Below are 72,089 nucleotides of genomic sequence, written 5' to 3'. Positions count from 1 at the left end.
TTACTAAGTTAGTCGAAACGTTCAGCCATAATCTTAAGTAGCATAAATAAAAAATGTAGATGGTTGTACAAAGTAGATATCGGAGTAGGAATACAAGGTAAATGAAGGAGCGGGAATACAAAGTAGATATAGAAGCCGCAATGAAACAGTAGATGTAGGAGCAGAAATGCATAAAAGATAGTGGAGCGGGAATATATAGTAGATGAACGAGCGGGAATACAAAGTAGATGTAGGAACGGGAATATAAAGAAGATAGTGGAGCAGGAATACAAAGTATACATATGGTTGATCGGGAATAGAAAGTATATGGATGAGCGGAAATACAAAGAAGATGTTGGAGCAAGAGTACAAGATAAACGAAGGAGCGATAATACAAAGTAGATATAGAAGCCGCAATAAAACAGTAGATGTAGGAGCAGAAATGCATAAAAGAAAGTGGAGCGGGAATACATAGTCGATGAAGGAGCTGGAATACAAAGTAGATGCATAGGAGCAGAAATATAAAAAAGATGGCGGAGCGGTAAAAGAAAAGTATATGGTTGATCAGGAATAGAAAGTATTTGGATGAGCGGGAATAGAAAGTATATGGATGAACAGAAATATAAAGAAGATGGTGGAGCGGGAATACAAAGTATATGGTGTATCGGGAATAGAAAGTTGGTGAATGAGCGGGCATATTAAAGATTAAATAAATGTAGACATTGGAATATCAAATAAAATGTAGGAGCGGGAATAAAAACGTAGATGTAGGTTCAGTGCTTTCTCCGGCGTTTTCTTTTCTTTTAGATTGCTGTTTAAATAACATAAAGCATGATTCTCAGATTGTACATTTATATTTTACTAAATACTAAATCGTTCTGGGGACATATAAATATTAATGTACTTACATACAGAAAACGCTTGTAGAAAAATGGCTGTTACAAGAATCTCTCTCCACATCTTTCTACTTAAAAAAACAAACAATTATTAAAAGATATAAAAAAGATGTGGTATGAATGCCAATGAGACAACTCTCCATTCAAGTAATAATTTATAAAAGTAAGCCATTATAGGTCAAGGTACGGCCAGATGTGTCAATAGATATATATAGGAAGATGTGGCATGACGGTGCCAATGAGACAACTCTCAATCCAAGTAATAATCGGCCTTCAACACGCAGCCTTGGCTCACACCGAACAGCAAGCTATAAAGGGCCCAAAAATTACAAGTGTAAAACCATTCAAACGGGAAAACCAACGGTCTAATCTAAATCAAGTATGAGTAGGTCATTTTCCAAGCCCGATGTTTTAAGTCATAATTCAATGCAAGATAATCTCCCTTTCCTACTGGAACGACCCCGATTTTTTTTCCAATAAAGTTGAATTTATTCGCTGCATGAAAATTGAAATCGATTTACCGTTATTGATACGAAATTCCTAAACTTAAATTCTTTAATCGATTTCCTTGATTGTAGGATACTACTAACAAAGAACCAATTCTTTCTTAAAGACTCGCTGTCGAATGTTTTACTATTGAAGTATTATATTGATCTAGGCATTCCAATTATATTTTTCTTACAGTTAATATACATTCGATATATGAACTGTTGTTTGAAGCATAGAACGTTTTTCCTTGTACTATGCATTTACTTAAGAATTTACTTATGAAAATGTTGCTAATTTGAAATTCACCAGCGAAAGATTTTGAGAAAAAAAAAGACTCAGTCTGGCTAATCTCCAATGTAATTTTTTTTTCAATCTGTCAAACTCTTGTGAATCTATTCGAATATCAAACGAATTTAAATAAATATTAAAACGCATGAATTAAAAAAAATAATATACAATGTTATAATAACCTTGCTATGCACAACAGTTTTCGTTTCTTTTATAAAAATATGTTTTTTTTTTCTGTCTAGAGTACTAAGTAAACAATTAACCAGCAATCTTAAAAGATACCGACACTATCGGAGGCTTTTTGCTTTGTCGAAATACTTTTACTATTCACACGTTTATCTGTTTCGTTTAAAATTTAGAAATAAATAAACTCATCATAGATACTAGGAATAAACATTTATATTTACGCCAGACGTGCGTTTCGTCTACTTAAGACTCGTCAGTGACGCTCGAATAAAAAAGTTGAAGAGCATTGAGCATGTTGAGGACCAAAAATTCCTAAAAGTTTTGCCAAATACAGCTACATGTATTACCAAGATAAAATTGAACATAATGAATATATTTGTATCTAACTGACATTACTTATCTTGAGCTCCGACTTTATAAAGGGGAAGTACATTCTATTTTAGTCTTTTATTGTAAATATAAATATACTAAAAAAAATTTAGATACAGTCTGCCCGAATTTTAGTTTTCATCCACCTACTGTATAAGCATTGGTAAAATAGTCATAATTAGAATTTGACATGCTGTTGTCAGAAATTCTAGATATTACAGATAAGAATTTATTGGAAATTGATTCTGACTAAATTCTTAATCGGAATTTCGTGAATGATATCCAAACAAAAAGTTAGATACTAATTTCGAACTCACCACTATAGAAAAAAAACACCAAAATATCCCAAAACTATATACACACAGATTTTTTACAAGCAATAGCGATTTGCTCTAAGGAGCATGCATGCATGTTAAATATACCTTATGAATATGTATGAAGATACTTTTTATGAATTATATTATGAATAAAATACACTTACTCAGAGCTGTCACAGGACAATATATCTGGACATCAAACTTAAAACTGATATTTATAATTTTCATATATGTATCCTTTTTTAAATTACATAAGCGGGTTGTTATAAACTTCAAAATCCTTGTCTGTCGGATATATTAAGCCACTGACAACAGGATATGTGGGATAAGTTTCAAATGACAGACCGTAAAAGGATCTCTTTTTAACGCTTAGACTACGTGTATTTAGTTATCAACATTTTGAGTTTGAGATATGGAGTTGTATTTTTAACAAATTTAGTTTAAAGTATAGATCTCTGATTTCGTTATGATCTTATGTGAATTTTAATCGCTTGTCAAGAAAATGAATGAAATATTCCCCACTGCATCTTAAGTCAGCAAATTTACCCACTATCAATTTATCGACTCTGTGGGCAAAATTCTCACCATCCATCATCTTTCATTTCTGTATTTACTAGTCGTGTTGTTAAAAATGACATGAAAATAAATAAATTTGAAGTAGTATTTCATTAAAAACGAGAACAAGCGGTCAGTATAGAGATAGTCTAAGTTGGAACATTTTCGCGGGGTTTAAATTTTAAAGTTTCATTTAATTTACAGCAGTAAACTGCAACGATTGATGGCATCTCTTGTTCAAAATCTTCCTTGTAAGCATCAACTTTTTTTTTATAGGAAAATCACGCATGAAGGCCATGTCGATTGGGTAATTATATTATGTATACGATTCCTGCACGAGTTTTTACTGTAAAAAAAAAAGTTCAATAAAAAAAAATCAAACAATTTAACAAAATAGTCATGCTATATTGCGACAATGGTAAAGATCAGAGAAAATTAATTCTCCATGTGTAGTCGTAAAGGAAAACAAGGGGCAAGATATATTTTATGGTGAAGCTCAAAGCAATAGAAACAGCTCCTGCTTCCGTTCTTTATCTCAGAGTTAAAGCTGTGATTCAACATAATAGAGGATTCCAAAAGCATATATATCTGCAAGTTCAAGGCCGTCCTAGTTTTAGAGTAATTTATTGCTAGATGACGACAATGGTTTATTACTACAATTCGTAATTACAGTATTAAATGCATTCTAAATAATATTTCCAAAAGAAACACTCATGTCAAATTAGTTTTAAAAAATATAATAAAAAATGTCATCTCAAACTTAATGTCGTGAGGCGGATGAACAATATCCTGGTTACGGATTAAACATATATTTATGATCATACATTATTACCAACTTATAAAGTAATACCCGGACAAACACCACGACCGTATTGTCCGCAGTGCTTCACATCGTCATCTGATTTTATCATTTTTTTTTTTATTTTATAGTTTATAGTTTGCTAAAATTGATACAGTATTCACTTTTATAAGATGTCATTGGATTGTTTCAGACCAAATGTATCATATCTTAAGCACAATATTAGGCGAACATTTTGCACGTCTAGTTCTTTTAAATATATCTTAAAAAGTGACAGAAGAGATCAAGGAACAAGGCAAAATAAAAATTTAGAATTTGACCTTGACCTAGTTTTCTATTCTTTAGACCAAGGACCTCAAATCAACAGACCTTATTAGTTTAAACATATTTTATTTGCAAAAGTAGAAAAAGGGATTGGACACAAGTTATAACAACATTAGAGACGTCCTCTTCCAATATAAATATAAACACCAAGTACATTCGATAATGACGAAAAAACATAGTAAGAATGCATGTAATACATGCTACAGACGAAAATAAGAAATAAAAAGAAATAAAAGATACAATATAATAAGGAATAATAATGAAACAACTGGATTGGAGTGAAAGTTTGTAAAGTAGAAATTTAGAATGTTAATTGATTGTTTTAAATCATTGTGTTATTCTGATATAAGATTGTACGGACTCAAAAATGTCTTTGTTTTGCCGAAAAGAAAGGTCACTGTCGCCAGCTAATAGAAGCTCAATGGATATAGCATATCTTTCTAATTTTGAAAACAGTATTTCTCTTGCTTCGTTGTGAAAAGCGCACTTTAACAGACCCTATGTCTCTATCCCTTAAGGTTTAACAGTTACAAAAGATATATAACTTATTTCAAATGCATGAGAGGAAATAACTCTCATATATAGTTTTCGTATCACTTCTATCAAAATTGGACAGCAAATTCTGAGGATATAGCGAACAATTTGGTAAAGCCCCAGTCCCACTAGACCACGATTGCACCACGCTCACCGCGATCTAACTTAAATTCAGATCGTGGTGAAGTCGTGGTATGAGTGGCATGAAAATGTAAATTTTCGTTGCTTTCACGATGCTACTACGTCCTCATTACGCTTCTACAACGATCCCGCTACGATTACAACACGTTCTCACCGCGCTTATTCTGCGACCTTACTACGCTTATCAAGATCTTTCTACGCTCATCACGTTCTCACAACGACCATACCACGAGTTATCCGATTGCAACACGACCTTACCACGCTTCTGCTGCGATTATAGCACGTTCTTACCACGATTACACTACGTTCAAACGACGATCTTACTACGCTCTCAGCAATAACGTCAACATCGGGTTCCAGATCAATACAGTATCATTCCTTCAGTTCTATTTCTAATTAATACGTAGATTTCTCGGGAAAAAAAACAAAAAACAATCAAGCCACCAAAATCTACTAGAACACGTGGGCGTGGTGTTAGGGTTGATGTAGAGGCAGATGGAGCTCTGATAGTAACGAATCTTGATCAAGTAGAGATGTCGGACCGACCAATCCGACCTAAATTATAACCTATTGCTGGTCCATAAAGCTGAAATGACGATATTTTAGTGAACGATAGCAGATATGAAACAGATGTGTCAATAGATATATATAGGAAGATGTGGCATGACGGTGCCAATGAGACAACTCTCAATCCAAGTAATAATCGGCCTTCAACACGGAGCCTTGGCTTACACCGAACAGCAAGATAAAAAAGGCCCCAAAAATTACTAGTGTAAAACCATTCAAACGGGAAAACCAACGGTCTAATCTATATGAAAACAAGAAGCATGGTTGAGCCGTTAGAGAAAATGGACAAGAAGTCCCAATTACATACAGACAAACAAAACCTGCAGAGAATTAATATATTTTATGGGAAAATGACAATGAGAATAATGGTCGCAGTATGAACGTAGTCAGGTCGTGAGAAGAGCGTGATGAGGACGGCAAGGGCGTGCTAGAATCGTTCTATGGTCGTGAACAGCGTGGTATAGTCGTAGTGGAAGCGTAGTTTGGTCGCGGAGAGAACGTGATGATCGTAGTGAGGTCGTAATAACGTCGCAATGAGATCGTAGCGCAGTTTCTCCGAATAGAATCACGCTTTCGCTACGCTCTCACTACGATGGTACAGCGACCTTTGCGATCTTACTACGATCTTAATGCGCTCTCACTACGCTTCTACTACGATCTGATTTGGCCACGACCGCACCACGATTGTTTTGAACATGTTCAAAGTTGGCCACGCTCATCACGATCTTGAAGACCTCACCACGACCGTGATACGACCTCACTGCGATCTACACGATCGTACTACGATCATCAAAATTTGCATTTTTTTCACAGATCGTAGTGCGATCGTGGCCTAGTGGAACTGGGGTATAAAATAAATTTGTTGCATTCTTTTACAGTTTCGAAGGAATTTTCATCACAAAGAAAACAGTGTTTGGGGAGGTAACTCTTACAATTCTCAACAGTGTCAGTCTCAAAAGGGAAAGAATTGTTCGATATCACATGCAAAAAATCTAGGTGACATCTTGTGAAACCACACAACAGGGCACGTAACAAATTTGGCGGAAGAAAAAAAAATATCATAACAAATACAATAGGTCTGTCCACAAAATAGTGGAAAGACCTAATTATAATATGTAAATTGGTCTGTTAGACTAAAATTAAACCTCACATGATTTAAATCCATACATTCTTTTAATTTATAACAGCTCTCTGAACCTGGTTTTATAGCGCTAAACCTCTAACGTGTATGGCAGTCGCATCAAATTCTATTATATTTACAACAATGCGTAAATAAATGACATTATAGGTACAATGTAAAATTGTCAAAATAGGGGTACAACAGTCATCACTGTGTCACAATCTCAATTAGAACAAAAACAAACAACTATTTTACAAAGAAACACAAAAGCATCTAGCAAATTCAACATTCACATTCATTTGCTACTTCTATATGTATTTTAAATCAACCCATAGTATTAAAGGATTTAAATATTTGAGGTCCTATGACTGCATTTACATCAACTCTAGTGTAAAGTCGGGTGTAAATTGACGTCAGAATGTAAACGTCACACATGAAGAAACATAAAATATTTTTTTCGTTCAAAGTATTTTCAAAATTATAATTTCACATGGGGAATGGTGGTATACAGGGTTGAATAATCAAAAGGTTTGTCAGAACTAATTTGAGAAAAAAAGACCGAGATTTTAAATTATCCAGAAGTTGTTTAGAATTTTTAAGAATCCACATCTGGTTAATACCAAATCGCGAGTAAAATAATTTTGTTGTTCAAAGTATTTTCAAAATTATAATAGAACAATAACATAATGGCATTACAATAGAACAATAACATAATGGCGGGATCTTTAAAAGTACATATTCACGTCATATGTACCAAAGAAACACAAAAAGTCACACGTACAAAACAAACCGGCAAAATGAAAGATAATACAAACAACACATTGACGGGATGTATAAGTACCGAGCCACGTCAAATGGATATCACAGAAAACAGACCAAACAGTAAAAAGTAATATTGTTAATAGAACAAAGACAAATAAAAGAACAATATAACACGTTATTTAGATAATAAACAACGCCAGAATCTATACATCAAGACCATAATGTATTATTTGTGAAGTTGATATAGAATATTTATCAACAAGCTTGAAGGTCTTAGTACCTTCCATTGAACTTTATTTTAGAAAAAGAACGAGACGTTCTTTGACATATCCAAGGTTCATAAACTTTCTGCTCAGACACTGGTGGCGCCTACAAAGTTTGAGTAGGAGCTGCAAGCTCTTGAATGTCGAATAAGTTGGGAAATGTATATTCCATATGCAAGGAAGTATTGATAAATTGATAATTTCAAAATTTAAATCGTCTTGTTTGTCATAGACTCTGGTACTGAGATTACTGTGTATGTCAAATTCGAGGTATAAGTCTAAAAATGAGGCGGAGGAAGCCGTGTCGGTTGTTTCTTTAATTTCTAGTTCTGGGGGATATATTAATGAAACCCAATCAGAAAAGTTCGGATTGTTAATGGAAAGAACATCATCAATATATCTGAAAGTGAATTTAAATAATAGATTTTCCCATCACTTGGCGTCCGTCGTCCGTCGTTGTCGTCGTTAACATTTTACATTTTGAAACCAAACATGGCATGAATGTTCCTTATGAGGTGCTGACCAAGTGTTGTTACTTTGTAGCCAATCTATCATCCAAGATGGCCACCAGCGGGGGACTTAGTTTAACCTAGGACCCTATTGGAAATGCATACAAATGGTTTCTTCTAGAGAACCACTGAATAGAATGAAACCAAACATGGCATGAATATACCTTATGAGGTGCTGACCAAGTGTTGTTACTTTGTAGCCAATCCATCATCCAAGATGGTTGCCAGCAGGGGACTTAGTTTAACGTAGGACCATATGGGAAATACATACAAATGCCTCCTTTAGTGAACCACTGAATGGAATGAAACAAAACATAGCATGAATGTTCCTAATGAGATGCTGACCGTGTTGTTATTTTGTCGCCGATCCATCATCCAAGATGGTAGCCAGTGGGGGGGACCTAGTTTAACATATATAGGACCCTATGGGAAATACATTCAAATTGAACCGTTGAATGGAATGAAATCAAACATAGCATAAATGTTTCTTATAAGATGCTGACCAAGTGTTGTTACTTTGTCGCCAATCCATCATCCAAGATGGTCGCTAGTGGGGGGGACTTAGTTTAATATAGGACCCTATGGGAAATACATTCAAATTGATCCATTGAATGGAATGAAATCAAACATAACATAAATGTTTCTTATAAGATGCTGACCAAGTGCTGTTACTTTGAAGCCGATCCATCATCCAAGATGGCCACCAGCAGGGGGTTTAGTTTAACATGGGACCCTGTGGGAAATGCATACAAAAGTCTTTTTTTAGAGAACCACTAAATGGAATGGAATCCAACATAGCATGAATGTTCCTTATGAGGTGCTGACCAAGTTATGTAACTTTGTAGCCAAATTTTATCTTTTTTTGTATGATTTCAAAAACCCAAGTAGAGTCAGGTGAGTGTACAGGCTCCAGAGAGCCTCTAGTTAAATTCACATGTAGTTAATTAAGATTATTCGGTATTCTTACCTGATATACAAACAGAAGAAGACTTAGAAGCAATATTTGAAGCAAGTTCTGTATCTAATAACACTGACAGTGAAAACTCATTTTTACCGAGACAGAAAATAATACAGACACTGAAATCGAAACTGAAAACAATTTTAGAGACGAACATTATTACTGACACAAACATTGAAACTGATGATTGATTGACTGGTCATGATTCAGTATACACCAATGAACGAACAAATGAGTTAGAAACAGAAACAATGGTAATGAAGTGATGCGAACTTGGTTAGTGAGGAAGTATCAGAATGACAGCTACTGGTATACTTCCTCGAAAAAGGGTGCTTTCTGGTGGTGATATTCCTGCTGTCAATACCAGTGAGGGTTTATCTGAAATTTGAAATACTGTCATCAAGCGTGAACGAAAGGTGATTCTTTCTGGCCGGCAGGTACAAGCCCATGCCTAGACGAAAAACTCAAAAACTAAATAAACTGTTCTTTCTTAAGGGCTAAGGCGATAGCGTTATCATTTGATATGGGCCCTGCATATGCGAAAACATAACAGGTAGGTGATGAATGTGAATGAAAATATGGCGGCTACAAAATTGGAACTGAAGACTTAGTTGGACAAATAAAGGGATACTTGAGTATAAACCCAATTCAATTTCTTGCAAATGCAACTTTGAATGTGTCTGAAGTCCCAATGAGTGATATGAGTGTGATGGTCCGTAAGATATCCTTAAGTGGGGTTGGGGGGGGGCAATATTTGTGCATTGTTAGTGTAAAAAATACAGTTGTATGTCTGGTAGGTGTAAATGTAGAAGAATGAAAGTTTTATGCAACTTGAAGGTGTCACATGTCTCTGTCTTGTAGCAACAAGTAATAAAAAACATTGTTTCTAAAATGTATGAAAATAAAGTATTTTATGCATGCTGTAAATAATGCACCTTCTTTTGTATTTGATTATTGTTCTTTATTATTTAATAAATTTCAATCGTGAATGTATATTCTGTTTTATTATTATTTTTAAATTTTGTACAGGTTAAACCCGTTTTAAAGCAATATTTTGTACATGTTATAATATGTTCGAGGTACTTTGTACATGTTATAACTTGTATCATGGTATTGTACAAATTATAACATGTACATTTTTTGTACATGGTATAACCTGTACAAAATTGCAACTTGTACACGACATATACACATATATAAAATATAAAACATAAAACAAATTAAAAGTATACAAATTTTAAGAATATAATAAACATTTTCTTTTCAGTAAAATACCATAGCAGATTTTGGCAGTATAAAAGTAAACATTTTCATCACTAAATAAAAATTCATCGTCATCTGACATACTATTAAAATCACGACAAACAAGTGAAACTGCGAGCTACTGCTCACTGATGATACCCCCGCCGCAAGTGGATAATATTAATAGTGTAAAAATATGCAAGTGTTCGGTAAACAGGAAGTTGTCGAGTGATGAATCTGAAAATGCATCACACGGTATAGCTGACTTATATAAATCCTGAAACCAAATTTCAGAAATCATTGTATTGTAGTTCCTGAGAAAAATGTGACGAAAATTTTCAACTTGGCTATCATGTGTAAAATCATACAAGTGTTCGGTAAACAGGAAGTTGTCGAGTGATCAATCTGAAAACGCATCACACGGTATAGCTGACTTAGATATACCCTGAAACCAAATTTTAGAAATCCTTGTATTGTAGTTCTTGAGAAAAATGCGACGAAAAATATTCATGGGACGGACGGACTGACTGACGGACTGACGGACTGACGGAAGGACAGACATAGGTTAAACAGTATACCCCCCTTTTTTAAGGCGGGGGTATAAAAAGAATTAGCATGACTAAATACATGTAACACAGCACGAAAATCTGCATATAGTGGGCATTTCAAAATTACATGTTTCTCATCTTCAATGGTATCAATACAACTAAAACATATTCTTTCATATATGACGTTTAATATGTTAAATTTTCCATTGTCTATATGATATTGTATTGCTTATATATGCCTTCAACCCCTAGGGGTATAAATGTGCATTTCATAAGTAAACATATAAACATTAAAAAACGATCAGCAAACTTCAATGATGATTTTCACCCAAATTTTTGTATGACTTGCATGTTGCCAAATTTTTGTATGACTTGCATGTTGCCAAATTTTTGAGATATTATTATAAGATTAAACTCAGTAAACTAATGCTACTCGATCTTGAACTCATCAACATTTTAGACAGGTAAATCCAGAAAAGCGCTTCGGACGCACGGAAAGTATTTAACGTATTGTTTTCAATATTTTAAAATCACTAGGTCGATACTTCTGCTGGCGGACTAGCAGTCCCCGAGGGTATCATCAGCTGAGTAGTTAGTACTTCGGTACTCGCATGATTTAACAAACCTTTCTAAAATTGTCCGTTTTTAAATTTTGAAATTATAAAGAAACTAAGGTTTCAACTCCCTCAGACAAAGAATTGACTTAAGATGAATTTGGCTATCAATTTTAGGTATTTTTGTCATATAACTCTTCAACGATTTCGGTACTTATACATCCTCGGATTTCAAATGTTTGGCTTTGAGCATTCCTGATGAAGGTAAACCCAGAAAAGCACTTCGGACGCATTGAAATTCTTAAACGTGATGTTTTTTTTTTATTGTATATTAAAGTCTACTTAATCTTATCAATTCATTTCAAGGCATTAAATTGCACGATTCAGTATTTTATTCACTAAGCACTTGAGATGGTTTTGTATCTTTCAAATTTTTTTATTGGTTGACTGCAACCGGAGAAAACGCCTTTCGTTAAGTACCATTAGGTTCCGTTTTCTATTAGTATTGCAGGGTATAGTTAATTGTTTGGTAAGTTGGAATGTTAATGATTTCTATTTTTTTTCTTTTAAATGAACTTTAAGGACATTGATCCTAAATCAATTGATGTGCGCATACATGTACATGCAAATGACAAATATGTATATAAAAAACAAAAACAAAACAAAAAAGCAAAAAGATCACCTGTTTTTTAAATATTATTTAAGCATCGCGAATGTTTCATTCAGAAAAATATATGAATAATTATATATAAGATATTAAAAGAAGTAAAAAGAATTTTGTTTCCCAAACAAGGAAGCCATCAATAAAACTTGTTTGCATATCATTACACACATTGTTTGAAACGTATCATTTCTTATGGTCTATTGGGTAAAACTTATAAAACAACCACCTTTGAACATAATACGAATGATAAATGATATGGGTGTAGTTAGAAATAGGATTACTTCACGTTTGTTCGTGTTCAGTTAACTAAGCCTTTGGCATGCATGTTTTATAAGGAAGGTAAAAATTAACATTTTCTCCAAATAATATTCTAATATAATGTTAGGATTAGTTTACATGTATTCGTCTATCACTGGTTATATATGATATATAATTGCACGCTAAAGAGTCTTAAGGGCATACGATACAGTTACAGGGAAGATAATGACGTTGCTAACGTAAAATGTTATTTTCGCGACGTCAAACTATGACATATCGGGAAAAGATGCATTTTTCGACTGATTTTTATCATTCAAACTGATTTAATTTGAAAACGAGTGCATGGACCCCTATTTTTTAAAACAGCAATTTGTTTCATTTTGCAAGGAGATTATGTGACCCAAATTTTATAAAACTGTTAATAGCGCAATTTTTTTAATTTTAATAAACATGCAGCAAAAAATGACGTTCTTTCCTCTATTCATGAACATTTGATATATAAAGAGATATTTCGGAATAAAAATTGAATAATTTTTAATGATACTTTTTAAATACAAAAATTACCGATTATTTAACAAAAAACAATTTGTGTTTATCTTTTAAAACAAAAAAGTAATGTCTTTCTTTCGAAAAAGAAAATTCGGACACAAATCTGAATTTTGAGCAAATATACAAAATTTCGACCTTATTTTACTCAAAAAGTAGCACATGAAGGTAAATTTTTTATTACATATTTGATTTAATCAGGTAAAAAATAGCCTATATGCAAATTTTCATCAACTTGTAAATACAGGTTCAAAACTGTATCGTATGCCCTTAATGTGAATATTCACAGACATAAACATGTAATACGTTATACATATTCTGATAATAATTTTCTACTTTATTAAAAATATTTTCATTTTTAAACATTCGGAAATGAAAGAAAACACATTTTCTATTTTTCTTTTTTCAATTAAATACAAAATTTACTTACATTTTTCTTTTTGTGTGATCCAATATAACTTGCTTGGTCTTTAAAAGAATTTTGACGAATTCGAATAAAAAAAAAGAGATTATAAAATAAAGCTACATACAAAAAACAAGAATGCAAAAATAAAGAGAAAAACTGTTTGATTGTAACATGAATCGAAATAGTGACCATGGTAATTAATGTATATACATGTATATATATTTTCAAATGAAATAAAATATCAATTTTTTCGAATAATACTGTCGTTATTTTCTGCTGCTCTTTACTAAAGCTACATATTAACGCGAGTGCACGGCAGGGTCGATCACTGGTAGGGACTGAATTATTCGAGTAGGAACAATGATACAAGTTTCGTGACGATGTGGCCACCTTTCAGTTTATTTAATTTATCAAAGATACAACAAACACATTTATGTCTGAATGATATCTCGACTCACATGTAGAAATAGAAAGTGAGCGATTAAGAGCCAAACTATATACTAATGACTTGGCGATTTATGATTAGCATTTTTTCAGTAGCACCTGTATATGCGTCTGATGTGATGGTAAAATTTCAAAATTATACGGATTAATTTTCCCTATATAGTATATTAACTTTATTTTTACCAGAAACTGCGGAACAAAGGTTTTATGTTAAAACATGTAGATGAATTATGTAAAATGCATATTTAACAAATTCCTTCCCTCCTTAAGTCGTTTAAACATAAGGCAGCAACCATTTGATTTTCTGGGGGGGGCTATGGTTTTTTTTTCTGTGCAAACTTTTTTTTTCGCCTGCGGCGAAAAACAATCTTTTTTTTTCGCGACAAGTCGAAAACAATTTTTTTCTTTCAATTTTAGCATTACATATAGTGGCAGCTGAGGGTGAAACAAACAAATTTTTTTTCTCAGAATCAAAAACAAATTATTTTTTTCTCCAAAAACTGGAAACAAACTTTTTTTTCCAAAAAAAACCATAGCCCCCCCCAGAAAATCAAATGGTTGCTGCCTAAGTACCTTTTAACTTTTTAAAAGGCGACTTACCATGCACGGGTAATGCATTTTCCTGAGAAACACGACGGGTGCAAGGAGTTCAACATGAACGCATTAAAGGATTATTATATACTATTCTTTATTAAGTACTGGTATCTGTATCTGTCATATGGTAAGCTCTTCGTAAGAACAACATTATTTTACTTAGAGATCAGCATATTTATGTATGCGGATGACATTGTCTTGATTTCTGAAACAGAGGAAAGTCTACAGTGTCAATTGTCGAAGCTTATGGAATGGTCCGCTAAATGGAATCTATATGTGAATTGCGATAAAACGAAAATACTTGCACGCTCGAAAGCCTTCAAATGAACGGTAAAATTACAAGTTTGTCCTTGGCAATAAAACTGTTGACTACACATCGGGATACAGGTACTTAGGATTTACGATATCAGAAACGATAGACTATGCAGACAGTGCGAACGAATTGGTTACTGCAAGTAACAGAGCTCTTGGCGCCCTAACATCAAAATATTACCAGATTGATGGACTAGATTATGAAACGTTTACTAACCGTTTCAGTAGTATGGTGACCCCAGTCATGGACTATTCATCGGGAGTGTGGGGCTACAAGATATATGATAAACTAGAGACCCTTCAGAACAGGGCTATTAGAACTTTTCTTGGTGTCGGAAAAAGTGAACCGAATCCAGCAATTTGTGGTGACATCGGTTGGACACCTCCCTATATTCGTAGGCGGTGTAATATCATTAGACTTTGGCATCGAATCATGAGTATGAATTCCTATAGATTGCCACACCAAATTTTTGTATGGGACTCCGTTTTTTTCCAAAACACATAAAAACACTTGGTTTAACGATCTAAAACAGTTGATCGCAAATTGTGAACTAAATAACCTGTTTAATACTAGTACAACTGATGGACTAAGCGCAAAGTTCTTAGTTAATTTTTCCAAAAATGTGATGATGGATAATTTCTTCGAAAATTTGAAAAGAGATGTCAACAATATGCCAAAGTTAAAGAACATTTAAACTTTTACACTCAAACTTCGAAGCCCAATCGTATGTCAGGTCAGTGTTGTCAAGACAACAACGTTCTACAATTGCTAAAATGAGAAGTGGAACATATCCATTGGAGATTGAAAAAGGACGATACCGTGGAACCCCGGCTAACAGAAGTTTTTGTAAAGCATGCAAATCTTCCTCGGCGGTTGACGATGAAAAACACTTTCTTATTCAGTGCCCTCAGTTTTTATCAAAACGGAACACTTTTTTTGCTGACTTTCATATTCGCACGTCTATCAATTTATCAATATTAAATGACGATGAAATATTCATTCTACTACTTACAACTAACAGTAAATTTGTATCGAATTATATAATTGATATAACACAATTTAGAGAACAATTAATTTGAATTTGAATTTATAGAACTGAGAAATTACGTTATATATATATATATATAATTTTTTTTTTTAATCTTTTTTGCATTTGTAATTATTGTGTTAGAGTTTAATAGCAGGGCATCATAAGTCTTTGAAGGCTGGCTGATATGTAAATAATGTACTTAAATATGTTGAATTATTATGTAATATCAGGTTGCACTATAAAATAAAACATATATATACAATATCAACAATGTATTATTTATTATCTGGTATCCTTTACTTAAAAAAAAAAAAACAAGAATAAAGGGATACAATCTGCAAACGTACAAGTTCACAGAAAGTTAATAAAGGCATAAAATTGTAAAAAAAGTACAACAGTAACTGTAAAATACAGCCCGTAACAGAGAAGTGATCGAATTGATGTTTCTTTACCGTCAAAATTAGCTACGTTATCGACAAACTTAATTGAGTAGTGACCGAACTATTTATTGGTACTTTAACGTTAACAAGATTGACAATGCTGACAAACTTTCATGTGTCGATAATCAAGTTTAATACCGATAATATTGAAAATAATTCTAATAATATGAAACAAAATATGTCCATGCACCATTCCGATTGGGCGAAAAGTAGTCATTTCTTCAAAGTCAGAACAAAAAAACAAAAAAAAAAAGATTTATGGAAGGACGTCTTGATAGTATTATTTCCTTTACAATTTTACCCAAAACTAAACAATTAAAAAGGTGTTGATGGGAATTAAGTCCTTTATTTTTTCGGACTACAATGTGTACCGTATGTGTGATGGATTTAAATTCAATCAATAACTTTGAAATATTTTCTCATATGTATACACAAAAGGGAGGACTGGTATTTGTACTTCTGTTAGAATATGTCTTCGTCCGTTTCACATGCCAAACTTTTTTCTAGTACAGTTTAAACGGGAAAATTTTGTTGAGAATTTTTTTTAATATGACAAAATAACGAGCAAAACTATTTCTTGCAATGGCACACACAGAGAATATTTTTTCAAGTAAAAATCAGTAAAAAAAAATTCTCCAAAATATACCATAGCCAGGACCTGACAGTTTTTAGCAGTGTACAAATGAAAATCGTCCGGAAAACTGCGCTTGCTGTCATTTTGAGGGATCATGCAACATTTCACCTATTATCCATAAACAACATAGGTTCTCAATTACTAAAAAAAAGTTCTAAAAGATAATTTCAAATCAGAGTAAACATAACTACTTAACTTCCTTATATCCAGTCGAATTTGTCTATAATAGGTTACACAAAGCTGGTTCTTAAAACGTTTGTGTCAGGGAAAACATTTTTCTTTGACTTTTAAAACATGTAGGGGAAACGGATTTCCTAACCATTCACATATGATATTCCGTATTTCTGATTTTTTGTTCGATAACGTAAATTATACGACTTTTTTTATGACTACATGAACTTGTGCCGTTTATTTTTGCTGGTCTTTATGAAGACAATTTACAATTGTGAAGTGAACGGAGGCACTTATACATAACCTTATAATTCTGTTTGGAAACAAAAATAAATTCCCAATATATAAATATACATGTATGAATATACATGTATTATATGTCGTGTACATGATTGGATTTTGTAGATATAACTACCGCACAGAAAAAGTATCATGGATTTCGAGCTTTCAAAACTTCGACTTAAACAATGAAAACTTACACGTTGGACATGAAATATTTTGTCGATGAAGAAAATTAAATTATGTGACTTCTGAAATAAGTTTGTCGATAACGTAACTTATTCTGACGGTAAAGAAACGCGAATTCGATCACTACTCTGTTACGGGCTGTATAATTTATCATATATCAATAAGTAACTACAACAGTTTAATATTGAGTAAAACAAGATTATATTACAGAATGATTGTTAAGCTAATAAAAAAAATAATTAAGATTCATAATCAGTTTTATAAAATAAAAATAATGACATTACGGTATTAAAGTTAATTTACACAATTTATCAAAAAATATATATCCTTGAGCAATCACAGAGTTATTTTAATACAATGTCTTTTTGCTCCTGGAAAGAAATTATAAAAGCCACTATATAAAACCTCATGCATATTATACTATTCATAAATGTGTTCTTTATGATTTCATAGACTTTAAGTTTAAATATATCTTTTTATAATGAATTTGATGCACGGTGCTTGTCTATATCATTCTATTGTATTGTAGAAAACTAGATCTGTTGTATTGTAGAAAACTACTACTCTACATTTAGGACTCAAATACTTAGAATCCTAAAAAATGGAAAAGCCTGTTGTGAACATTCATTGAAAATAATGTTCGCCTGATGTTTCCTCCTTTTGAATAAATTAAGGGTAAATAAGTGTTAATGGTCTGTTAATTTGTTTTCCTGATAGAAAAAAAAAATCGCCGCAATATAGCCTTGTTGTGCTAATGCGGCGTAAAGCAACCAACAATCAATCCTGATAGAAAACTTTATTTTTCTGAGTCAATATGCGTACTACATGTATATGAATAAATTATTCCAAGAAACTAGTCTAGAGTCTCTTCTATTTGATATGTTTGTTGGTTTTTCAGCCAAATGATCTATTTTTATCCATATCGGCCATGTTTGTTAGAACACGGAACCATCGCACACATTTTTAAACTAGATTTTCTAATGATAATTTTCGCTTTGTTTGTTACGGTTGGTCGAGTAGTTTCTATGTAAAAATCAGTTGCAATTGGCTGAATTCAAAAGATCGGTCCGAGGCACAAACCGACTCACATAAAAACAATAGTTACAAAACACCAAAATAAGAGTTATCGTTCTTACTGAAAGCTATAGTTCAAATATAAAAATAAGAAAATATGGTATGTTTGCTAATGAGACAACTCTCCACAAGAGACATAAAAAGACACAGAAATTAACAACTATAGTTCAACGTGCGGACTTCGTCAGCAAGTAAGACAAAACCCAAACCGCATTGTCAGTTATAAAAGGCCCTGATGTGACAAATGCATGTAAAACGATTTAAACGAGTAAAATAACGACCTGCTTTAGGACAGGAACATACAGAATGTTAAACATGATAGCGGACGCCCAATCCCCCCTTTTCTAGTACAGTTGTCTAACAGTATACAACAAATCATAAAAAGCACAAACATAAGTTATAAAAACACAGAACGGACGTGGCAGGGTACTTATACATCCCTATACAACGACAAAAAAATAAACAAAATGCAGATTTGGGAGTACTCGTAGTTACAACTTATATTGATAAATCAAGTTATCCAAGATCTAGACTAAAGCATCAAACAGTGCACATACAAAGGATAAAGTGCAAAAAAGTCTAAGAAACGCATGAACTGGTGAAATGTCAAAAATATAAGTAAACAATACAGTTTATATAAACAGTTTATTTATATTATTTCACATGACCCTTTAGGTCAGGCTGTCAACAAATGTTAAATTCAAATTGTTATTATCAATGTCATAATATCTGTAGCTTTTGGAACTTATATTATGGAGGAACTTCTATTTCATGACAGCTTAGATAATACATTTGTATAACATATTACAATAGATTCAAATGCTTTATGATCATAATTATGTACAATGCATATTCTTTTTTTCTTAATTCTAGATTTTTCAACATACATGAGGTATCATTGTATATTTTTTGTAAAAAAAACTACTAGTTTTAAGGTAATTGCATCTGCATGGTAACATTGGATACCTCATACCTCGTACCATTTGTGGCACAAAGGATCCTGATAAAAAACTTCATAAGTTATTCCCAACTTCAAGATTTTATTCACCATTAGTCCAGCGGCAAGTCCAATAGTTTGATATGAGCGTCACTAGTGAGTCTTGTGTAGACGAAACGCGCGTCTGGCGTACTAAATTATAACTATTGGCATAATTGATCACTTCATGATAAAAGCATGTAACTTTGCATCATTTTGGGATATGGAGCCATCTAAAAATATCCATAATAGCCGCCAAAATTCAAAATGGCCGTCATTTGTCAAGAGGCTATGTCTTATATGTTGGTTTGATTGATCCCTTCATAGTAAAAGCAACAAACTTTGCACAGTGATAGTCATGATTCTTAAAAATATTTTTGGTTATGGAGCCATCTTTAAAAAAATTCCATATGGCCGCCAAACACAAAATGGCCACCAATAGTCAATAGACTTATTCAATATATTGGTATAATTAATCACTCTATAGGAAAAGCATACACCTTTAAAAAGTGGTAGTTATGAGGTTTATAAACATACTTGGAAATGGCCGATCATCAAGGATTAAAAATGGCTTCAGATTCAAAAGTGCTCATTAGCATCATTACTTACAATGTTCAAAGTTCATGTTTTACACCTAAGTGGACTTATAAAGTATACTTAACAATAGTGCAGGTTTGAATAGTTCTTATTTCATAAACATGAAATTTACAGAAAAGGAAAATACTCATCAATAATAATTTATGTCAGCAAACATGTGCTGACTACTTAATAGGGACAAAATAATCACCAGCAGTGGCTTCGATCTAGTGATTGTAAAATAAAACACACCAAAGATAGCAGGCATAATTTGATTACGGTGATGTAAAAATTAAAACAGTTGGGTAGCCAAATCAAATAAAAAATTGAAATAGCCTTATGAACCGAATTTCCCAAAAAATTATGTCAAATACGATTAAGGTAATATACACCTCCTGGTAAAATAAAATTGTTTTTATTTATTATCCATTCTTCTTATGAACAGAAAATACAATTGTGTCAGCATAAAAGTGCTGACTACTAGTCTGGTTATATAACTTTCCGAGACTTATCTATCGTCACATGGAAGATAATTAACCCCCAATGTGTGCTTATATGGGAATCATGATCCACTGAAAGACTAGAAAAAAGTAATCGTGTAGAGAATTTCGTAAAACTTGGACTATCTGTCTTTTGCGACAGAGTGTCATATTCGATGGCAACTGAGACTTATTGTGGTAGTTATATCCTGAGAGGTATTGTCTGTCCTTCCCATCTACTTCAAGATATACTAACTTCGTCTGATGCAGATCTAGACAACACTGATCATAATCCAAGCAGTATATAATTAGAAGATTCATTTCATGATACCAGTATGACTTTTGGGCAGCACTAAGGACATCCATATCATGGTCCACCTATCATGCTTTATGGTTGTCAGATGGGAATAAACTACCTGCAATGTCTGCATTTTTATCTCTGTTACACTGGCAAGCTTAATCTATTGCAATGAGACGACATTTATTGGACATTTACCGAAGAGCTAAATTGAGGTCAAACTCCCCTTTCGGCTTTTGACCAATCATTTTTCAAAGTAGCAGCACTAATACAATGGAACGTGGCCTCGGATGTAGACGTTGGCTCGGAGATACCATTTGTGGATGGACTAGTGTGTTTGTATATGACCACGCTACATCAACCGGTACAGTAGATTCATTCTTGAGGGCTTCTCAGTTTACAAAGTCATGTAGAGCACACCATGTTACAGCATGCACACTTTACCGTTTATTGTCAAACACTTACTGCCAGTACATATTTTCTTTGAGTGATGGTAAGAAAATCTAAGAATTTGATAGGTGATGTTTGGAAAGATCTAAAGAATCTCTACATTTTACATTATTGTATGCTATCCTGCGATTTTAATCGGCAGTATTGGTACTTTTAAGGTTCCTACACGTGAGACTACCTTCTTTGTAAATCTAGAACCTATCGCGAAAATTATCTCGTGGTTCTTTGTTTTGAATCCCACCAACTATTCACCATGGTGTCAACTCATTAATGCGATGTGCTTTATCTATCGACATTGAATCTAGAAATGCATAAATTGTTCCTTGACTGTAAACCAGACAGAGAAGAAGTTTAAACTTTTCTGGTATGGCTATTGAGGAAGCCCACCAAAAAATTAAAGCGTGTGTTACATCATATGGTCGTTTTGTTGAATTAAAGCAAAATCCAGTCCTGAGCACTTGGTACATGTAGATGAAAGTCTGCTAGAGTTTAAATGAATACGGTGGGAAATAATCATGAAATATTACTGATTTTTGGTGGATACTAACAAAACTTAGAAATCTGTTTTCAGAGACTTTACTGATATTTCAGTTCATTGATTATAACTTGCTCTATGAACATTGAAATAGAAAGACTTACCCGGCGTTTTACGTTTCCGCAAATTGGCATTACTTTTCCGGAAAAAGAAGATGACGTTTCCGGAAAAAAAAGTTTACGTTTCCGCAAATAAATATCTTACTTTTCCGGAAAAAAAGTAACTATTCCGGAAAAAAATAAATTATTACTTTTCCGCAAATAATTGAGGAATACCTGTTGATCGAAAGCAAAGCCATAATATAAAATAAATATTAAGTAAGTCAAAGGTCATCATAACATGCAAGTAACTTTCATCATTTAAATCTATGAAAACGTATGTTCAAAAGTCAGCACTAATCAGAAATATCTTGATATGAGTTCATAAGTCAGTTCTGGCAGAATATTTGTAGCCAACACGCCGCACAAAGTCCACAGTAGTACATTCACCGTTTACAAGTTTTGTATTTTGTTCAAGAACTTAAGGAAGTCCATCTTCTCCTTTTCACATTTCCAAACGGGTGCTTTTACAGTTAGAGTTCTCATCTTTATGTAAGATGTTGTTTGCAGTTTCAATAACACATCTATAAAAACAAACAAAAAATGTTAGGATGGCTAGAGTAAAACTGCTCGTTCAAGTGGGCATGAAAAGACTCGGCACTATTCGTGTTTTCGTAACAGCAGTATGCATTACACATTCAAAGTCATTATGAACTACCTCGGGCTGGAGAGTTATTCTTTGGGTAGTGCACACATCAATAAGCCGATCCAACAGTTTCGTGTAACATTCCTCGGATTTAAGTGGAAGTAACGCAAATACACATGTACAAGACGAATGTAGTTACCATTTTTACATCCATGTATCGAATAAACTGAGTTGGTAGAAGAATTTCGGACAGGATTTAAATGTGCCATCTATGAAAATATCAGTCATTTCATTACATAGACATACCAAGTTGGTGAAACATGAAAGTATAACGATTCCCGAATCAAAATCATTGACTAATTAAAAGTTAGAATAAGTTTCAATTTTGTTAGTGTTCAAATCTATTTGTCTTAATGTCTCGTGAATTTCTAATCTAGATTGAGGTAATTTTGGAAACTGCTTTCGCCTGTCTCTGTATAAGGACATAGCAACATTTTTCAAGTCAATATATATTCAATTATTTATAATTTACCAGGTAAATTTCCGGAAAAGTAATAAATACAAATTGCGGAAACGTATACTTTAAATTTGCGGAAACGTAGCTTTGGGACTTTGAAAAATTAGCGGAAATGCAATACGCCCGACTTACCACTGTGCCATGCCTTCACTGGTTGTGACACAGTGTCAGTTATTGTTTAGAAGGATAAGAAATCAGCTTTGGAAACATGGTCCATATATTAAAAATCATTAGAAGCATTTCTGAAGATTTTGAAAATTCAAATAAAGTGGAAATATTAAATGTAATAAAAGTTAAAGAAGGGTATATTGTACTTCTGTGTGGTCGGTCTAGTTCATTTAATCAAGTGAGTGAATATACAAAAAATCATTCACACGTAAGACAAGAATAATTGACATTATTTCTTATGCAGCAAAAATACTTCAATCTGATTGGTTGACTACCCCGGTGTAAATAACACCCCACCCTTGTTCACCCGGGGATAAATAAAATTTTGCCAAAATTTAAAAAAAAATGAAATTTTGCCAAAAAAAGATTAAAAAATAAAATTTTCACAAAATAAAGAAAAAAAAATTAGAAAAAAAATAATAAGAAGAAAATGCTAAAAAAAAAAAAAAAATGAAATTTTTAAAAAATATTTTTTTTTTTTTTTTTTTTTGTAAACTCAAAAGAACACAAACATTTTCTGAATTTTCTAAAAAGTGTTTGACAATGTGCAGCAACATGGACATTGAAATAATATTACGCTGGAAATTTTTCATTACCATTTTTACAATTTTACGTCCTGGTTTCAAAATGAGTAAAGGTATTGTTCATAAGAAATAAATTCGTTATCTTGGTGTAATCAGGGGTGTACGGAATTTTACACCGTTGTTGAAAATTCATACACCCATTCGGCTGCGCCTCAGGGTGTATGAATTTTCAACAACGGTGTAAAATTCGGTACACCCCTGATTACACCAAGATAACTAATAATATTCGTCCGACACGAGACGCACTATTATGACATAGGAAACGTGCAGCTTACCAAGTTAGTTATGTTTGGGGTTATTATTGAGTCGCAAATTCTGGTGTCACCACCAGATTCCTCTGGTTGGCATAACTTTATGATACATCAGTGCCATTCTGGTCAGTGCTTGCAAAAGCTGCGATGTAATGATATTAAAATGCAAAGCATTATGTAACCGCTCACCAGATTTTGAGAGGGAAACCATTCTAAATTTGATTTCCTACATTTGAATCCTATTTGATCATCAATGATTTGAATGTGTTCTATAAAGTTGGTATGCAAAATAATTCTTTTTTTATTTTCGCTTCCATCCATATATAGTACTTGTCTTGTATCTTTGAAAGGTTTAAAACATATTTTTTTTATCGATACATTTTCGGAAATCGTGTAAATATTAACTAAATCTGAATTCTTAGAGCTTTTCAGAGACGCCATTTTGTATGGTAGCGGTAATTTTTATAGTTTATGTCAACCTTACATACATATAATATATGCCTTGGTATTGGTACCCAAATAAATCTTTTACTATCCATTGCATGTGTTATTTGTGTATCAATCTATACCACATTATTACACACATTTTTGAGGGCATTTTCCACAGCACCACTTTGAATTTTGTCGCCATTTTGAAAACATGATCTATGATCCCTGGTAAAATTGATACACTGTAGGCATGTGTCTACACATCAAGATCAGTTTCATAAATCTGTTAACTTTCTATTTATTATTGATAGTGAATATATTAATACCTTTAAACTCTGACATTTTTTACGGCGCCATTTTGAATTTAGACGCCATTTTGATTAATTGCGTATTTAATGAAGTTGAAAAAACATTTATTGACATGTCTTACATTATATGTTTGTGGTATCTACTGAACTCTTGCATATAGGTAGACTTCCTCAAATGTTTGATGTTGTAATCCCTGTACCTTACGTCAGCCATCTTCAATTTGGCAGCCATTTTTTTTATTTTTTTTTCGTGGCTCCATATCTAAATTTTTGTTTATACCCCCTAACCTTTCATTGTGCCAAGTTTCATGCTTTTACCATAAAATGATCATTAATTATTATTCTTATATCCGCTGGACCTCATATAGTTTTACACAATTTTAAATCATTCATACCAATATTATCACCTCGTGTACAAGTTTGTGTCTGAAGAAAATATGAATGCTTTGTTTATGAATTTACAGAAGATGTTTCTTGAAAACGAGAAAGAGTGGGAAAATTAAAGTACTCCGAAATACTGATTCAACGCGATGAATGAAAAATGGAAGGAATAACTAGCCTGTTTGTCTGCTGAAAACCTTTTGGCGTTAAATTTAAGGGTTAGTGATCGATCAACATAACCGCGGAAAGTACACTTGTATTTTTCATTGCCTGCAAGCCTGTGACTGTTTTTTACACGTCTACAAGCCTTTGACGATCGCAGACATGGAAAAACTACAATTGTCCTGTCCAGGGGCTGTTACTTACTTCCTTGCATTGTAAGTGACTCCATGAGTGACTGTTCATAATGTGTTTTTAAAAAAAAGTGAAACTCGAATTAATCAATTCAACTAATAGAGAAATAAATTTTCGAATTAATTAAATCATTATATTTAATTTAAAAATTCTGGAGTAGTTGGCATCTGAAATCTATCAATACAATATAATGTAAAGGTTTGTATTATATAATTGTGGAATCCTCAGTGTTACACACATTTAGCATTGTCTGAAGATCTCTGAAGTATATACAGGTCTGTGTAAACTTTCTGAAGAATGCTGTACTAACATGACTACGATAATTGAATATTTTAAAACTATATAAATGTAATAAAGGCCTCGGATTAAGTTTTTATATTTTATATAATATCATATGGTTATATAAATATCAATCAAAACTCCAGTTTCACTTTTGACGAATCAATACTAACAGGAAGATGTTTATGGGTGTGTGCTTACATATTTATATATCCATAAGCTACGTAATGTTTTGATAAGATGTACAATAGAGTACATAAATATTGTATATAAGAATATACATAATAAATCTTTGCAGTGGTACTTTGTCAATAGTGGTTTAAATATTTGCCAAACAAACAGGTCAACCTACACATGAATGTAAATTTGTCGATCTATTTTAATATCACATGTAAACATTGGTGTATTTAACATCTATTTATTGTTTTACAACAATACACAGTAAATACTTTAACATGCCATTCATTTATTTCTGTGTAACAATTGACCCATGAAGTTATCGTCTTTGATATTTACGGCGTGTGTCTTTGATTCAACAAATATTGTTCATGCCTGTGGGAAATTGTTTGTGACGTCATCAATATGTTATCGATCATGATGTCTGATAGGTGCAAACTCACAGTGCAATTAAACATCGAAATAAAGCAAATACACCAATTCCAGACTTTTAATCACCTCCCGCCATGTTTGTTTAACGCGTCAAGCGAAAATGAAGTACTTAGAAACATCTGTCAGTTGTATAAAATGTAACCACACCCAGCCTTTTACATGAACAGATGACCTATATTTACACGTTAACTACACAATCATATGGTTATAAGTTAGGCCATGATATAGGATGTTATGCATTGAGAAAATTAAAACGGAAGATGAATAGTTGTGTGTGTGTTTATTATTGGGAATTACAATGTATTAAAGTATGGAATATTTAATAATTTCAAACGTGAAATTTTTGTGAAATCATTTTCCTGACGAAATGAATGGTATAAAGAAATCGTCAGGATGTAAGATTTCAAGATCAATGCCGTTTTTAAAATATAATGTGTTCAAATGTGTTAAGAACTAATTGGTTCAGTGCTAAGTTCTTATTCTCATTAATCACTATAGTAAACTGTGCGGTTTTGTGTAGTGGAATTTCCCTTTCTGAACTCTACCCCTTCAATTCAACCTATGGAGACCAACTAACACCAACAATTGACGACGGTGGTTCCGATAAAGTTAAATTAAAAAGAACATTCAAATTCTTCGGAAAAAATTACACCAATCTTTACGTAAGTATAAGTATGTGTTTTTGAAGTGGTTGGCACCCACGGTTTTAGTATATTGCATTCTGAGATACACGTGTCAACGCACTGCACGTGGTGCATGATGCAAAATGCAGCATTATACACGAGCAATCTCTTTAGATTGAAGTATATAATGTTGCTCATCCAAGATTAATCCACCTTGCCTTTGAAGTTTATCATTATGGTCACAACCTTTGTTTCATGGACAAGGAAGCACTTACTGAATATATAAACTAACACGAAACATGAGTCACACGAAATTAACATTTTACGCTTATTCAAACACAATATTTGCGTTAATAAAAACTCTTGTTATTAAATTTCGTAAACAGTTGTAGCACTTTTTGAAAGAATGAATAGTACAATTTTTTCTCAAACTTCTGACGACAGTGCATCTTTATACCATGAATTTTGTATGTCCTTTGGACCTTCCTCTGCTTGATCAGACCGGAGCTGCTGAACAATGATTACTAAAAAGATTTTAAAACTGTAATGAAAACGGAGAAAGTTTACGACATGAGTTAAACAAAAGGCTTATTAAATATGGACTAATCACGATTTTGAGGACTTTTATTTATACACGTCAAATACCGTACATGCATTCCAGAAAAGGGACATCGTACTCGTGAGTTTGGAACGGTTTTGTTCTGTTTGAATAAATCATTAAAACATGCAACCTGAATGAAAATATCCATGAAACTAATGGAACTATAAATACGCCAGTATTCTTTTAATTGTTTAGAAGTAGTATAATAAACCAAAATAAAGTCACTTCGACCCAAATGTCTATTAATGTACCATTGCATGGTCTTTCGTATCGGACCATATAATGTTGTGAGATGACCGCCCGAGCTTTAAACTACAGATACCATATACATGTTCTTTAAGTACCATACATTATCTGTTAAACTTTTACTGTATTTATAAAAAAATGTATTAGAAAGGAATTGTGAAGAGAATTGTGAACTATTTTTCTGGCATTGAAATGTCTGCAGTGTATAGTTATTATCATCATTATACATTCCACCTGTCAATAACAATCAAATCTGACGTAGGTGTATTAATAATTGCCTACACCTACTAATTTATTTCCTGTCTCAACAATTAATTCATCATGAGTTATTACATGTATTAATAATATACTAAAATCAAATTTAGTGATTATCATAACATCGATTTTGTTATGCTCTAAACCATGCATGTAACTTAATTACTTAAAAATAATGTCTATCATTGTCTATAAAATGTCTATACATAGGAAATAATAAAGTTCAAAACGTGGAAGAGCAAATCCAAATTGAAACAAGAATTACGAATTGAAAAAATATTAAAAAAAAACTGATTGCAGATCAGTTCATCTTAGATTTTTTATACGAATTTTACATAATTTTAATTATATGATCTGCATCTTGCATCGAGATAAAATCATGAATAGCGACGGAAAAACTGACCTATGATCCTATCTAACTGGTGAAAGAATTTCCTATCAAGCTTACATATATGCTTCCTTCAAAGACTTACTCGTGTAGAGTACCAGGAGTAACACAGACGACTGCATTTTTCGTATCATCAACTTTAAATGTTAGTATGGGAACTTGTAATTTCATTATTTGTACACCAAAAAGAAAACAAAGTTCCGCCTTATGTCGAAAATCAAATGTTTATGATGCTATTGACCAGTCACATAAGAAATAAAAAGGGAAGATATTTTAATATAAAGAGTCTCGTAAGTAGTGCTCTGAAACGAAACTTTGAAATCCGAAAGTATGGAATATTTGTTATACAATCTACCTAGGAAAATGTCTGTACTAAGTAAGGAATATGACAGTTGTTATCCATTCGTATGATGTGTGTGAGCTTTGGATTTTGCCATTTGATAATGGATTTTCCGTTTTGAATTTTCCTCGGAGTTCAGTATTTTTGTGATTTTACTTTTTTTGATATTTTTAAATGACATTTTGTCAAATATTGATCAGTTGTGTAAGATAATGAAGTTAGGTTTTTTACCCCCTAGAATTTGTTTGAATGTTTGAATAACTGATAACAATTTCATGTATTTTCAAATTGAAATATTTTCGAATTTAAATTTTTTAAATTCGAAATATTGATTTAGTTACTTTGTTCTGGTAAACATGAAATCACATTGTCATGATTGTATTGTTTAGTAAAAAGTGTGTTCATTTTTTTATAAACTTGTTGAAGATAAAAGGCATACCAGTTTGTACGCCAGACTCGTGTTTCGTCTATACAAAAGACTCGACAGTGAAGAACGAAAAGTAAGAAGTTAAAGAGCATTTAACACCTACATGTATATTTCCGAAAGGTTTTGCCGCCAAATACAGCTAAGGCAGTGTATTGCTAGACTAGAAAATCATTTTGATTTCATTATGTATATTCTAAGCTTTGTAAATAGTTAATTTATAAGTATGACCATAGGCTATGATATACAGTATATGCATGTCAACACATAAGTACTGACTACTAGAAGGCTTTCTTCAAGACATATAGCAAAGCAGTCTTCGGCACACTTGTCTTTGTTTTCGTATGTATGGTCATAGAAAAGCTTGTCATACTTGACATAGGACACAATCAAAGTTTTGTTCCCCCGCAACAACATACAAGACCTTGCATGATGTCAGATTTGAATCAAACACGAGTTTGATAAATCATATTCAATTATGACTGCTAAATGACTGTTTTATGATACTTTATTTAAAGAAGCGGGTAAAAGTCATACAAATCTCAACTTTATTTGAAATCTTTGCCAAAACACTATACTAAATTCCCGTTCCGTTGAAATGTACGGACACTACTGAAACAATACGTTTAAACATATCAATGTGCAAAACAACGACGAAAGGATCCGATACGATTTTTTTTTGTGAACGTTTGCACCATTATTTACACTATATATATAATACCATTACATTTTATGGATACCCTACAGCCATTATAGCCTGTATACATCCATCGTGTTAAACAATACAGTAAGTTCAAATTGATGAGAGACCCCCTTGTAATTTTTTGAAAATTTATCATTTTTTTTAAGCCATTAACTGTAATATGATGGTGTGAGTTATAGATATCCTATCAGACTAACTCTAAGGTGTGTGAGTTATAGATATCCTATCAGACTAACTCTAAGGGGTGTGAGTTATAGATATCCTATCAGACTAACTCTAAGGGGTGAGTTATAGATATCCTATCAGACTAACTCTAAGGTGTGTGAGTTATAGATATCCTATCATACTAACTCTAAGGGATGAGTTATAGATATCCTATCAGACTAACTCTAAGGTGTGTGAGTTATAGATATCCTATCAGACTAACTCTAAGGGGTGTGAGTTATAGATATCCTATCAGACTAACTCTAAGGGGTGTGAGTTATAGATATCCTATCAGACTAACTCTAAGGGGTGTGAGTTATAGATATCCTATCAGACTAACTCTAAGGGGTGAGTTATAGATATCCTATCAGACTAACTCTAACGGGTGAGTTATAGATATCCTATCAGACTAACTCTAACGGGTGAGTTATAGATATCCTATCAGACTAACTCTAACGGGTGCATCTATAGTGTGTGCTTAAAGATAAAGAAAAAAAAAACACATAAAAATTCCACGATACATAATACTACATGTACTAACAATAGTCCAGTGCACGCATGAATCCGGATTTTTTTGTTTTGGATTGGTTTAGGCATGGTCCAATACGTCAAATGTTCAAAGTGTGTGGACATATTGGATTGATTGGTGCTTGCTTAAACGTCCAGTGGCAAATACATGTTGGGAGCATTAAAAAAGGAAAGAATTTAAACACATCTAATGTTAGCTTTTAAATGCTTCGTTTTAAGTACATTTAGATAAGACTGACAATTAAATAATTATAGTGCATCTCATATCAATTATGATCAAACCGTTAAGTACGCTGCATGATACAAATTTCAACACGTGCATTTAAAATTACGCAAATGCAGGAAAAGTCGATTAAAATTACTCTTGCGCGTAATTTTTTACATTGAACTAAAAGATTAGATCTTCATGTTCTGATACGTGTTTACAAAGCATCAAAATATGCAATGAAATATTATAAGGTGTATTAATGAATAATGTTGCATGTAAAAAAACAACATTCAAAGCTTTTCGTCTGTAAATGAACTCGTTTACCTTCAAACAAATTTAGTCATAACATATGTATTTTTACGCAAAAGGGGTCATTAACTCTTAGGATTCACGCTGTATTGTACAAATAGATGAAAACATCGTTATGTTTATTTTTTTTATATTGCAATAATAACAGAACATCTACACAGACAAAACTACGAAATTTCCATCGACGTCATTCAATATTAAATATCTCTGTGCCAACATTGAAGATGTTTAGAAAGAATCTAAGTAATTGTATTTTCTTATTACCGTTTATTGACGTCAGGCTGCAGGTTCTGCTCCTGAACATAGTTAATAGGAAAATAATGTTACTGCGGATACGCCCAGAATTAATAGTTACTTATCCGTGGAGAAAGATACTAATGTTTAAATGGTTTAATATGGTCGACCTCCGTAACATTCATATCAATATGAATATTATGCGAAAAAAAAAAAAAAAAAAAATGATTTTTTAAATAGTAATAAACACTCAATAGTTTTATTAAACATTCAAAGCATGATCATGATGATGTAAAACTATTATAAAAAATTTCCAAAGACAAGTTTTTAAGAAAATGCATCTTCATGACTACATTTACGTACATAGAAACCATTCATAATTATCAATCAATAAAAAGGGATATACACCAATATAAACACAAAGTGCAAACAATCTCCAAATAACATCACATGCAATCTAACTAACAAAGTGATTTTCAATGATTGAAAAAGGATTAAGAATAAATTTATAAGGGAGTGAGAACCGAATTAATTATGCACAATGGGGCCACAATAATGCTAAGCTGACTCTGTGATAACAGTTACCAAGAAACAAGTCCAGTACCTAGGCTACGAGTTCTAAGTCACTGATAAAAGTACATTTGTACCGACTTGAAAACTAGGTAAGAGTGCATTTCAATTGAAAAAAAAAGTCTGAGGTACACTATGGAAGCGTATTTAATTGGCTTAATGTCCAGTGGAAAATAGTTCAAGCAAGCATAACTGATTCAAATTCTGTCGCCAATTACAAACTGGAAATGCATAATTAATGACGCAATTCGTCCTCTTGACAACCACAAGATTGCCCTGATGGACTGAATACTCTGTACTTGGAGAAAACAATTTGTGCTCGAACCTTAAAACAAATCAAGTATTTTGATTGGTTAATTTCTGTATCTTGAGAACGTGATCGTTCATTACAATAAAATCGTGTTGAAAGAATGACTGGTACTGTTGATTCAGGGTTTTCATTCAAGGCTGCATCTAGTTAAAGACGTTCCAATAGTTTAAAATTTGTCATTTCGGGGTCTTTAATAGCCACCCGGCTATGTGGTATATGATTTGTGCATTGTTGAAGGCCCTACTATGACCTACAGTTGTTAACTTCTGCCTCTGGGGGAGAGTTGTCTCATCAGTAATCATAACGCATTTGTATATATTTGTGCATTTTAACATTGATTAGTATCAGTCTGTCTACTTTTTCAATACGAGCAACCACCTTTCTTAAGACATTTTTGTAACTGTTCACCTGAAATTGACCATCAGATACTATACACATATTTTGTAATTTACCCTGAAGCTGGACATGACAACCGCACTTCTTGACATAGGTGTAACTTCTTAATGCGACAGGAAGTCGGAAAAGGGTGTCATATCTTCGAATCAGTCAGACGGAAAAACTTATCATGCATGTTGTACAAATAAATTTGTGTTCAAGTTATGGGTGGAGTGTTAAAATTAATAAAAATTACAATTTAACAAAGTTTTATAATCTTTTTTGTTTAAAAGAGGGAGCAACTGTTAAATTTTACAAGATCGTTATCAGGGTTATTACAAACAAAATGGATAATTGTATGCTTTCAGATTTCTTGAAATTTTGTTTTACAAGGGTGTGAAAATGTTTGTTTTCATTAAAAAAGAATAAAATGTGATTTTTAAGAAATAATCTAATCTTGTTCCTGCAAGCATGGCAAGCATTTATTTATTTTCTTTTTATTAAAGTTAAAACTAAACTATGCCTTCCTTCCTTACACACAATCAAATTAAAGATGAATGGTAGGTGCATAATTTACTCCCGGAATTTCTGCAGCAATAAAGAAATGCAAATGATCAGATTCAAAGTGGACTAGAAGTCTTATAAAAATTACCCAACATGATAATGACAATGTAGGATAAATACATAGCCACAACGAGTTAATAAAGTAGGGCAACGTGTATACCATACTTTAAACTGTCCATAGACTATCATGATAGTTGAAATAAATGCATTCCAGATTTACAACTAATGTCAATATTTAGAACTCTTTGAATATTAACAAAGAAACCTAAACTTGGTACAAGATAATCTTGATAACTTCTATATGGTTATAATTAGAAGGCATATAGGTTAATATTATGTTTTCACTTCCAACACATCACAAAGAACTGTTTAAATATGATATAACATAATTTGAATGAATAAAAAGGATGAACATTGTAAATTTAAGCTTATTTTTTAAGCATGATTTAAACAGCACCATATCCTTACCCGTCTTTGACCTCCTTTCGTCAGAGGTTGAGGATTAACAAATTGACGTCGGAATTGCTCAAAGAAAGAACCAAAGCTGTACATATATATACCAAGACCAAAGAACGAGATTTTAAACAAAACGAGACTTTAAGGGACATCACAGAAAGCATATCAATTAAACAAAAAATAAAAAACTTTTAAAAGCTGTGACGAAATTAGCAAGCAACATTCTATGCTTCGTGGCAAGGTTATTGTTTTCAAAGCATCATATAGATTTGTTTCTTTCGTGACATATGCGGGGTTACCTTTGACTGCTGTTCTTATTTATAGACGGCAGTGGCCCATGTAATAAGCAAATCAGTTCGATTATAATTTTCAATACGAAGTGGCCTGTCTATTCAGAATTAAATTCACGAAAATATATACATGTCTAAACACTTTTGTAAAACAGATACTATATATATTATATTCATTCGATTACATACGTTGATATATGTCTGATTACACCCTGCCATTAAACATCAAAGATCAATACATAAAGTATTCGTTTTGAAATTCTCCAATGTTGTTTTCTCATTATTAATTTATCAGATATTAAGTTGTTTCAACTGATAATGTTGGGCGTTGTCGTGTTTGGTACACCTGCTAAGCCGTGCATTAAATACAAATCGATTTCGGGATGAATCCGACAAGCATTTCGTATTGATTAAAATGATCATGGTTTAGGTATATCCAATGATGATAATGATCATGCCATTGTAATATTTCAGAGATTTATTAAAAAATTTCACTCGAGTCATGTAATTTCCGCAGCTTAAAGGATTGTTTAGAATGTTTGTATAATATGATAATTAATCAAAACAGACAATAAATGTTTGAAGACGTACATGCTCCTGATCTGCCTCAAGGTCAACACAAGACGTCTGTACTAAGACATTTGGCGGGAAATCCAGGAAAAAATAAAAACTAAATCATTTGCAAAAACAGACATTTACCAAATATTTTAGAACTGTAGTTTTCATTAACCAAGATGGCTCATGCGTATGATATTTTTTTGTTTGATTCAAAGCAAGATAAAAATAGATTGTTTATACTGTAATAATCAGAATGAATTCCTTAGTAAATGAAGACACCTGTTCTGCCGTGCTGTGTTCTTACCTTCTATTTTTGATATTAATATTATGCAACAATACGCACAACAAAGTAGAAGATATTATTTATAAATTAGGAATAAAAACCCTGTTCTAAAATACATCCGTGGTATTTTGTTCTTTAAGTTTTAAATAAGTTTTGAGAAATTTGACTTGCATTTCAACACTCGAGTACAATAATTAAATATGTATTCGTCAAAAGTAAGGAGAAGGTAAATCCTATTTAAAGACTCCGAAATGAAGAACAAAACAGAATTCGCAAAAATCTAAAATTCAACCATGGGTGTTGTTAAAAAATGTAACACGTTAGATATTAAGCTTCATTTGGTTAGTAATATGGATATGTTTTCCTAATATAAAAATAAGGTTCATTTGGAAAAAAAGTTTGCCTAGTAAAATAATGTGCAACAATTAGAAATGTGTTAAAATTAAAAGTTTGCTCTATGAATTTTGATGTCCATTTGTTGCTTCGGCTTAACCAATAGCTTAAGTCAATACAATAAAGTAAAGTTTGCGATTCATGCAATATTTTCTTGTTGCACTCTTATTATACGATCTGGCTATTTGTATTATAAAACACATAAGGTGTACAAATTTTGTTTCCCTCCCCTTATCAGTCTTCACGTTAAACCACAAGTCCTACGGCTTTGAAAAATTGCTCTCTTGCTTGTAAAATTGCACTCATGCTTGTAAAATTCTACTCTTGCTTCTTCCCTACATGCCATCATAATCCAACTTCAGTTTTTAAATAATTGAGCGTCTGGTTTTTGGACTCAAAAGTTCAGCGTGAAGACTGCATTATGCTTGAATGCCCTGCATTATTATTATTGTTGATACATGTAAAACATAATTTTGCATGCTTAAGTTCTAATCCGTTACCTGCAGGCATAAAATGCAGAGAAATAATAATATCTCTTACATCATGCAAACTAGATCGAATTTGATAAACTCTAATTAGTTTCTGTCTGTCATTCCGATTATTTTATCAGAAAATAGATCGCGCAATGACTTCCTGTCGCACACGTTTTGTTTAAATTAATGCGACTAATTTGCTGCAAGCAAATGTAATGATTTCTTTGACATGTTAAAGTGACGGGTCAAATGCTACTGTTCTAATATCTATTTGTGTATTGGGCGTTACTCTATCCATAACTTAAAGCAAGTTTATTAATTACCTTATTAGGCGGTTAGTGAACTATAACATTGAGGTAGTAATATTTTCTATTTTGGCAGAATAGTAATTTACATGTTAAGTAATAATGGGTTTAAATGTTGATAAATGAAAGATTTTTTAGGTAAATGGTAGAAAAAGCAACGTTTATTGCAGATTAATGGGTATTATTATGGTGATGTTGATAGTCTTTTCCGATTAATAGGTTAAGGGTTGAATCAACTCACATTTCCTTGCTGAATGTTATACGAATCTAATGAGGAAGCATAAAACGACTAAAATCTTTTGAATGGTATTCAAATGTGACAAGATATATTATTTTAAAGACCTTAATGACATCATCGATTTCTTTTTTTTAAATAATATACATTGTAAATGTACGACATTTTAAGACATTAAATTAAATTACATTTTTTTAGATAGGATATTTACTTCAGGAGCAGCAGTGATACATGTTATTCGACTACATTGAAGCTGTAATGAGAAGTCTGAAGGAGAATGTATTTACTTTTTATTGCTTGACTGTAAAAGATAGAGACCAAATTCCTCTTATAAGGACATTTCCAAAGGCTTCAGTCATTTCTAAGCCTCGCAGTTAAACAGTGTTTTGTGTTCTCTAAGATTCTTACAGCATTTTTTGTACAGTATCATGTGTTCTTTAAGATTTTTACAGTATTATGGTCAAATTTTAAACGTCTAAAGACAACAGCCCGAGTCCGTGATTCGGATAGGATTTAACTATTTCTAAGAAGTTCTCCTGACAACAGACAATGTAAAAGATTATCTTTCTTGACCAGTTCAAAAATTGAATAAGGCAATGTTTTGTCTTTTAGATACAAATTAATTATGGCAGACATATAATACAATTATTATATGTCTCTGATTACCATGGTTAACTATGATATGTCCTTGTATGATGATAAAAAAAATTACAAAAATAATGTCTCCACCAATTGAATAGCATTTTGATATAAGAATTGTTTAAATCGAATATGATTTTATAAGACGCTTTATTATTAAAATCATCCTGTGGAGCCCAATAACTAAGCATGCTAAGTGATTTAGACAAAAGTCATGGGATATATATTGGCTCTACCTCAGAATGCCTGAGCAACCCTACGAAACGTATATCAAAAAGATATATCTTGTGTTCATTGATTGGCTTGACAAACTAATTATTCAATTTGAAAAAGATATAAAATCCCCATATTAAAAAAATCGAATGTAATGGTTGTTCCTTTACTATCAGTTTGATTAATTATGATTTAGTGTAGATCCATGTAGTTGAGACAATAAAATTTTAATTTCTTGTCGCTTTTGACATCTTAACTATGTGAAAGAATTTGTTATTTGACATCTCTATTTTTTATTTACCTTGCAGACATTTTATCTATCAATTGAATTGTTATACATCTATGATTTATCAAGTAAACTAAGTTATATATTTATTTATATAATTAATAAAGCAAATAAAAATTGGAATACAATGAAAAATATGATTTTTAGTAGTATATCACAATTGGATTTAGTACCGTCAATGACCGAAGTCGAGACTTAATTTATCAAAAAGTTATAATACGTATTCATATAATGAGAAAAGCCAAATAAAACTTGAATACGACGAAGACTAGAATTTTCAGTATTTATATTACTAAAATTGGATTGCATATGGATTTTGTATCGAAGTCGAGGCTAAGTTACTCCACCCATGTTTACATGCGTCGAAGTGCCGTTCGATGTGACGGGCTGTATAGGTTAGATATTTACATAAGCTTGAAATGTAAACAGAAATATTTGGATTAACTGATAACGAGAAATATTACACCAATCAATAAGGTTCAAATACCCAAAATGTGTTAAGAGGTCTAATCTCGTATACTGATGACCTCATCATCTATATACTACACTCAAAACTATGATTATTCAAACATGATAAAAAAAAATTAACAACATGTAATATTCTTAATTAATTATGTAGATGAACAAAGTGCTTCACTTATTAATGAAATTAAGAATGAACACTTTCTAAAGCTTTTCATCTATTGAATTTATCAAACTGAACATTTTCCAAGTGACGTTTTCTTATTATATATATGTGATCGCACAATGAATGAAATTAAAAATGAACAATTTGTAACATGCAAAAGCTTAGCTAATTTAAAAGCTTTTCATCGATTAGTAGTTATCAAACAGTAAACATTTTCAGGGTGTCATTTACAGGATTTATTAAAGTGAATTTAAATTGCGTACGAACTATTTATAGGTTAGACAATACTTGGTCATGTTTTATGAAGATTTAAGCCCAAGACGAAGTTCTAAATGATAACAGAATACTCCGGAACACTTGTGCTTTTATTCGTGTAGTTACTAAGTGAAATAAGATGTACACAAAGAATTTGAGTTTTTTGTTTGGATAAATTGTTATTACAGCTATTCATCGTTTATATCTTCAAAAGTGTTTATTATTCAATACAAATTAAACTTTAAAAATCATGATAAGTAAATATGAATTTAAATGTACAATAAAATTGTAGAAGTCCATAAAAGTTAAACAAACATATTTAAAAGTAAAATGTTATTTATATACAGATGGTCAGTTTATAGGTTGACTGTTAGACTTTGTATCACATATTTCTAGGTTAGTGTCTTGCTTTTAATTGACAATAAAATATGATTAAAAGGGACTGAGTTGAAAAATGATCAAACAAGACCAAATTGAGCTTATTTTGTTAAATTTGTCATCCACAATTTTGTGTGTGCAAATTTTGCGTTATTTACTGCTTTCAAATTTTGCATTTGTTTATGCATATATATGGCAATAAATGTTAGACTGACGGAAAGTTAACAAATGAATGTTCGGTATCTTTGATAATTCACCTATTCCATACCCAATAGAAAGGTAAATTTTAGAATTAGGGCCATTTAGACGAAGAATATAATATTTGAACTTGTGCGAAATTTTTTGAATGTACCACTTTCTGACCAAAGCAGCGTTAAACATCGTAAATATCATGTGTTCTAACACTAGGAGTAACCATAAAATAGCAATAAATACAGGCGGATACATAACACGTGTTCCTTATGATGTTTGATTTAGGGGATTACCTTATTTGGTTCACATAAGGGTAAACAAACACAGTGATATAAATGATAGACTGTTTCCGTGAAGAATTGAAATGAATTGTCCATGGGGATGTGGTCAAGGTCTTTAAATGCTTTGCTACATTTTGTTAAAGAATATCCGGTTTAAAATAAAGATAACGGTATTTACTTTTGTATTTCAACATGTTTATATTTCAAATTGAAATAAGTATGTCTTTATTAATGATAACCTTGTGATTCACATGCATTTGTAGTAAAAAAAAGAGGGAACAACAGAAATATGTCATACTAGTATAATCATATAAACCAGCGATACACATGTTTTTAGGATATTATATAAGTTTTTGTTTAGTTATAAATGGTTTTTTTTATTCATATCGATAATATTCACACGTATCTGCACCTTCCTATCTTCGTTCCTATATTCGATAGATATGGAACCAATACTACGCAGAATTAAAAACGTCTTGTGCAGAGAGAAATTTAAAGACTTTCCATTCATATTTTATGTTCTTTGTAATGCTGTAAGTGCCATAATGACTTCCCCCCCCCCCGGTTTACATACTTTAAATTCCGGTTGACTTTTTAAGTTAAGGTCTTAAGTAGTCTAACCAAGCACTAAATACCATATACCAGTATGAAATTATAGCAAAAGTTCAGAATATAGAACGTCAAATTAACCTTTAACCTTGATCTAAATTTTAAGTTAAAAGTTCAAGAATCTCAAATTATAAAGTCACAAGTCCCAAAAATGCATGATTTGGAAATCATCATTCCAAAAAGTAAAATAACAAAAATACAGACTCTGAGTAAATTCAAAACGGAAAGTCAATAATCAAATGACAAAATCAAAAGCTCAAACACATCAAACGAATGGTTAACAGTTGTCATACTACTATAACAGCTTATTTCAAATATTTAAGGAAAGAAAAAAAACTCATATTTAAAGTCACTAGAACACTTGAACCCAAATGTATTGACGTTGCTTCAGGTACAATTTGACAAACACATTGTTTCAATAACGTTAATGGTTTCTAATCAGTTTCAAATTTTTAGTATTACCGTGTCCTTGACCTTGGATTTCATTTTCTGCTTCTGGTTTAAGAATCCCATCAAAATATTCAAGGTCGCTATGATATTATTATATGCGTTACACTAGTCCGAGATTACTGCCCAGCTTGTCTGTCTAAACAGACGTTGGAAGTCAGAGTAATCTCGGACTAGAGTTACACCGGCACACCATCTTTGTCAAACACAAAAAGTGAAATAACTCTTATAACAAGAATAACCGTTTCCTGAAATGGAACATATCATTATTAGGAAGAAACGCTCATTTTGGAACAAATATATTATTCAATTGTATCTGGGGGAGAATTTTTAGCAAGAAAAACATTATATTTGAATTAAATGAAAAGTCTTGTGCAAAACAAAAGTTAAGAAAAAAAAATGACAATTAGAAAATCAAAACGGTCCATCTGACATGTTCTAATGAAGGATGGAAAGGCATATTAAATTTTCACCCAAACCCTCGACTCATAACTAAGATGAGGCAAGGCTAATATACTGATAGAAAACACTTAAAACTTTTCAATGTTTTAACCTAGTACGGGATTGTTATTATTTATGCTGGTCTTTTTGGCGATCTTTCCTCATGTTTTTTTAAAACAAGCTAGGAACATCTAATTTTGTATTTCAGGTGAACAATAACGGAATACTTACTTTTAAAGACAAGTTGGATACATACAAACCACAACCTTTTCCTTCAAAAGAAAACCGATCTATCATTGCGCCATTTTGGGCGGATGTAGATACTGAACACATTGGTGGAACTGTATGGTTCAGAGAAACATTTGAACAAGCTTTTCTTGACAAAGCAACAGTAGAATTAAGAAGCTACTTCCGAGAACAACGTGCGTTTACAGCCAAGTGGATGTTTATCGTCACGTGGGAAAATGTAGGATATTACGGTGCCTCACGCCAGGGCAGAGAGAGAGTAAGTCAATTTTTATAAGATATTCGGATTCATAAAAACCAAAATACCCAAAAAGTAAAATAAGTATTTCACGTAGCGCCAAATTAATTGTTGTAAGCCTCTGGTAAAATTAGATTTATTGAAAACAGTGTACTTTGTTCAAATGATACCAATTAAATATATATATATATTTAGAAACTACCCCTTTACAACGGGGACACTTGTAGACGGGGTATCCGCAAATGCATCCAACAACGTATATGCAATGAATATATACAGACAAGTAACACACAATATTCATAAAACATTTTCAGACTTAAAATTGGTACATTGTAAAATAAGACATCATCTTACATAAGAGAAATAAACATGATGTTACTTTACACTATAAAGATATGATCTTAACTAAAAGTAACGTAAAACAAAAAACATTTATTTATAAAATATAGTGCTAGCATCAAGTAGTGAGATGATACAACAGAATTCTACATTTATTTTGATAAGCAAATTAATACGATTTTGCAGTTCTAAATTTTATCGAATTGCATTATCGGTATACCCGTAAAAAATGCGATGGGCGAGTTTTTATAAACTCCGTTAAAAGATTAATTTACAAGTTAGTGCTAGGCTTATTGTATGGAAAATTGTGAAACCAAATGTTAACCATAGTGTCTCTAGATCTAGTTTACTGTTGTGTCGTTGGGCTGCTCTTTCTTCATGCTTATTGAACAAGAGATCCATATCGTGTTTAATTTATATACATGTACATGTATATGAAGCGAAAACAATTGTTGTTATTTTTTTTTATCATAATAATGTTCTGACAAGATGTAAACACTGCGTACTCAAAAAGTCTTGGATGTATTTATTTTGGAAAATTGGGACTGAAAAAAATTGAGTACAATATTTGAAATTCGAACTTAAAAATGTTTGACCCATATGTTGCTTTAAAAGTAATTCCTTAGATGTATGATGTTGAAAGTACAATTTGTATATAGAGGTCTAACATAGTTTGACACGCGATATCAAAAACAAATTATATTTGATAGTATGAACACACCCATTGACACTGGTTTTAGAGATTATATACTGAATAATAAAAGATTAATTATAAATAATATTTGAGCTAAATGAAGAAAAAAAAAAAAACAAAAAAAAAAAAAAAAAAACACGTTAATAATGTAAAAGTACACGACCATGATGACGGCGTCATGATAATATTTCTTTACAGTTAAGTACTATGAAATATGTTTTAATATTTCATATACATTTTTAACAGAAATGTCATTAATTTTACCCGAAAAAATAAAACATAGTTCACAAACTTAAATGCTTGCTGCTTGTCAAGAGTGTAAATTATGTCATTAAGTTCAAAAGTTTAAAAACATTTCTTTGAAATATAGTTTTATCATTCGAATATCATCTGAATAAAAAGCATATCATTATTTTTAAAGATAACAGATTGTCATGTATTAAAATTAATCAAATTATGAAAAACGACAATGTTCATGTTATTTTTTTAAAAATGCATTAAATGATTTCACGCATTCAACCTCTAAATAAATATCTAATAAATTAATCTTGATATTTTCTACGAACAAAAAAAACAAATGTGTTAGTGACTTTTTTCATGTTTTGGATCTGATAATGTAAAGTATAGATTCAAGGTTATCTGTTTTGACACTATACTATTTTTTCATGCAACGTCTTGGTATTCCACATAGCGATAAAACCATATTAGGGGTGATTTGAATTGCATATACCATTTAATATGTGTAATTTTATATTATAGTTTTAGAAAAAATACACACATCTTACTATAGTTGTATTTAAATTATTATAACTATCATTGACTATGTGACATAAAAAACTAATGTGATGAAGCTATAATAGAAAAAAAATGTTTCAAGATTTTCATTTGAAAAACAAATATTTTTCAAAAGTTGTAAAAAAATGGACCAGAAGTGATGACTGTAGAAACATATGTTCAATCAATATTCTTACAAACTTACTTCTTTTTTTTTATCTCTCGTTGAAATGCAATTCAAAAGTAATTCAAATTTCAAATGATTACAATATAACAAATTATTATTGTAAATCTGATTGAAAAATCGACGAACTTCACACAGTATACATTCATTCCATTTAAAAGTTTGTTTTCGTGTATCAATTGATTGTTTAGATGCACTTATTTTATAGTCAAGTTGCAAGTATTTCATGTATTTTCTAGACAAGAACAAACAAGCTATGCGATATATACATGTATGCCAACATTTAGAGCGGAAAATGTGGACTTCTAATTGAACATGACGGTATGAGGGATTGGAGTAGAAAGTGTTCTTGCATCAGGCCACTAACACCCCACTCACAGAGTTGTTGCAAGGGTTCATTAACGTTCAGAGAGCGTGCCACTCTTCCTTCACGAGGTATCACAATTAACATTCCCATTTCGACCGAATGAGATTGCACATTCATACATCTTGCACAGTTACACTCCATTAATAAGAAAGGGATTTTTATGTCTTTGGCCGGAAGAGAGAAGTGCAAGATATTAGTCGCGTTCTTTCATAACTAATGAAATGCAATGGAATTATATTATTCAATTTATTTTCAGCGCAATACGTTTCAAGCTGTATTGGTAGCTGATGATATACACTCTTTCGTGATATTTAACTACAATAAAATACAGTGGACCACGGGTTCTAACAGTGGAGGGAATACTTTGACAGGACTAGGAGGACAGCCTGCTCAGGTAATGTACTAGAACAAAACCCAGGAAAGATTTATATACTCTTTACCTCAATATTAGGCCAGAATAATTATACATGCATATGTATTTTTTACCTCATTTATCATGTTTATGGGAAACATTTTTGAGATACATCCGATAATTAAGTAAAATGTGATTTGAAATGTCAGGATAATGTGATTGCTTCCATTTGGTTTTACAACTACAAAAATATACATGAAATTAAACTACGATTTGATTTTGCTGAACTCTTTTGCTTATTTCGATGTCTCTCCATCTGTTATAGTTTTTGCAAAAAAAAAAGTAGTCCTCCAAGGGCAATTACTCTTATAAGGCGTCGATTGACAAATCGACCATGTTAACCCATTTACAGACCTTATTCTTATGGTTATTTTTACTGCTAAAGATTTCAAACTATATGGTAAGTTTTCAAGATAACAACTTGATAACCAAGCACTGCGAAATTTATTTAACATTGGCAATTCAGGGGAAAAAACTCAAAATTGTACTGAAAATATCGCCGGAAATTGACCTATTGATATTTTTCACATAATCATTGATAGTGTCAAGTTTAAAAAAACCAACATGAAATGATACTCCTGTTTAACATAAAAAAAACCTTCAATATCGCTTCTGCTTTTTCTTTGAATTTATTATTCCCCCATTACCCCGTAATTTTTTTATAATCCATCGTTGGTTTTTAATATGAGGTAAATTTATGCAATTCTTTTAAGGCTTAATAAATCCTATGTCGACGAGACCACACAGAACGGAAGTAAGCACTGGGTCAAGTTTATAAAAGTTGTCCGCCCTTACTGCATCCTTGCAACAATATAGTGCATACTATATGTATATAATACAGCTGTTTTTATGTTTAGATATTTTTTTCATCAATTTATGTTTTATCTTGTATCGATTCTTATTTCATAAATATATATACATTCATGGCAATTATGCAATGCAACTTAAAGAAATCAAACATAGAAAAATGTTATCATGCGGCAAATTCCTAAACAAATATGTAAATGTCTATGATAGAAAAGAACAAATTGCAATTTTCAACTCAGAATTTTCATTTAAATGAAAATGATAAAAAAAAATAATATATTTTAAAATTTAGAAAGTGTTAATGAATAGACTGTATAAAACAGAAAGGGCGTTTCAAAATTACCACTCTTCCATCTCAATTGGCAATCAACAAAAGTTAACAACAATGCTCTTGTCACACAATAATATATCACTTAGGACATATTCATACATAATAATGAACTTTTTTTTAACAGTCTTCTTGTTTATCAAACTCTTTCAAAAACAGTGTAAAGTACACGAACAATACAAGTATTTGTTAAAATTTTCTTTACTATGCAAATAAAACTTGTGCCAACGCCCTTACTAGTTTATGCAAGTCATTACGTCATTATCACGGGACATCTTACCTCCTAGCCTGGTGAATTATAATTTATCTGTTCGGAACAAATTAGTTCCGAACAAAAGCTCCAAGGAGGATCGAAGTAACACCCTTCTTATGTAACAATTCATTTCTGTTTTAGAAAGTATCGAAATATATAAGTAGTTATTATGTTATCGTTTGGCGTAAAGGCGGGAACTGGAATAATGAGAGGGAATTTCACATTGTTACTATAAAATGATTTCTTCTATCTATCTCAATTTCCCCTTTTAAAAAAAGTGTTTGCTTACGTGTAGGTCGATTATGTTTAAAAACCGAATGAGAGTTTGCGGGCAGAATCTGGGAACATTAGTATAATAGTCCCAGGCAGAATACTATTCTTCAATTTGTTATTTATATTTTTTCATGCATTGTTTGTTCAGTAAACATATAGCTGTAATTAATTTATTGCCAGAATCGGTTCTGTGCAAACACTATTATTTTAATATGTTGTTTCCCTTTGTTTAACATTTCGTTTTACGTACAATGAATGTAATTGAACTTTGTACTATTCATATGAAAAACGCCTTGTGAACACATTTCCGACAATGCTTAATGTTTACATCACATTTATTTTTAGGAAAACCGAATATTTCTTTTTACACTTTACTTGTGAATTCACCATCTTAGGTCATACGGTAAGGGCATATTGAAAGCAAACGTTATTTCAGTATTACAAAATCAATTATATTGTCTAAGAAATATTGTAAATTAATCTATGGCATACCATGCAGTAACAAGGAATAAAAAAAACCAAACATACCATACAAAAAAAACCGCCCAAAAAGTACCAAACCCAACAGAATAAATTATGGATTAACATGAAAAAGCAGTAATTTCGGTGTGTCTGAAACATTACACATAAAAAGAGTTTTAGTGGAATAAAACTTACAAAATTAGAATTTGACAGTGGCAATATTTTTTTCTTCAAATTTTGATATTTCTCTAAAATTTTTTTTTTTTACATTACAGGCTGGATTCAATGCTGGTGATCAGAAAAACTATTACTCAATAGAAGGTGCTCAGACCGATGCTGTTATTAATCTTACTTTAACAAGTAATGTTGGCATACAAGGGAAGTGGGTATTCCAAGTTGATGACGACATAGATGATAAAAAATGTAATAATGTTGGTAAGTGCATTCGATACAATTGCCAAAGTCAGGAAATAACATTGCTGTAATACATTCATTTGCCCTATTTTTCTTCATTCCATTGAATGAGTTGCTATAACGTAATAACAAACAACATCCAAACATTGGTTACATACCATTTGGTGAATGTCTTAAACTCACAAGGAAACTTATTTTAAACTGAAACAGTCATTTTGATCTAAACTGCTTTTAAAAGTCTGAACAATTAAATATCAAATTATGTACAAATTTCAGACTTAAGTCAATACGATTACATTTGTGTAATGCAGTACTGTTCAATATAAACTGTACTTTACCTATACCAAAAAAAAGCAACGATCGTGCATCAATATATGTCATTTTAACTAAACTTGAATAATGAAGTATTTTAAATTGTTGTGAACAATTCCATTACTATCAATGAAAACAAATGAATGTTTTTTTTTGTTATTGCAGAAGGCATTGTGTTATCACCGCCGTTTGGAAACATGCTTGGAGGAAACAAAGTTAACATTACTGGACCATGTGCTTATCAAGAATATAAACCTATGGCATATATTGTGGAAACAAACACTAATGTCACGTGCAAACATGTCTCTGATGATACTGTTGCATGCGTTTTTCCGCCAATATTTAGAACCGGCGAGATAACGATTCTTTATAACCCTTACGAAGAGGGTTGGAACTATTCTGCTTTGTACATGATAAGTAAGTACGAAAGTAATTATTAACATTGTTAATAGAGTGGTCCGATACTTATGTATGTACTATAGATGTTATGGTTACTGGTTTTTAGAAAAAGAATGTTTGGAATAGGAAATAGCAAAAACCTACAATTCAGCGAAACGATCAAAATACATTAAATACATAACCTCAATTGGAAAACGTAGCTTTAGTTTTCTCGTTGGAATTGTTTTACCCTCCAAGTGTTCTTAAAATGTCCTGTACCAAGTCAGAAATATAGCAGTTGCTATCTAATAGTTCGTTTATATGTATGTTGCATTGTTACTTGACTTTTGTTGCACTTCAATGTTCTGTTGTTTCGTTGTTTGTCTCTTATATAGTTGATGTGTTTTCCTTGGTTTTGATTTACTCCTCCGATTTGTTTTCTCTCAATCGATTATGACTTTTGAACAATGGTATACTACTGTTGACTTTATTTACATTTTTAATTTCGGGGCTCATTGTTGGCGGCCGAACGGTGAACTATAGTTGTTAATTTCTGTGTCATTTGGTCTTTTGTAGAGAGTTGCCTCATTGGCAATCATATCACATTGACGAAATGACAAATGTAAAACAATTCAACGAGAAAACTAACGGCTTAATTTATGTACAAAATAATGAACGAAAAACACTTCTGTACAAAGTTACACAGCAACAAGCAACAACAACCGAATTACACACTCCGGACTTGGAAATGTACATACAGAATGTGGCGGGGTTGATCATGATAGCGGGCGCCTAACCCTCCCCTAACATGGGACAGTGGTGTAACATTACAACATAGGAGCAAACTATTAAATCAGCTGAAAAAGGCTTAACTTGTCTGATAAATACAAATGGAAATACATCTTACAAAAACACAGAGTGATCGTGGACGGGTAAATGTGCTTCACTTTAACAAAAACTGAACAGTTACTCATAGTTACTGGCAGCTGTAGTTCATGCTAATAACAACCATGCATCTAAGACTAAATTATCAATTCGTACACATCCAACATCGAATGGATTTAGTTTGACGTCACAACCAGTCAAAGAACAAAAAATGACCTTGTGCAATGAAAAGATACAGGTATAGACAGATTGTAGAGCCATGATGTGCAGATGCATATGTGTATATAACGATAATATTGAGTATGCTTTTAATTAACAGATAACAAAATCAATGTTAAAACCAATGAAAACTACATTCAAATGTTTATAATGTAATTATGTCTCTTTCAGCTAACGTAATGAAAAAGCAAAATGATTTAATACGACGAAGTCCAGATGATTGGATTATTGGTGATAGTGTCAATTTATTTTGGAATTTTAGTTTAATTCCGTCCCGGTCTGCACAATTAGATGTTTTATATTATGCAAGTATCATTATATATGTTATAGATTGAAGGGATCGGAGAATGTCTTATTAATTGGAATATTCACACATGCATTTCAACCACAATCATAAGAACTCTTGAATAATTAATTTTCCATTTACGTTCAATTCTACCATGGATATTCAAGTTTGTGCCAACTGTACATTTTGGAAATCTCGCTTACGGTCAGCAACATTTTCAGAGTATTTTGAGAATGATAACACTAATTTCTTTAAGTCGTTTTGTCTGAACACAGCAGGATGTGTTGTCATAACAAAAGATTGAACAATAACATGAATTTGTATTGATTAAACATGTTAAAATATTTTTTTACATTCTTCTACTTCAGTGCATTGTTCTTACAATAAATTTGATTTTGACTTATAACACCAGTACCAATGAGAACCGAAAAGATTATATATGTGTACATATCAACAACTTCTCGATCAGTTGTGTATTCTTTAAAGAATGAATGTGTTGTTTTACAATGTGTAATGTAAGAAATAGTAAAGGAGCATGTACTATCTAATTCTACTGATACTGGAATCTAAACATCTAAATATAATGAACCAAATCACACTAGTTTTGGAAATAAAATTTATAGTTTTCAATGCTTTTTATCTTGAGAATTTCTTTGACCTCAAATGAAGACAACAGTAGTTTACCACTGTTCAGAAGTCATAAATCGATAGAGAGAAAACAAATCCGGATTACAAACTAAAACCGAGGGAAACAATGTAAAACAGCGATACAAGATGACACTGAAGTGCGACAAAAAAAATAAACAAACGAGAAAGCAACCCACAAAGAAACGAACTATTAGATAACAGCTGTCATATTTCTGACTTGGTACAAGATATTTGAAAAAGAATGGTGAGTTGAACCTGGCTTTGTGGCTAGCCAAACCTCGCACCTTATGGCATGATAGATATACTGCTAAACTGACAACATTACATAACGGGAATACAGTAAAAATAAAAACATAAACACCCAAGGCAGAGAAATACATAAATAAATAATATAATAGTACATTTCAACATGTTAACCACAGAATAACGACGAATAACTCAAATTAACTTAGGACAGTACACAAAACTGTTTTTAAATTCGAACAACGCCGAATGTCTTTTATAGAGCAAACACGAATCGTTCTTAATACAATCATAAGTCTGGTATAATTGATAAGTTTTATATAACATACATATATACAAATACAGTTTTGGTGCATGCATATCTTAGAAAACAAATGGTAGATATTAATTATAGTTTCTACTTTATTCTGTTTCAGTCAAATGAATTTAAGCCAAGTTTGAATACAGTTCAATCTAATGTGATTTATACAAACGATGCCAGAAATGGTGAACATAACTTTGTTTTATCAGAGAGTTTGAGTGATCATTCTCTTGCTATTATGCGTCTTTCATGGAATGAGAGTTCTTCAAACGGACAATTGTAAGTATAAAATTTGCCAGAAAGATATGCTAGAACTGAACTACATCTTACTTTTAGCTGCTATTAACTCATATATCCTTCTGATGTTTCAAAAGTATGAGTCCATGTGCTCAATTTTAATTTTGTGTGTAGGTTTGGTTGGAATGATGTTAGTTTCCCCCAATGTTTTTCTTTATGTCAACGGTGTCGCCTGTAAGTCTGACTTATAAATTGTTATTTCGCCACCTGAATTTCTTACCTTTTTTAAGAAGATCAATATTCCACAAAGATCATTTAGACTACACTATCAATAAACAATAAAAAAAGGACGCAAAAGAAAGGAACAAGGTATAACATATATTGTTTTTGCAGGATAACTCCTATGATCTGGTCCGACTTTTTCCCAGTACGATGGAAGAATTCTGGAGAGTCTGTATCGTGGTGTAACGCATGGTTAAATGATGAAAAGAAAAGATCAAATCTTACTGACATTTCATCTTCATGTCCATGTACGTTAACTCAAGCAATGCGCGATGTGGGACGTTATCACGCTGATCCTTTGTGTAATTTAGACAATTTAGAAAGTGTTTCAAACTGTATATATCATTCCAATGCTTCTCACTGTATTCGACGGAATTTTAACATGTAAGTTTTGTTATTGTATTAGCTTGGTTTGATAACAATACCATACAATTTACCCATGATAACCAATATATTTATCGCAGTAACCCAGACCAACGATTTGAAATTAAAAGTAAACACAAGGTATATTACTGCATGCAATTAGGCTATTTGATATGCCACTGAGTAAAACCAGAAATCAGCAACATGTTTTAAACAACTGCTTATAAGTTTTACCATCTTTGTTCGTACTGGCTTTGTTTAATTTTAGAATTATACCCCTTTTGGAGAAAAGTGAATTTAAAACATGAATTCAAGAGAAAAAAACTTGTACAGTTGACAGAAAGAGGTACATGTGGAAAAAGCCTATTTTACATTTTTAACAAGAGTTATAGTTTATAAGTCGAACGATTGCTCTAAAAATCAAACGATGGCTCTAAAAATCAGATCTACAATTTTTACAATGTCGGAAAATATAATTGCATGTTACTGTACATGATCTTTGGATATTTGATTCAGGTGAAACTATTCAAGCTTTTGTTATTTCAGACAGTATTTAAAGAAAGCGTCCGATACCGATTTTCGTTTTTGCAACACGTGTTTTGTAGACGTAACGCGCATCTGGCGTACACAATTTCGCACCTCGAATAGGACGCAAACATGAACTGTGACATTAACAGTAATTTGAATATTCTCTTACACTCTTAAAAGAAAGATACAAGTGGACTTAATAAATAAAAAAAATATATATTTATAAAAAGAAAAAAACAAAAATATTGAACCCCAAGTAAAATTCAAATCGAAAAGTCCCTTAATAAATGGCAATATAAAAAGTTCAGACACATCAAACAAATGGAAAAATATTGTCCTATTCGTTTAATTAAATACAATTGTAACGATTAAATGATGGTTGTAATTTATACTTGATCAATTGCCCGATTGGTCAACAAATACATCTAACAAGTATTTTATTTCAAGTTTATTGTTTTTCAGTCATACATCTACAGGAGAACTGTGTTGCTATGATAAGGAAGGTGAACTATTAGACATTCGGGATAATCCGAGTGGTGGCACACACAATCGATACCACTATCAATCTCAGGGAGATAATATTGTGCCTTATTTTTCATTTTTTACCGAGGATGTGTTGCCTTACTTACATTGTTGCCAGTATTCTAAAAATTCACAAATGTGCCAAAACTTTCAGAAGTCACGACCTCCAACGACGTGTGAATCGTACAATCCGCCTGCACCTGGTAAGTACATGTAACGATATCAGACATGGCAATCTGAGAACAAGGAAAATGATAATTACTTCAAGGTTTTAAGTACTGTTAAGGTAAAAGGACAACCTGAAAGATTTAAAAGACATGATAAATAGGAGACAAACAACACCATCAATTTATCCATCTACCCAAAAAAACCGGAAACACTGAGCACCAGAGGACGTGACATGAAACTTAGATAAGGAGTAAAATAAAAAGCAGAAAATATGATCTCTATTCTAAAATCTTATGAGTTAATGAAACTACAGAAAATTGAACTTAACTCTGGAATTTTTGTAAAAAATGGCAAAAAGTAAAATTACAAGAATACTGAAATCTGACGAAAATTTAAAACAGAAAGTCCCTCATCAAATGGCAAAATCTAAAGTTCAAACACATTGAACGAATCAATGGACAACTATTCCTGACTTGGTACATGCATTTCCTTATGTTGAAAATGATGGATAAAACCTTGTTTTTAAGTTAGCTAAACCCCTCACTTGTGTGACGGCCCTATACAATTCTATTATATTGACAACGATGTTGTGAACACAATAGATTGACGTGTCAATATCACCCTTCGTAATAGAATTAAAAGCATCATAATCATTGATCAGACTGAAGATAAACATGTTAATCTTTGATAAATGAACTCTTAAAGGACTATCAATTCATGATGGCTTTCTTCAAATGAATTGGGAAAATTCAAAAAGTACGACCATTGAAATAAAAGAAACGTAACTAAGCTAAGACAGAACCACTAAATCAAATAATTTATTTGTTTGTGCATCAGGGAGTTGCCAATGCAGTATCGACAGAGTTGAAGATTATCTAAATTATTAACTGACAATGTACTGAAGGGTATTTAACCTGGGAACAGACAGTCGAATTGTGATTCAAACGATGAATAGGTCTCTGACTTGAAGAGTACACAGTCAATTGTGATACATAAAAAAACAGCAGACTCAGTTGCATATAAATGAATGCTCATTCATAAGAAAGACAAAAATACGTCAAATATACAATAACTTAAAAGAAAGGGAAACAAACAGGTCAGAAGGAAAATGGAGCATTGTCAGGTCATTGTCAGCGATCTTAATTATATTGTAAAATCTTAGACGTTACTGAATTTTTAGAGATTCGAACCAATGTTGACATGTACACACAATAAGATGATTTAAATGTGTTATTTTTGTTTTGACTTTTAACGTTTTCAATGTAATACTATCAGTACCCAACGATTATTGACACAAAAGAGCACAAAATTGTTTTAAAAATAAGTGAACAGGAAACTTGCTCAAAGAAATATGAATAAGACATAATATCATATTATAACTATGTAAATCATATACACTTTATACTTCACAATTACCATTCATGTTGCACAGTTTTGTATCTTTATTTTACCACTTATAATTCATGTTATATATCATATTTGGTTCTTGCTTTTACAGCTAAAGCAGCTGGTGATCCACATTTAACAACGCTTGATGGATTAGATTATACATTTAATGGTATTAACGATTTTATATTAGTTGAAGATACAAATGGCAGTGTTGTTATACAAGTGCGAGCTGTTCAAGCAAAAGACCCAAGTGGTAAGAACAGACAATAAAATCTAGGATACAAGACTCAAATAAAACCTTATAACAATAGTATTGAAGTTCGAAAATAAATTAAGAATATACAAACCAAGAAAAAAAGAAAAAAACATAAGCGAAAAAAAAAACACCCAACAAAAACATAAGCGAATTGTGTTGGTCATCGACGGAATGAGACCCTTTATACAACAGAATCGAATGAATTTAGATTTAGAAAAGGACGTGTTTACCAGGAACCGAGCACATCGGACAAATTATTTTTAACATTAAATACTTTATTTTGATGTGTTAACAAAGGATCACAAAAGCCCTTTAATTAAGACAAAAAAATATCTTAAACAGGTACACCACAGAATGCCACTGTGTTTTCTGCAGTAGCTTTTACTGTCCGTGATATGTCTGATAAAGTGGAAGTTTATCAAACAGAAACAGGAGAAGCCAGAATTCTTGTCAATGGTAAAACACACAAAATGGACATTGTATCTACCTCAGAATTAAAAGGTAAGTATTTTCAAAAGTGTTGATTCTTATCTGAAACTCTTTCCTGTAGTCACTAGACAGTTATAATAAAAAGTGTAAACTATTTTCCTTACCTGTATTTATGAATATACACATCATAGCGCAGTGAAGTGAACGTTCCATATGAAGGTCATGTCAAGCAATTCATTAATAATATATACGCATACTTTCAATTTACGAAATAATGAGTTTTTGCACCATTATTATCAGGAAACACATTAGATTAAATATTGCACACTAAAACTTTGAATGGAAACGGGGAATGAGACAAGGAGACAACAATTCGACCAAAGAGCAGAAAACAGCCAAGGACCCTCCACATGTTTTCAACCCACCGAAAATCTTTTGATAAAATTGAGTAAATTTGTGAGATCGAAAACCCTGGCGTAATGATTTTTTAATCTATCTGTACTTTGTTTAATAAACGACAAAGAGAGGTAACTCAATTCAAAATATTGGCTAAATAGGTTTTGTTGAACCATGCCTTGCAATTTTGATTTAATTTTATAGTGCAATTGTAATTTTGATTTAATTTTAAAGTGCAAGATGAAAACATCGTTACGTCTTTATGTTCGTTATGTATTTTTTATATCCTTTAGTTGGCTTTCAAAATTTATCGGTTTTACAGTTCCTGATATAATGTTACATGTATCTTAAAAAGCCTTACGAATTTCGGATGCATCAAATTTATGAGTGATTGTTTTATATACCAAAAATAAATTGTATATTTTCAGCTGCTATTATAAATTTTACTAGTTCATAATTTGCCATGCAAACTTTTCGTCTCGGACGTGCTTATTGTTTGTTATTTTGGAAATTACCTGCAATTGGGAGCGTATTCAGAACGTTTTTAAAGCAACAAATACCATATACACACTCGGAGCCTATAATAAAATTACAATACTGGATCTATAGTTGTTTTCATCTTCCGACAATGTATATTGCTGAATTCAATACAAAAAATCAGTAAGATTAAAAAAGGTATCAAATTAATGTGTGAATGTTTTATTTCTAGAATGATTCTATCTTTGTTTCAGATGTGACCATATCAAGAAATAAATCAAATGAAGATGTAGATACAATATTGATTGTGTCCGAGGTAATCAATCTGTCTATATCATTAGAAGTATCTGCTGATCTCATTAACATACTAGTCATGATGGGAGAGGAATCATTAAAAGGTAAACTTTATTCCAATTATGTCAGAATTTTTTTTTTTTTTTATACATTTTCACATTGCTTTCGTTAATTTTCAAATTTTGATTATAGCAACGAAAATGCAATTATTAAAATTCGATCTTCATTTTCTTTTCATAATTTGTATTTCTTATTGGAATGGAATTATCTTGCATTTTATGTTATTTAAAAATAATCTTTGATTGTAGGTGCACTTAGAGGTTTATTGGGTAATTTTAATGGTAATTCATCCGACGATTTCATTGCAAGAAATGGATCTTTTATATCATCATCATCTCCGATGGATATTATTCATCATCAGTTTGGAATGACTTGTAAGTATATTGTTAATTACCATAAAAATACGTTATATTTACCACGTGCTAACGTACAAAGAAATCTCCTTTGCCCTATTATAACAATTAGGACGTTGAAATAGATAAAAAGATAGAAAATAAATTTAAATTATTAGTTCAAAAAGATAAAAATGTGAGCAATCTTAGGCTAATCGTAAATGATATATATAACAATAATAATTACTACAGCATTACACTTTCCTAAAAGCAACGTTCAATCTTAGTTCTCTATTGAAAAAACTACAAACAAAGTAAGAACAGGTACGTCGATAGAATAAACATATTCTTATATGTTTTCAAGAACCGTTGTACGAACTAAGTTACTCTTAAAAGCTATTATTAGAGCCGGGAACATGATCAAATTGAATACAAATCGAAAGCTAGTTTCAGAACCGGGAGCATAAAAAAATCGAATACAAAATCCCTATTGAGAACATCTTACAGTATACATGGTATAAATCTGAAATTGTTATGAAATCCATGTAGTAAAATATGTATCAGTACAGAGCTCTATTGAAAATCTGTCTTTATTGTAAGTTTTTTTTATGACTATTGAACAGAGGTATACTATTGTTGCCAATATGTATTGCCTGCATTTGACTTATCTTGCATGATAAGTTATCATTTTAGTGGATAAAAGATCTGTGCACTTGTTTATTTCTAGAAATTAATGAGTTGACTTCTTCTTCTAGGGAGCGTAAAAGAAACGGAAAATTTATTTAGTGAGACAGCTCAAGTTCCAGTTACATATGAACCGGTTTTCACTGTAAATAAATCTGATCTAAGACCAGACACAGTAACAATTTGTAAAGGCAATCAACAGTGTAAATTTGATCTTCAAGTTACTAATAACTCAAAACTAGCAGCTAGTACACTTGTTTTCGATGAAAAATTCAAACAGATTCAGCAGGATATTGAAAAAGGTAAGATATTATTTTGTTATCACACGAAAATAATATGAAATCAATGTTAAAGAATGGTTAAAGTAATGTTCACATCAACCGGCATTAAAGAAATGTTTTTGATCATGTCAAATCCGTTATCCATTTGTTTAACATTTCCCCGATTTTCTGAGGCTATTAAATGCAAAGCAGTATGTTAAAAGTCTGTATGTTAATTGCATTCATTGTGTATCATTAGAGAAATGAGTTAGGATGTCACTGTAATTGAGTTGACTGAAATATATTAACGAATTCATATATTCGTATTGTACCTAAATATGGTGAGCCTAAAAATGGGTTGCCTTTTTGGCTGTAGAATCCATTACTACAGCAAAACAATTAATTTAAACATTGTGTTGCAGTTATCCGATGTCCATATCTAGCAACACCAGAGAATGGAAACAAATTAGTAAGCGGACACTCAGTTGGGGATAATGCTACATTTTGGTGTCTACCATCATTTCAAATGGTTTGTTCGTATGGTTACAAGTGTCAGCAGAGGATTTGCCAGGAAGATGGAACTTGGTCTAATGCTGTAATTTTCTGTGCTGAAAAAATCGGTAGGTGAATATTAAATAAGAATATATTTTTTGTGCATCTAAAATGTATTGCTGGATTCATTGTATACTTATTTATCTTAAATATAATGTATACTAAGAAAGGTATTCCAGTCAATAAAGGAAGCAATTTATAGAACGACATAAATGACTATAAACAAAAGATATTTATGATATAACGAACATTTCGTGCTTTCGTTGAATAAATATTAAAAGATACATTTACATGATATTAAATGCTAAACATACATGTATCAATTACAATAATCATGAAAAAGAAGACAATCGCTTAATTGTTTGAATATAAACGCACATTACAACACAGTTGCAGAAATACTTTTAATAATGAATGATTGGAAATGAAAAGGTAAATGAAAAGTTACGTAAGTTATAAAAAGGTTCTCAAAAATATTTAGGTTTATGTAAAAATATATGTTTACACAGTTATTTATGAAATAAAAATTGCCTTAAAATTGTCTCTTATATGGCCATATTTATAAATCAACTATTGACAAAACTTTGAATTTTAAAAAAAACTAAGGCTTTTCTTCCTCATGAATAGATTACTTTAGCTGTATTCGGCACAACTTTTAGGAATTTTTGTCCTCAGTGCTATTCAACTTCGTACATCATTTGGCCCATTTAACTTTTTTTTATTCAAGCGTCACTGATGAGTCTAATGGACACGTAACACGCGCATGGCGCAAATACTAATTTTCAATCATGGTATCTAAGATGAGTTTATTTACTTGATTTTATAGATACTGGAAAAGAACAGGAAATTTTGCCTGTTGCAGCTGGATCTGCAGGTGGAGCAGGAATTGTTCTTATATGTGTTGTAATATTTTGTTTATGTTATCGACGACGAAAGGTGCCAATGCCAGATGTAGAAATGTAAGTAGAATAAATATATTATTTGCTTTTTTATAATCAGTTCCTTTATTGTCTTCTGTGATATGAAATGTCAGCTTGCCACGATTATTAAACACCATCAAATATAGCATGCATAGCACTGAGATTGACAAACGTGTGTTTTGTGGCGGTCGAAACAAAAAGTTTCAATTCGAAGTTGCTGAACAGTATTTAAAACCATACATTCTAAAGATTAGCAAAATCTGGTTAAGGTCATCCTTGTCTTTTGGTAGAAAAATCTGAATTATGTCGAATAACTTCATCAGTTAATGGATACTAATTATACATAAAATACCGCATCAAAGATATTTCATTTAAGTTATATAGTATTGACAAGAGGTGGGTGGTATTTTCGGAAAGAAACGTGCATACACAGTCGTATTCACCATGATGGTTTTTATTAGTAATCAAAGAACAACGGCTTATGGTTTAGCTCGCTTGATCTGCATTTCGTTCATATTAGACTCATCAGTATTGCTCGAAACAAAACAAAATGTGAAACAAAATCATTTATGAAGTTATTTCCGTTTTCCTGTGGAGTATATAAACTCATCATAGTTAACAGGATTGAAATTTTGTATTTGACAAATATGATTAAGCACATGGATTTCGAAATCTCTTTTAATGTTTTTCTCTTTTCGGCAGCGCCGAAAAACTAATAGCAACATTACCATTCTTATGTATTGATGAACTTCTCAATAATTTCATTTTCATCATGAGGCTCACAAAGTTTGCACGTGTAATCCTCCACGAAATGATTCGAATGATTTGTTTTGCTTCCAGGTCAACAACGACAGATATCCTACCACTTCCAGACTTTGACATTCCTCCTTCAGATACATCTGTATTTGAAAACCAGGCTTTTATTGATAGGTACGTAATGTCAATTGACAAAAACAAATTATGCTATACAAAAATTTGCAGTAAATACATAAACTTGAATATAATATTTATTATACAAAAGTTTGAAGTATATACATTATCTTGAACATAATATTTATAAAAAAACATTTTCAAAAAGTAAGTGTATTTTGTTGTTATAATATTCACTTATTCTGCCAATAGGTAAATTATGAAATAAGCTATTCTTGAAATAATTAATCAATTTATTTACAATTAAAAGTAAAAGTATATATATATATATATATATATATCTTATTAATATGATATTGAAATCATTTATTTTCGTTACAAACTGAAGTAAATATGCAATTGATCTAATAATTTGTCGATTTGGGGGAAATACAAGCACATTGACGAATATATTTTTTTTTTAATTTTTTCTAAATTTATTTCATCAGACAATTTATTTTAAAGGTCTTCAGGCTAATATGAAAACAAATTATTCCACAACATTAAGTGGACAACACGCAATGCAAACTACGTCAAATCATTACGAAACGAAACTCGGATTTGATTTTAGAATATCTTACACTCGAAGCAATGACGTCAGTACATAAAAACTTACGTTTTGGCTCTTCGACTCTTAAAGGACGAGGGGAGGGCTGTGTATGTGTTATTGCACTCTACAAGAAGTGATATAGGTTCAGTTAATATTCAAAATTACATCATAGGTTTTATGCGAGTCAAATTTCGTGGATACACAAAACAACCCGTTCCATATCATATTTCTAATGTCGAATTTGAAATGAGGTTATCGGCTAATTATTTATTATGTATTTATTATTATTTTTCAGTTTAAGGCATTTACATGTAGGAGGACCATACAGAATTCCTCGTCCGAATTTTGTGGATCCAGATTTATTTGACGAGTTTTTCTAGTCCGCGAAAGCTGCAAAAAGTGCTAAATATATGTAAAGAATAATTTTGTTAGATGTGTTGACTTTGAGGTGTGATTCTCATAATGAATGAATGGATTGCTAATTAAACGAATTGGAATGTGACGTGTGTGTGTGTGGTAGATGTAGCATTGACGTAAACATGTGTACATATGTGTGTAAATGTGTGTGTGTTTTGTAGATTTAACTGTGAGTTTCTAGTCCTGTAATATTCATGAATTGGGATATGTCGTTGATTGAAAATGTTTGTCTTTCTTCTATTTGTATATAATATAATGAGGGGATCCAAATTAAATTTAAGTATTTTTTACGTTTGTAATTTAAATATATGTAACTGTGATTTGAATAAACTGTAAATGTATATGATTATGAATATTAAGACTAGCTACAAACATTAGCCAAGAACAAAGAAATCACGTGCAATACATTCTTAGGGCTATGCATTTAGATTGGTGCTTAGGTGTACATCTGTAAGTCTACGTATATATATAAAATAAACAGTTCTAGAATTATATGATGTGTATTTTTGTGATTATAAATTAAAACGTCTACAAGAGTTCATATGACTGTCACATGACTGTAATATATGTTTGTAAAACGACGATACTGTAGTATTTGTTTGTAATTTCTCATGAACCATTTTTATTGAATTCGTTGAAAATAAATTTGATATGAAGATAGATATATAGTGTTTTCTTAAATCATTCCTCATTTTGCAAGTTATGGCCCATATGTTAAACCGTCAGAAAACTATGAATTGCAGGCTAACAGAAAGTAGCACAATTTTTGTATGTGTTTTCGTGTATTTATGTGGATGATCACATTCAAGGCAAATAGGAAGGGGTTTTGTTTATGTCAATTGGAAAATATTCGTCGTCATCTGTAAAAAAGATATTCCATAATAGTCAAACAACCCATGATGGCGTCCGTAACATTTTCTAAGAGATGATTTTTCAGTATCACCACTTGAAACTTTTGCTTCCTTGAAAGCATCAACCATCTATAAAAGAAATCATGATAGGAAATGCAAGCCCTAGAATATCCTATCAACTGGGAGATATATACTCCGTATGCAGGTGCCGCTGGAATGTAACAACATATAAATGGAATGTTCCTAATTGGGAATCTGAAATCATCTGTTTTGTCGTTTGAAAAATACATCATTCCAACGAAATATTTTATTAAGCAAGAAATCAAGCATTTAAATAATGTCAGGCTAGATAACTTGTTGATTGAAACGGAATATTTGCCGAGAACAATCATTTTGCGGGCTGTTGATATCCTTGTCGTGTCGAGTCAAACGATTACATTTGGAATGACATCGTAAACAAATGTTTCATTCCATCTGCAGCTTTTTTATTTTCAGTATTATAAACAAAAAAAGATGAGAACTGCGTACATGTGATTGTGTGACATTCAGATCTCGTTCTGCAAAATATAGCTAAAACTATTTTAATGTTGTATTATAATGGTATGCTGCGAAGCTATGGAATTTGGTGTCGATATAAAATCAAGTGCAACCACACATTGGGTAAATGGTTTGACCAACCATAGGAATATGTAAAAGGCTTCAGTACTTATTCGCCTCACAGTTATCTATAGTTATTTCATGGATAGCTGATGGTATAACGGTCTATTTGATAATGTGTGGATATCTAGATAACTCCCACTCTGGAACAACATAAATTATTTACCATACAAAAATAGTTTCAAACGTAAGACATGATAGTGCCGTTATGAATTCCCTGTTGATCGGCATGAGTGTACAGTTTTCCCGGACTTATAGTTCCTATCATGATTTCCTTGATTAAGAAATGCTGCTCACAAGGAAGTTATTAAATCAAGAGTTCCTAATGGTGAAGTTTAAATCATTCTTTAGTAAAATTTACGGACGCCATCACGAGTGGGTTGACCGTTATGGAAATACTGTTTCACAGATGATATCGGACATGTTCCGTATGTCGTTACTACAATATGATCCTTCCCTTTTTACGAATGTGACCTACCGAATTATACGATATACCGGATTTGTAGTAACATAAGCAACACGACGAGTGCCACGTGTGGTGCAGGATCTGCTAACCCTTCCGGAGCTTCCCAAGTTTGTGGTGGGGTTCGTGTTGCATAGTCTTTAGTTTTCTATGTTGTGTCTTCTGTTTGTATTTTTATTTTTAGCCATGGCGTTGTCAGTGTATTTTCAATCTATGAGTTTGACTGTCCCTCTGGTATCTTTTGTCCCTCTTTCAAGACCGGAAATAAGGAAAATATAATATCGGGGTAAAACAGTATTTCAACATACAGAATTATTAATGTTGTTTAATCATACGGCTAACCGTATGCAAAATCTTCTTGTCTCATTTTTCAGTGTACGATTACAAACCATGATACTAGTAGTTGGAATTTTCGAACATTAGCGACTCCTGCTATGCATGCATCACTTTCAATGAGAACAACAATCAGTCAAATCATCACATAAAGAAATATAAAACAATCGGTAACCAATGTAGTGTACGTGTAGACGTTTTCAGGTTTATGTGTTGGTCAAACATGGCACATATAAAGTTAGCCCTGATACAGTTATTATTTTAGCAAAGACTAAATGATGTTTTTAAATTATCTTGATATAAGAATGCAGATTGAATTTACCTCTTTGGTTGTTACTATAAATAAATGACGGCATGACTTATATGACGAATGTAAGATGATTGCTACAGAGGGGTACATGTACTTTTGCAAATATACTTCCAGTCATCGATGAGATAGACCTGTTGTTAGTAATCAGCTTCACAGTCGACAGCTATGGTGAAGTTTGCTTCGGTTCTCGGCTTTTTCTTGAATGATGAGTTGAACTTATTTTTCTCAATGGTTGAAGATTGTTCAGATTAACATGACTAAATGGAAAGAGGCGTAGCAAAGTATTGAGTAGTGTTAGGGACAAAAGCTGTACGTGTTAAAACGATGGTTTCTTTATCAGTACATTATGCTTTTAAAAAATACCAAAACAATGTATTTTTTATGTATACTATATTTTATTGATGTGCAATTTTACGCTTTCCTGCAAAACTAGGCTTTCTGAAAATATAATTAAAATTGTCAATTTAAAGTCATATGAAACGAGTGACTAGTGAAAAATAATGTTTATCTAATTCTTGAACCAATTCATGTATATTTCATAAACTTAGTCTTCTGTAAGACGATTTTATCATTTTTTTATAATCGTCATTTGTGTTTCTCTCTGTCTGTTATAATGTGAAAATATGGCAGCTCATTATTTATCGTGTTTTGAAGCCGTAGTTTACCGATTGTCACTTTATAGTAAACAATCAACAAAGAAGCATGGATATTGAGCACGTGTATAGCATATACACTCGGATAATAGTTTATTTCAGTGACAGATCCATGCGTAATGCGATCACCTAATTTTTACAAGAAGGGTCACGCTTAGGTCACTTGCACAGGGATACTATTTCGGCGAATTACTTCCTAGAAGCAAGCAATTAAAAAAAGTAAACTTCTTCTAAATGTGGACAAATTAAAGATTTTTTTTCAGAAAAAAATACATATACATAAGTTTATTAATGCAAACTATTCATTTTGTTATAAATAACATATGCACTTTTAATTTTTTTTTTAATTTGATGTTTCATATGACTTTGAGATATATCGTTAAAACAATGAACCCATACTCAACAAGTTAAATCACAGTGATTATAAAACATGTCTTATATAACATACATACATATTTGGTTGTTGCACAATAAATACAGATATGATTTTACAGTAATGAAGCATATGTTAGTCTTTTTAAGCCATGCCGTTTTCAGTTTATTTTCGACTTTCGAGTTTTAATGTCTCTCTTGTATCTTTTATCACACTTTTACGATCTACATGTATTTTGTATATTTTAATACTTGCATCATTTAAGACCTTAGACTGTTTATATATTCGATCTTTGCGATAAAAAATTAAATTGACTTGTAGCTGTCCTTTTTTTGTAGTCTTTTGGTTGTGGCCTCATTAAAGTCTACTTAACACCCCATTCTGAATGTTAATATCATTTCAGTGTAAATAAGTAACAATGTTTAACACAAAGCAACAAACTGGGTTAGAAATGTGTATGTACCAATACAATTATCAGAGAAGCAAACCCACTGACACGTATAACGTATGAACTTAAAAGACAAATTGCCACCGGTTTACATTTTAGTTTAAAAAATTAAAATCTCAAAAAACGTGTTCAAATTGAATCATTATTAGTGAATATAGTTAAATCTAAAATGAACATCACAAAATATTTAACAATAGAAATAAGAAGATGTGATATGAGCGCCAATGAGACAGTTCCCTAGAAAGTTCCCGATCTAAGTCTTAACAATTTGTAACTATTATTTGTCAAAGTACAGTCTTTTTTTAACATCAACACTGACTCTTCGTAAAATCAGAGAACATATCACCGTGAACGCACACGCTGTGATCATTGATAAGTATGATTAGAGTAAAAAGTTATTCATCGAAAAAATTAGATAAACTCTGTAGGGATGTTTTAAACAGACAGCCTCAAACAATATAGCTCCACAAAGGACCAGAAATACGTAGGCACATTTCACCGAACCACCTCATAACAATGCATTCATCATACATATTGGTTACACAAAGTCACAATCCAAAGAATCATATTGGACAAATCGTACCAGAAATACATGAACGATGGCACTGTCAACACAATAACCCATTAAGACTGTAGTTATAAAATTGTCATAATGTATGTGTTCTTGTAAACTGTAGCCAGGCAGTACATGCTTTAAAGAAACCCGTACCCCCTTCCCCCAAAAAATAAAATAAGATAAAGTCAAGACTTTTCCGTTTATTCAAATTTCTTTCAACTATATTTATTTCGTGGAATAAACCAGCAAATTTATTTCAAAAAATTGCCTAAAACTTAATCCACCAAGAAGATCGAACTCAACACGATTATTAGAACTTCGGTGTAGCCGGGGTTTGGTTGCTTTAGTTTTTGTGCATTGAGTGTAGGAGAGAGACCAGGTACCAAAGTAACATTAAAAATAATTAGTCGAAAACAAACTGCCAACAGCCTACAAACAATAGTCTACGAAACATAACATAGAAAACTAAAGACTGAGCAACACAAAACCCACCAAAAACCGGAGGTGATCTGGGGTGCACTTGAAGGGTAAACATATTCTACTGCACATGTGGCAATCGTCGTGTTGCTCATTTTAGTATAAAAGAGGGACGAAAGATACCAAAGGGACAGTCAAACTCATAAATCTAAAACAAACTGACAACGCCATGGCTAAAAATGACAAACCCACAAACAGAAAAACAATAGTACACATGACACAACATAGAAACTAAAGAATAAACAACACGAACCCCACCAAAAACTAGGGGTGATCTCAGGTGCTCAGGAAGGGTAAGCAGATCCTGCTCCACATGTGGCGTCCGTCGTGTTGCTTATGTGATTACAAATCCGGTTAATAGTCTAATTCGGTAGGTCACATTCATGAAAGGGAAGGGGATTGTAGTTACGACGTAAGGAACATATCCGATATCATTTGTGAAACGGTAATTCCATAACGGTCAACCAACTCGTGATGGCGTCCGTAAAATTTACGAAGGGATGATTTCAACTTCACCATTTGGAACTCTTGGTTTAATAGCTTCCTTGTGAGCAGTAACCCTCTATCAAGAAAATCATGATAGGAAATGCAAGCACGGGAATATCGTATCAATTGGGAGATATAAACACTGTAATAGGTTTAATTCGAAATCCAATCTTTGCGTGTGATGATTGTTTGTGTTGTACACCTTATCCTTATATAACCCTCCTTTCTGTAACAAATAGTTATAAAATATGAAATTGTTAATTTGTCTTCATTTACGGTACTAACCTTCCATACCAAAAACACCAGCACTCCCTATTTCTATGTCCCAAGCACTTTCCTTCAGTAAATCCCCAGTCTTTACAATACCAATTACATCTATGAGGTCTATGAGGACAAAACTGGTCAAAACCATAATTGCCCATATGAGCCCTTTTAGCATTTAATCCTGAAAATATTGAAAAATGATTATCTGGATTTTTCTTATCCGGCATTAAAAGTCATTCCGATGGGTTGTCTGAATGGGAAGGCTATTGTATTTAAATACGCATAGTCATATATGCATACGCAGCAGACTGCATATTTTAGTGGCAGTTTAAACATTCCGCTGGTGTACTTTTTCAACCTTTTTTTTTTGGAAACAGGGCGTTAAAGGGACATTTATAACGTACGTGATAAACAAGCTTTGCTGTTCAGATCCAAATGACCGTTTCCGATCGAATTCGGTTTGATAGTACTGCTTAATTGTAATTCATATGGTTTTTTTCTCAATGAACTTTAATTCTTGAATTAAATAAATTCGTTAAGATACTGAACTCCGAGGAAAATTCAAAAAGGAAAATCCCTAATCAAATGACAAAACCAAAAGCTCAAACATATCGACCAAAAGCAAATTAGTGGCAAAGATTTGGATAATTTTTAAACTCCAAAATAGGCCTAGGGTAATTATCATATCTGTACCAGTAAAAAATATATGTTTGATTTATATATGTATATGCTGACATTCAAAATTAGTAACTACATTGCTTACCTGCTATGCAGAGTGACAGTATCAACACAACTACCAAATTCTTCATGTTCTTTGTAACAAAAAACTTGTAGTTAAAAGATCTGTAAAAATAATTGAAATTTTTAAATTAAATTGTATCATTAATGCATCATCTAATTAATGCAGTATATAAATATATCTGTGTTTTCTACAGTTAGTTTAATTGTAAGAACGTTTATTTGACGAAATCTGAACTGAAATTTTATGTATCACATGTACATTTCTCCCTTAAGAAATATAACAGTACCTGTACAGTCGATTTCATATGGGCGTTTTTCAATAAAAACGTATTTTCTTGTCCTAGCCACTTTAAAAAAAATGTGTTTGGTCTTTGTAAGTAATTTTTTGTGCAGTCAGTACATTGAATTAGATTTAACATTTTAAAGCAAAGAAACAGTTATTTTTTTAAAGGGATTGCTAATTTATTGATTCCTGAATGGTCCAAAACAACCAAAATGGCATGTCCCTAGACCGCCTGTTCAACATTCATACTCTAAAATATCGTAAAAAAATGTAGAAATAAATGTTATTTTTACTTAATATAAGTTCTTTAATAATTCAAAAGTATGTTTAGAGCCAACATATTATAATAAACAGCTTTTAACATAGGATTTTTAATTTCAGAAGGTGTGTCCCTAACAAAATGTCCACTACGAAAGGAAGTCATTAAAATTTGCTAATAAACCGTTTTATAAAATCAATGTAATTTTTGTTTGCAAGAGATGTAAACATTAGGGTCTTACAAAAGAAGTGATGCTTTTATAACGGCAATTAAATTGTTGGTAAAAAAAATTGAGCACATCAAATGGACCAGAGTGATACCGTATTTTTGTAAATGTCCACTACGAAACGGGTCAAATCTCCATCAGTATCTGGTTTTAAAATTATGAAAAAAATATCAGTGTACAACTTAATACATGCTTTGATGAATACAATCAGTCTTGTTACTTTTGCAATAAAGGGATTATGGGAAAAAAATAAAACATGTGAATACGTCCCCTACGAAACGGTCACCTACGAAACAAGTATGGGAGAAAAACGTTTCGTAGGGGACACTACCACTACCATGCAGTCTTTTTTTTTACTCTTTTTTCAATTATATTCGTGCAAAGCAAATACCAAGGGTTAGTTTCATGTAATTTTTATTATGTTTTTATTAACATAGAATAGGGTTGATGTCAACTACGAAACTTTTTGTCCACTACGAAACGGATTTGTCACCTACGAGACGCATCAAAATGTCCACTACGTAACACGAGTTGTACCTTCATATGTGAAGTACTGTCTAATCTTTATCGATAAAAAATGGTTCTCCAATTCAGAAAAAAAAATAGATTTTCCTAGTATATAAAGTAAACAAACTTGAATGTCTATAGGAAACATTTAAAATTGCAAACATATGTGTGTTTAGAACAGTTTCGTAGGGGACAAAAGTCCCCTACGAAACAGTACTCAAATTATGAAAAACATATCATTTTAAGGAGTATTTAAGATTGCACTTTTTGTTTACAAACAGGTCTATAATAGAGGTATTCAAAATAACTCTTGAAATTAAATTTTAGACAAGTTGATTTTCCATTTTTTTTTTAGGTCTGAAATATACGCTTTTATTGAAAAACGCCCATATATGCAACACTATGGTACTCATCAAACCCATTTTGTTTTAATGTGAATTACATTAACGTTAAAAATCAAATCTGAAACAAGCGCATACAAATTGAAGATAAAGAAAAAGAACCACAATGGTACACGTACATTGTTAACTTAAGAGCACTTGCAGATACCCAAAGCTAGTTCAACTACAAATTACAACTGATTAATACTAGTAAACGTTTTACAACACAAAATGAGTTATACTGATCCAGATAAAAAAAAAACAAGAAGGTTTCTCCATTTGAACATCACAATCTCGTTACATGATTAAATAAATCAATGCTACCGCACAATTCGATGGCCTTTTCACTTGTCGACAATGTAGATGTCTTATTTTACAGATTTTTTACGCTTCCAAACAAAACAGCATATTACAGTAACACTAACATAAAAGTTCTAAATCTTATTGCACATTAAATATACTTACAGTAGATTTGAAATTGTTAATACCTTGGTAGTCTAGCTAAAGAATAGTATTTATATACTCTTCTACAGAAACTACAGTTTTTTTTCATGAATGCATACAACGTTTTGATTGGTCGTTCTAAATGATTGAAAACACAGTGCAGTTAGTTTGTCATGTGAAACGATTTTTTATAAAAATTTAAAAAATCTAATTATCATGGTGCGCAATTAAAATGCATCAATCTCTTCATAAATGTATAGTTTGAACAGAAGGGGAATTTATTCTTGTTTACGTATTTTCCTAAACCACATTACATCTATTTTTAAATCAGAAGCAACTACATGTAAATCAAAATTATGTATAATAATATATATTTATAGAACATACTTACACCGAGAAGTGTTTAAATGGTATCAAAAACCCATCTTAAATCAGGCTTTTCAATTCCATATATGATTAAAAACGCCGAAGAACACCCAACTTAATTATTGAAAAACTACCATGTATTTTTCCAAACTCGTTCGTTGATCTCATATGTCTCTAGTGACGAGTAAGCTTTTGATAAACGTTATCTATGTATATCTTGTAAATCATTGTCAAGGATTTTGGTACCACAAAAACTTTTTTTTTATAGATACAAAAATAGAGCTGAAAGTTTAGCTGAACCCAAAACTATGAACGGAAAACACATTTTAAATTTAAAAGTCTTGTTGTAGAGCCCGTAAATCCAAATACTATTCATGAAAATTAAACTTATCGATCCTTTAGATAAACGTTTGCTTGCAGTTTTCAATTTAACACTGTAGTAATACATTTGAACATTTTGGCAATCAGTAATAAATATGATTTTGTTACCGACTGATCAAAACATAGGTAAATTTATTATACTTCACGGCAAAATGCGATAATACTCTATCCCATGGTTTAGCTGGAGACAAATTTTTGAATGTCAGTGCAGACTCATTCAAAATCGATAATTGAAAGGACAATCAATACCTTGATATAACATATAATATAATATGTCTTATATATCACATGTTGTCTGAACTTTGTCTGCAGTTTGCACCAGCTTCAACGACATGGAGGTTTTGTTAAAATGTAAATCGTGGTGTAATTGTTGAGACTTTTTATTCTTGGAATTCAATTATTGAAATGCGTATATTTTGGAATCTTTTTTTTTTTGCCTACTGAATGTAGGTTGCTTGTGATGATACAGAATTATGGTACTTGGCTATAGAAACATATAATTTTACTGTACGTTCAAGTGGCAGGGACCATGAAAGAAGATCCGGTTCCTTTAAAGTTCATATCTAATTTGTTATCGTGGTTGATGAAAGACAAGTACATTTCCATAATTCTATTAAGATTCATACAATGTCATAACAAATCAGCGTAGAAATACATGTTAAGCATACAAAATACAAATTATCAAGTGCATATTAATACTCTCTGAGGACACGGTCAAAGTACATGTACATGTTAAACCTATATGTTTGTTACGCTTATAGTACTTTTAGTCAACTGATAACAAACAAATATGTTCTTAAGGTCAAATATAAATAACTTCAAAGATATTTAAGCGCTTATTTCACTGCAAATATTGCAGACGCCTGACGCGTCTGGACGCGTTCCAATTTTAAACACAATATGTTCAGTTTTTAACATTAGTGTTCCACATTGAACGCCAGCGTTAAAGAATATAACACATTGTGTTCAGTCTTTTAACGCACATATTCAAGACAAGTGTTCTAAATTGAACACTAAAAATGTTCTTATATTGTAATGGGGAGTGAAAAAAAAATTCATCATTTCAGAGTCAAACAGACGATGAATAAGGGTGATTCGTACTATGATTTGACGATAAATGTATTTTAGCTGTATCGGCATATAAGCAAATTATAGTTTGGTAAAAAAAAATTAAACATTTTACAAGAGCGTATTTATAAGCGTGCAAATGATTGATTTTTAATATGAATCTTTTTCTAAACGACTTAAGGTATTTTTTTTAACAATGTAAATGCGTAAATGCTCATGAAAACGTTGCTCTTGTAAAAGCGTTCTGGTGTCGAACATGATGCGTTCAAAATTTACCATTTTCCCTGAACGCCATGTGTTCCAAACATATCCGCGTACTTAACAGCGCGTGACGTATTAATGTACAGGAAGTTTGGTTTTTGATCGTGATCGAAAAAGCTTCACTGAAGAAAATTAACAACAAAACTTGATATAATAGGTATGTTTATCTATATTTATCTACACATGATGAACATAAAAAATATTTTTTTTAGTCATGAAATCAACAAATGTCTACTTGGACAGGACACACTGAAGTATAAATGGAAGAACATTTTGTTCGAAGATAAAACTGCCCCCTCCACTTCCACTTAACTGTGCTGTCATAATTCGATTAAAAAAGTAGCGGTTCTTTGAAAGATTACATTCAAATTATCATGTTTAAAAAAAAAATTAACCTCTGTAAATTTATACGTAAATGTTAAATGATATCGTTGCTATTGTAAATGTGTTCTGGTCTCGAACATGATGCGTTCAAGCTAATCGTTTTCTCCGAACGCCATGTATTCCTAACACGACTCAAACATTGTGTATAGAAAGCATTAAGAAGATCAAACGATCATGATCTACACTTTTGAGGATGTACATTTTTTAATTAAATAAAACCAATGCATAAGGATTTGTTCACAAATGCAAAAACTGTCATGACATTGCAATGTCAAGACAGAAGTTTGTAAAAAAAGGCATACTGCAGCACTAATTTTAAATTTCTCACGTATATGTTATTTATAATAGCTTTGTAATTAGTAATTCATTTTAGCAAATGTCCACCCTTGTGGACTGCATTCATGTATTGTAATGTATTCCTATGTTACTTTTATAGGGTACAAACCCAACTATACTGTACTTAAGGGTAATTGTTCGTGCATACCTCGAGAATAAAGAGAACATGTTGCAGTTCAAGAGATGACTACTTATCCTGCACCATAAAAGTACTATATATGTAAGTTTAAGAATTTTGAATAGGAGTGCATGTCCATTGACTTCTTACAAGTGTTGTTATTGCAGATTTATCAATAAAAATGTGCACCATTCACTTGTTTACATTAATCAGAAAGCTATTTGAGCTAAATTTGATGCAATTACATCATCCGTCAATTATCCGTATACAGATCATAAGTGAAAAAATTACTAAATATCTTTCAAAATAAAGGCAAATGGTAATTAGTTTCTTGAAATGTTAGCAGTTAATTTAGTGACAAGTCTAAGTTGACGATAAAGTTTTGCCTAAAAAACATAATAGCACTTGCTGGACACTTTCTATCATTTTTTTAAAAAGATATAGAACACGAGAGCACATTTGACCACTCAATTACCACTCATTGGCAAATGCATCTTATCTTATAATGCTGACAAGTATAATGGAATTACAAAAACGAAATAAGATTTTCTAATATTCTTAAGGAATGTCGACATGATGAATAATTTGTTTACTCATACACTTCATATTTCACATTTTAGAACTTACGGTTGATGGATAACAAGGTTAAAGAATAATTATAACCCAAGGAGACGAATCCTCTAAAAATGGAAGCTCAAAATCAGCTGTAAACGACTCAAATCATGTTTAAAAGTGTCCAAGGAAGCAGTGTTACATGAACACCGACTCGACTACTAGCATCATATACACAGGGTATTTTATGTTTGATATTG

General features: G+C 31.8%; 3 protein-coding genes across 4 annotated transcripts in view; 1 reads left to right on the top strand and 2 right to left on the bottom strand.

The window, feature by feature from the left end:
* LOC143063026 (uncharacterized) overlaps nucleotides 1-2,776 on the bottom strand; it is a 16,238-nt gene extending 13,462 nt beyond the window's left edge. Inside the window, exons 1-2 of the mRNA XM_076234939.1 lie at nucleotides 2,689-2,776; nucleotides 888-946 (exon numbers count right to left, since the gene is read on the bottom strand). Of these exons, the coding sequence (XP_076091054.1) occupies nucleotides 888-939 (52 nt within the window). The 5' untranslated portion in view covers nucleotides 940-946; nucleotides 2,689-2,776. The remainder of the gene's footprint in view (nucleotides 1-887; nucleotides 947-2,688) is intronic.
* A 23,828-nt stretch (nucleotides 2,777-26,604) lies between these two features.
* On the top strand, nucleotides 26,605-60,144 carry LOC143063025 (sushi domain-containing protein 2-like). The gene is made up of 18 exons (XM_076234937.1): nucleotides 26,605-26,982; nucleotides 40,773-41,069; nucleotides 43,663-43,800; nucleotides 46,217-46,376; nucleotides 46,833-47,084; nucleotides 48,321-48,454; nucleotides 49,743-49,906; nucleotides 50,258-50,530; nucleotides 51,500-51,762; nucleotides 53,226-53,369; nucleotides 53,715-53,873; nucleotides 54,929-55,072; nucleotides 55,277-55,402; nucleotides 56,116-56,346; nucleotides 56,727-56,924; nucleotides 57,683-57,815; nucleotides 58,617-58,706; nucleotides 59,531-60,144. Exons 1-18 carry the CDS (start codon nucleotides 26,752-26,754, stop codon nucleotides 59,613-59,615), a joined length of 3,222 nt encoding a protein of 1,073 aa, XP_076091052.1. The 5' UTR covers nucleotides 26,605-26,751; the 3' UTR covers nucleotides 59,616-60,144.
* Nucleotides 60,145-62,641: 2,497 nt separating this feature from the next.
* On the bottom strand, nucleotides 62,642-68,943 carry LOC143063024 (uncharacterized). Of its 2 annotated transcripts, none has more exons than XM_076234936.1 (4): nucleotides 68,755-68,943; nucleotides 66,287-66,366; nucleotides 65,545-65,704; nucleotides 62,642-62,704 (listed from the first exon to the last, which is right to left on the bottom strand). In XM_076234936.1, the coding sequence occupies exons 2-4, from the start codon at nucleotides 66,330-66,332 to the stop codon at nucleotides 62,662-62,664; spliced, it is 249 nt and encodes an 82-aa protein (XP_076091051.1). In that variant the 5' UTR covers nucleotides 66,333-66,366; nucleotides 68,755-68,943; the 3' UTR covers nucleotides 62,642-62,661. The 2 variants fall into 2 exon arrangements, with proteins under 2 accessions (XP_076091051.1, XP_076091050.1); XM_076234935.1 differs by lacking the exon at nucleotides 68,755-68,943 and adding an exon at nucleotides 68,385-68,452.
* Between the last annotated feature and the right edge of the window lie 3,146 nt (nucleotides 68,944-72,089).

The sequence above is a fragment of the Mytilus galloprovincialis genome, chromosome 2 (genome assembly GCF_965363235.1).
Source record: "Mytilus galloprovincialis chromosome 2, xbMytGall1.hap1.1, whole genome shotgun sequence".
Classification (NCBI taxonomy): Eukaryota; Metazoa; Mollusca; class Bivalvia; order Mytilida; family Mytilidae; genus Mytilus; species Mytilus galloprovincialis.
Note: the sequence above shows the minus strand (reverse complement) of the source record. Positions and strands in the feature narration are given on the sequence as shown.

Bases quoted from the DNA above. Each gene is read 5' to 3' on its own strand.
- LOC143063025 (XM_076234937.1), top strand. From the start codon at position 26,752: ATGTGTTCAAATGTGTTAAGAACTAATTGGTTCAGTGCTAAGTTCTTA. The intron at 26,983-40,772 runs GTAAGTATAAGT...TTTGTATTTCAG, and splicing joins AAAATTACACCAATCTTTAC to GTGAACAATAACGGAATACT. The intron at 49,907-50,257 runs GTAAGTATAAAA...TTGTTTTTGCAG, and splicing joins AGTTCTTCAAACGGACAATT to GATAACTCCTATGATCTGGT.
- LOC143063024 (XM_076234936.1), bottom strand. From the start codon at position 66,332: ATGAAGAATTTGGTAGTTGTGTTGATACTGTCACTCTGCATAGCAG. The intron at 65,705-66,286 runs GTAAGCAATGTA...CAATATTTTCAG, and splicing joins ACTGTCACTCTGCATAGCAG to GATTAAATGCTAAAAGGGCT. The intron at 62,705-65,544 runs GTTAGTACCGTA...TTATATTTTCAG, and splicing joins TGGTGTTTTTGGTATGGAAG to AAAGCCTAGTTTTGCAGGAA.